The sequence below is a fragment of the Perissodus microlepis genome, chromosome 3 (genome assembly GCF_051167445.1).
Source record: "Perissodus microlepis isolate ML-2025 ecotype Zambia chromosome 3, ASM5116744v1, whole genome shotgun sequence".
In the NCBI taxonomy this organism is placed as follows: Eukaryota; Metazoa; Chordata; class Actinopteri; order Cichliformes; family Cichlidae; genus Perissodus; species Perissodus microlepis.
Genome location: NC_140463.1, coordinates 12797045 through 12857954, shown reverse-complemented (window position 1 = coordinate 12857954; position 60910 = coordinate 12797045). Strand labels below are relative to the sequence as shown.

General features: G+C 41.2%; 4 protein-coding genes across 4 annotated transcripts; 1 reads left to right on the top strand and 3 right to left on the bottom strand.

The window, feature by feature from the left end:
* Positions 1-4463: 4463 nt before the first annotated feature.
* Positions 4464-14981, bottom strand: LOC146389988 (atrial natriuretic peptide receptor 1). Its single transcript, XM_084923073.1, has 23 exons — positions 14802-14981; positions 14504-14615; positions 14191-14323; positions 13968-14100; positions 13333-13437; positions 11938-12040; positions 11543-11688; positions 11388-11460; positions 10933-11077; positions 9600-9686; positions 9370-9513; positions 9069-9190; positions 8609-8747; positions 8385-8433; positions 8191-8292; positions 7156-7275; positions 6894-6987; positions 6615-6702; positions 6306-6445; positions 5703-5855; positions 5522-5620; positions 5307-5398; positions 4464-5219 (listed from the first exon to the last, which is right to left on the bottom strand). Exons 1-23 carry the CDS (start codon positions 14835-14837, stop codon positions 5028-5030), a joined length of 2607 nt encoding a protein of 868 aa, XP_084779199.1. The 5' UTR covers positions 14838-14981; the 3' UTR covers positions 4464-5027.
* A 1753-nt stretch (positions 14982-16734) lies between these two features.
* On the top strand, positions 16735-29704 carry LOC146389987 (nephronectin-like). The gene is made up of 13 exons (XM_084923072.1): positions 16735-17345; positions 18207-18307; positions 18963-19055; positions 20795-20914; positions 21154-21273; positions 21356-21490; positions 22401-22475; positions 24474-24992; positions 27545-27628; positions 27793-27891; positions 28024-28210; positions 28283-28367; positions 28454-29704. The coding sequence occupies exons 1-13, from the start codon at positions 17278-17280 to the stop codon at positions 28538-28540; spliced, it is 1773 nt and encodes a 590-aa protein (XP_084779198.1). The 5' UTR covers positions 16735-17277; the 3' UTR covers positions 28541-29704.
* Positions 29705-32258: 2554 nt separating this feature from the next.
* Positions 32259-39732, bottom strand: LOC146389986 (alpha-tectorin-like). Its single transcript, XM_084923071.1, has 11 exons — positions 39490-39732; positions 39112-39268; positions 38897-38984; positions 38733-38795; positions 36146-36345; positions 35905-36036; positions 35624-35811; positions 33999-34150; positions 33658-33903; positions 33413-33575; positions 32259-32345 (listed from the first exon to the last, which is right to left on the bottom strand). The coding sequence occupies exons 1-11, from the start codon at positions 39730-39732 to the stop codon at positions 32259-32261; spliced, it is 1719 nt and encodes a 572-aa protein (XP_084779197.1).
* Positions 39733-42212: 2480 nt separating this feature from the next.
* On the bottom strand, positions 42213-49526 carry LOC146389985 (scavenger receptor cysteine-rich domain-containing protein DMBT1-like). Its single transcript, XM_084920237.1, has 5 exons — positions 49118-49526; positions 48495-48974; positions 45703-46035; positions 42862-43176; positions 42213-42238 (listed from the first exon to the last, which is right to left on the bottom strand). Exons 1-5 carry the CDS (start codon positions 49524-49526, stop codon positions 42213-42215), a joined length of 1563 nt encoding a protein of 520 aa, XP_084776363.1.
* Positions 49527-60910: the final 11384 nt, after the last annotated feature.

Sequence of the window (60910 nt, the reverse complement as noted above, 5' to 3'; positions counted from 1 at the left end):
AACATCCTCTAGTGGTTCCTGGACTCCCTGCCTGACATCCTAGAGCCCGATTGGCATTTTCCACAGAATACCAGAATTGGCACGTCCACCACTGGTGCACTGTGATTTTCACAGAGAGCAGGTTCACCCTGAACACATGTGACAGATGTGAAAGTGTCTGGAGAGGCCGTGGAGAATGTTATGGTGTGCGTGAAATTGATCACCATGACTGTTTTGGTGGTGGGTCAGTGATGGTCTGGTGAGGCATATCCATGGAGGAACGCACTGTCCTCTACAGGCTAGGTGATGAATTTTAATTCCCAGCAAACAATGTGGCATCCTTGTGTTCCTAACATGTTACCCTTATCAGTATGGAGATGCAGAAAGATTTTTTTCCCATTGAGATGTGACATGTTTTCAAAGTGTTCATATATTTTTTTGGAACAGTATAGTTAAGGTTGGATCAGGTGACCCTGAATCCTCCCTTTTTTACGCTGCATAGGCTTAGGCTGCTTTCACTCTGTTTATGCACCTCTCTGCATTAAATCATCAGTTATTATTAATCTGGCTCTCTTACACAGTGTAATTATTGTCCTGTCTTCCTCCCCTCAACCCTAACAAGTTAAGGCAGATGGCCTCCCTGAGCCTGGTTCTGCTGGAGGTTTCTTCCTGTCAAAAGAGAGTTTTTCCTTCCCAAGTGCTTGATCATTGGAGGTTGTTTTATTGCTGGAGTTTTCTCTCTGTTATTGTAGGGTCCTTACCTTAGAATACAGGATGGTTTGAGATGACTCTTGTTGTGATTTGGTGCTATATAATGAAACAGAGTGTAATTAAGTACAATCATTGACCAGGTATAATGAAGTAATTAATTTGGTAATCTTGGGAGGGTCAAATGCACTTACTAAATATTCAAAATCTACTTTTCTTAACTCTCCACTAGGGCTGGGTATCGTCACTGATTTCTAGAATCGATTCGATTCTGATTCACAAGGTCCCGAATCGATTCGATCCACGATTCGATTAAATTCGATTCGATTCAATTCGATTTGAATATGGGAAATTTTGACAGTCAGAAATATTATAATTCAGATCGGTAAATTTACATATTTTTGTATCTATAAAAAGGAAGCTGACACACGCAAGACTTTATCAAAGGTGTGAGCGTCACAGCAGATGCCTTTGTGTCAAAGTAGCTAAAGATAAAACACAGAAAAACATGAAGGTTTTCCTGGCCTGGGATTTTATAAAAATATTCTGCAGTACATCAAAAACGAAAGAAAACCATTAATCAACTTATGAACATTACCTCTGACGTTACAGCGGTTTTATTAGAGACACGGCTAAGCGTTTTGCATTTTGCATAATTTTAAAAAGTTTAAATTTGTTCAATATTGAACGGCAGAAATTAGGTTTTCTTTTCAGAAGTATGTAAACGGGAAAAAAAACAGCGTCCGACAGCGCTGTAAACAACGGTAGACTTGTGCCTAACAAGCAAGCGAATAATGCAGAAAACAGTACAGAGAGAGAGAGAGCTGTGCATGAAGTGTGATTTTATCTTGGTGGAAGCAAAACAGTAAAAGTCAGAGGGAATTCATGACGATGTTTATGTGAAGCGTAGTTTGGATCTTCTTTTGCTGCTGGTTCAGTCAGTTTTATTTTTATTGTTTGGAGAGAGATCAAACTAACAGCTTTAGAATCGGCGCAAAAGGGGCGTGAACACAAAGCGCGGACCCGCCGACAGATCAGAAGCAGCGAGCTGTCGGCTTTCAGCCCCGACCGTGTCCGTGCCGTCAGGTGAGAAAGGCGACATCTCACTGATTCTGATCTGCGGGTCCGCGCTTTGTGTTTATGTCTTTGTGCAGAATCCGTGTACCTGCTCTCATTTACTGTCTTAGCTGTTTGGCGGTTGTTGAAATTTTGTGAGATTTCATTCTGTCATTTCGGGCAAAATAAATTTATATTAAAAAATCGATTCAGGATTTTAATGAATCGATTTCACGTTATCCAAGCCAGCAGTGGCGGTCCTACCCTGTTTGGCGCCCTGGGCGAACACTCCCTCTGGCGCCCCCCCCCCCCCCCCACACACACACACACAGCCATCATAATTCGTCATACAATGAGAACAGGACAAATCAACAATTGACAATGACTAATTAATATTAAAATCTGTAACATAATGTATTGTTTGGGGTTTAGTCTGTTACTGTTGCTATTTTTACCATTTCTTCTTGGAGCAACTGTAATGCACATAATTTCCTTAGGGATTAATAAAGTATTCTGATTCTGATTGTTTCAGGATGACCTGCCATTATCCAATCACACATCTGCTTACCTGCATCTTTTGCTCGTTTCTCCTCCTCTTCTTTTCTCTTTTTTCTAAACTGAGCACCTGGTGGCTTTGAGCTTTTCTTGTCCATCTTCCATTGGTTTTAATTTTGCACTCCAGTATGAACACCCATCCCTCAAACCGAGGATCACCACAGCATAACCTAACACACCTACACCTTAGTTCACAGATTCACTTTGTCTAGGGTGCTTTTCTGAGATTTCACACAACCCAGGATTCAAATCATGAATACATAATGGGCTTGGATTTACAACATTATAAATGAAATGTGCTCTATTTGGAAGCAGCCGGCCCCTCACCCCTTTCGACGGGTTGTGTGAGACTTTAATCATCAAACTGTAAATTTTAAATTGTTATTGATCCCTTTACCCGAGTCCTAAAGTGTATATTTATTTTCTTACTCTTCTTATATATATTGTTTGTTTACTTGCACTGCTGTAACTGGAGCCTCGTCGTCTCGTCTCTCTATATACTGGACTGTATGTAGCGGAGATGACAATAAAGTTTACTTTGACTTCAGCAGCGAGCAGGCGCACCGAGGGCTCTCGCGCTCACTTTTCGCGTATAGAATTTCGAAAAAACATCGGTGTAATTTATAAGTCTGTATTATAATGTCTGGTGTTTTCGTGTTTGTTGGTTTGTTTTTATTTTGTTTTATTTTGCGAGTTGGTTATTAGATGCTGCTTCCAGCCAGTCAGAGAATCCCCCGCCCTCTCCTCCCTGTGCCGCAAGCAGCAGGCGCACCTCGCAAACGAAGGGCGCCCTTACTCCCAGCAAATGGGCGATAGAAAACCGATCGGTGCCTATGACATTCACAATATGCGCTGGCATGACGTCGGGGCAGCATGAGTACGAGCAATTTTTTTTTTTTTTTTTTTGCCGATGCCCGTGATGCCGCCCCCCACCACGATGCCGCCCCGGGCAACCGCCCGTGTCGCCGTATCTAAAACCGCTACTGCAAGCCAGAATCGATTTTAATCAATAAATCGATTATAAAAACCCACCCCTACTCTCCACCTATATTTTTGGCCAAAATAAAAATTATTTCTGAACAAAGCCACAAAACCCAACAGCTGTGAGATAAAATGCAGTTTGTCACTTTATGTCTGTAGACATGAGAGTCTGGAAGTGGGAAGTCCTCCTCTCTCGACTCCTCATCTATTCTCCCTCAGAGCCTCTTCTTCTTCATGTCCGCCAGTTGTCATGTCAGCCATCTTTGACACAAAAAAGTAAACAGACCACATCGCCTCCATCTCTTTAAGTCTTCCATCTGCTCAACAACGTGACATGAATATTCACACAGAACATTCGTGACAAAAGGTGCTGATTAACCAGCCGGTGTGAAGTGTCTGAGTATGAAACTAACTGGGAGGAGAAAGAAATGGATGGAATAATATAATTGGTTTGATTTTATTAATGCCTTTAGAGAAAAACCTCTGTGTTGGTTTATTGTTGAGTATTTCATGGATATCACCATTTTAACTGTTGACCTATTTTATTTTGAAATATTACACAAATGCTATAAAAACTAAAACTAAACTATAATTATGTTCACTCCAGTATGTTTATAGGCTGACTTTTGTGTCTATTTCTATTTCTATTATTCCAAGTGTTTTACAGAAAAAAAATAGGAGAAAAAAAAAAATCTAAGATTTGATTAAAAAAATAAAACTGAAACAGGCAAACAGGACAAAACATAAAACCAACATGGCCACATGTTAAATGTTCATGAAAAACAGGCGCTAAAGAAAACACTGGCAAGTACCACCAAAAGTCTTTGAAGTCAAAATGTCTGAAGTGCTTTTCAGGTTTGAAATCACAGAGTCCCTGTTTTTCATGAAGCATATGCAGTGTTTGAGATCATGAATGGAACTTTACAAAAAGAGCTGGTTTTGTAAACCTCGTGCCATGATTGCGAAAGCCCCAGCGAGTCTATTGCAGATTGTCTTTGATTGTGTTTGAATCTGTGTGACTGTGATTTGAAGCTAAACAGTGACCTAGTAAGGTCCATAAAACGAGTAACTGCAGTCTAGACACAAAAGAGTTCAAGAACTTCCTCCAGCAGTTCTTTAAATTATGACAGGGTTGCTCTAGTCTCACAAGAGGGACTGAATATATTAAAAGAATATGCAGAAACTTCAGCGAAACTTCCCGTGAACACAGGATGTATTTATTCAGCATTAATGTCAGTTTGAGTTTTTGTGCACAGTCCAACAAACAACACAAACTAATAGCAGTAAAATATACATGCAGTATTCTGAACTGCAGTATTCTGCCTTTCACTTGTAAACAAATTTAAGACAAAATATCGAAGAAGAAACAAAGTAACTCGTTGGTTCAGACCAGGTGCTGTCTTCATCTAAAAGCATCCCTGGTGTCACATTAAAATTCTATACATAAACTTTTCATCATCATAGTCGACTAATGGGAAAGTGCTTCTTCACAAAAACATAATAACAGCGTAGAATATAGTAAAACATAAACTATCAGGCGAAGATTTGACTGGAGTGAAAAACATAGCAGATGGCAAAATTTAGACTAAGATTATTCTGTTTTTCAGCTTCGTTGAACATTCCTCGGTGGATTAATGAGATCCACCGGGTGACCATACATGTGAAATGTAGCACACAACACAGTAATGCATTCTTCTTAGGCTAACAGTGAGGACATCACAACAAAAGATAAATCCACAGTTTGCGGTTCAGGCTGGGTCCAGGAGAAGATCGTCATTCAGATACCCCGGTATTGATGAATACAGCTCTTGCTTCTTCTCTGCTTCCTCTTCTGTCTCCGTGGTGATGAGTTTGGCTGTCTTTGGGTCTGCAATGATGTCCTTGGAGACCAGAGAAGTCTTCTTCCCTTCCAACCAGTAAGTAACCATGTCACCTTTACCCTGAAAGAAATTAATCAGGTCCAGAGTGTTAACTGGGCAGCTCCCAGTTTTACCTGAACTGGACTCCAATGGGAGTGTACAGCTCACCTTGACCTGAAGTGTTCCCCTGCACTCCAACACGTAGCCACCAATCTCTTCCAGTAGGTAAAATACACTGGAGCTGCACTGGATCTTCAGGGCTGCAAAAATGGAACATACCAGCTTGTTTCACCCCAAGAAGAAGAAAGTTAAGTCTGTGTCCAGTAACCAGCATTTGTTCCAGTAATAATTAGTCATACTCTTATTAGGTCCCGCAGTCTTACCAACGCTTGTTGACTCCATCCTCGATGCTGTGTTCACTGTATCTCCAAACAGGCAGTAACGAGGCATCTTTGTCCCAACCACCCCTGCCACCACTGGACCTAAGAGGACTCAGAAGAGTCACGGGTGGAAAAATGATTTAACAAAAATTTTTTAATTACAGTGGCTCAGTAGCTTGTATACCGGAGTGTATCCCAGCCCGTATCTGCAGCTGAGTGTTGGGTTTATGGGGGATCCTGAAAGTGCGACAGACGCCCACCAGATCCAGAGCCATGCTGGCGATCTCTGAGGCGTGGAGTATCCCGTTCTCCTGTGGAACACCAGAGACCACCATATCTACACAAAAACAAACAAACAAACAAAAAACAACAATCAAGTAAAAAGTTTTCACAGGACACTATAGAGTCCTATGAAAAACCAAGTACACCTTTATTGCTTCCACTTATGAGCAAGTGGGTAAGAAGGAGCCAGATGCTGCTAACATAAGAGAGCAACATCCCAGAAAATTAACCACGAGGTCGGACCAAGGTCAGTTTTGAGAGAAATTAACAAAACCGAAAGAGAGTCAAAGATAGAGTCAGAGATCTTTGACCGATAGAGTCAAAGATGTAGATCTTTGACTCTACCGGCTTCAGTTAGCATTTTAAATCTTTTAGTTCATGGCAGTACAATTAGAAAAAAGACCAAACAAGTGTGGCTTGTTTGGAAAGGCTGCCCGGAGATGAGCTATATCTTTATATAGCTATATCTTTAGAGTAGCTACATATTACCATGTGTGTCACTCACATGCGTCTCCGATGGTTTCTACCTTGTAGACATCGTAATTGTCAATGATGTCATCGAAAGTTGTGTAGAGCTTGTTAAGGAAGTCCACGACCTGGTAAGGAGTGCTGCTGCTGGACAGCTGGGTGAAGCCCACTATATCACTACGCAAACACACACATACCATCCTTTATTATGGTGGCTGTAAAAATATAGAAAAGTAGAATAGAATCCAGTAGAAATTTATTTAGCTCATGTGGTTGCTACAAACCAGCATTATTAGCCTCATCTGACTAAAGACCCCACAGGTTTTCAACTCTAGTCTATCTTTACCTGAAGAAGACGGTGGCACTGACATAGCTCTGAGCTTGGGAGGGTTTTCCCTGACGGAGGTCATCAGCAACCTGTTTGGGAAGCATACCTGAACCACAAACATACAAATGTCAGTAAAAGGCGAGTTTTAACTGGTCAGAGATATAGAGAATTGTATCATCTGCATACAAATAAATGTTTTCCGGATGAAAATGTGTGTAATAAATGTGAAACAGAATCATCCTACTAACCTAGTAACACATTAGTATGTGTGTGTGTCTATGTGTTTGTGGGTCATACTGTATAGCAGCCTATCAGTTTTCTGTTTCTCATGCATCAGATCCTGAGTCCGCTCAGCCACCAACACCTCCAGATGTTTGCTGTATTTCTCCATCTGAAACAGAGACAAAAGAAAAAAGCTTTACATATACAGTATATAGCATTGATATAATTTAACATATGATATTACATGAGAACATGGTACAATGCACAGTTTGTTACTATAGTAATAACATATAATGATTATTGTACTGTCCACTGTATTGACAGAGTTTGTTTTTACCAGGTTCATCATCATGTCCACTGGGCTGGTTTTGATGGGGTTAATTCGATGCACAAACTTCTTGATCTGTTCAAAGGTAGGTCTGTGGGTAGGGTTATGAGAGCGACATCGCCGAATCAGCTACGGAAACACAGGTGGGTCAAAACAGCAGAACAGCCGAGATGGAATATTCAGTCATCGAGGATCATTCAAAGAAGAAAACATAATTTAAACAAAACATCAACTAGTTCAAGTATACACGACCACAATTGCAAGGAACACCTGACAGCTGTCAGCTACAGACATCCTTCACCCAGTCAAGTTAAAACATTAACTTGACTGTTCTTCAGAAGTCCAAATCACTCGTTTCAGGTGAAAGTAAATTTAGTGTTTAACCTGGAAAGCAAGGTTTTAGAGTATAAAGGAGTAGTGTAGAGGCACAGAATCCATGGTGTTTTAAGTCTGATGTGACGTTTCTGCATTCTGTGATAATTTGGGGTACTTTATCATCCCTGGTCTTGGTGGTGGTTCATCCACATGTTTTATCAAAGTCAGCACAGCCCTCTACCAGGAGATTTTAGAACTCTTCATACTTCAGTTTGGTGACAATATTTATGTACATGCAGATTTCCTCTTCCGAGAGGACTTAACACTTCCCACTACCAAATAGTTAATAAATTGTTTGGTGTTGCCAGAACTACTACCAAACAGTTTGCTAACCATTTTATGACTATGCTTATTTGGGGAGCTAACTCACCTAACCTCAACCTGACAGATTCTACAGGTCGCTGACAGAAGAAAGATGAGGAAGTTGAAGCTGAGGTGCCACAAGCTGATCACCTTCATGGTACGAATACTGATGCAGTAATTTGTGTTAAAAGAACTACAACTAAGTTCTGAGTATATAAATGAACACATTTTTTCCTACAAAAGTATGCTTATAACAACCTAGCATACGAACACTACAAATTTTTATTTATTTTATTAATGATAGCACATTTCATACAGCCTGCTTTCAACCATTTCATAACAGTCAGTTTAAAGGGAATGGCATACCTCTACATAGTCAGCGGGACAGGGGCAGGTGTTGTCAGCTTTACTGGAGATCAATTCAGGAAGAGGAGGACACCAGGAACACTCGAGGTTTGACTCCTCTGCCTGTAAACCAAAGCATTTCACGAATTTTACTGAGGGAGACCATGAAAGCTGCACAGTTACAGTGAAGTGAAAGGACACTCAGACTGACTTACAGGGACCGGATCACTGCGAGTTGCAATCTCCAGCAGGATGATGGAATAACTGGGAAATTTACATACAGAGAGTATCAACTGATCTATATTTATTTATCACATTGTGGAGACTGAGCTAAAACTACAGTTTTGCTTTGGTTTAGGGTAAAGGTGAGGGAGGCAGATGGAAGTCTTCGGGGAACTGAGGTGAGTAAGTGAAGGAAATTTAAAGTTAACTCTGTGACCTGAACACGTCTCCTGCCAGCGTTGGCTCCGTGTTAGAGTCCTGAAACTCAGGCGGCAAGTACACTTCCAAGAGCCTCTGCTGATAGGTGGAAAGAGGCTCCGCCCCATTGCCCGTGCGGTAGGTTCTCAGACCGTAATCTAATTGGAGATTATATGTAAATAAAAACAATTGTAGATATATAATCAAAAATTTTGCTGCATTCTGGATTATTTTTCAGATCAATTTTAGGATGACAAAAATTAGGTTTAATTAAAATGACAATAAAAAATGGAGATTAGAACAATTCAGAAAGAGATTTCAGTTATAGAAAATGATCTTCACTAAATTAGGAATAAAGCAAACGTTCACTTTCAAAGCTAGTTTATATCTGGTAAGTTTAACAAGTATTTACTGGGTTTTTTTATTTACATGTATAGTTTTAATACTTTTAGGAACATTCTTTCTGCACGCTCAGACACCTGTTATTTTGCAGACCCATCGGTCGTCTAAGACACAGTTTAGAGAATTCAGTCGGCCGTGACAGATCTTGTGTTGGTGCAGGTACGACATCCCTCTGGCGATGTCTGTGGCGAAGGAAAACCTGGCAGGCACAAACAGTCATGCATCTAAACAGACCTTATGAGAACCCCAAATAAATTGGAAATGTGTGTGACCAATTAACTTACAAAGACAAACACTTTATGTGTAGTCGCCTTATGCCTTAATTACCTCAAGATGTCATTGTACCATAAGTAAGAGTCTGTGTGATTATCTGAGTACCTGAATCCCCAGTTAAGTGGGATCTCCTCGTTAAGAAGGACATCGTTAAGGCTTCCTTTTGGGCAGTACTCTGTCACTATGGCAACATTTGGCACCTCAACACAGCCACCGATAAACTTACACAGGTTGGGGTGATCAAGCTCCCTGGAGACAAACATAAAGACAGAAAGTCAGACTAACATGCTGTGTATTTGCAGTATGAAGGGGATAAGTTTGTATTTGCATCTTACCTGACTTGCTTGACTTCCTGTCTGATGGTTTTGGACAGAGAGAACGTCTTTGTGTGAATCCTTTTGATAGCCACGGTGCGCCCATCACTGGAAAACAAAGTGGCTTTTAACATACATTTCCAAATAATATACCAGGAAGCTGGAGACATATCTATTGCAGATAGGCATGGATGGTGCTATAACCAGTGTGTGACACAGAAGTGGCAAAAGACAACTTGTGGCTTGTGGCTTTGACAAACAAAAATCTTGACCTCTGGGAATCAGGAAAAGATACTTGAAACTGGCCCTGGTGGCCTATCAAAGTATCCGAAATAGCACAGTACAGTTTTATATAAAGACAGACAGGTGGTTACTAGGGGTGCAACAATACTTGTATTTGTATTGAACCGTTCGATACAGTGCTTTCGGTTCGGTACGCATATGTATCGAACAATACAAAAGTTTTAATTTGTTTTATCAAATTTAATCGAGCGCGGATCCACTGAGCGCAGCGCAAGCTAGTGAGACTGAAGCTAACCTCGTTGCAACATGGCAACTGCCTCAACGCTACCCGAAATTGAGCCTCCCCCACCCTCATTCGGATCTGGCGTTTGGAACTATTTTGGTTTTCATGTGAAGCATGACCCTGATGGACAAAAGTAAAACAGTATGTCGGATGTGCCACGCAATGCTCAATTGGTGGGAACTAGTGTGTTAGTGCAGTTAGCTTGTTAACGTGTTGACGCCGTCCAGCCCCAACCACGGGGCGATCCGTGGTAACTTGTTAACGGAGATTTGCCGCGTTATGGCGTTAATGTCATTTTAACGAGATTAACGCTGACAGCACTAGTGGGAACACAATGAATATGACTGCACATTTACACCGACGACATCTTAGTGCAAAGACAAGTGGAAGCAGACAAAAACAACAAGCACGCATGCTACAAACTTTACCCGAGTCATTTAGACAGCCGTTAGCACATGATTCTCCTTATGGGGAGCTGATATGTTTAATATGCTGCTGAGAATATAGCCCAGAAGAAGCGTATAGTATAGCTTTTATTTTGGAAAGAGCCATTTCTCTGTAATAAACTCTCTTTTCCAAAGATGAGGGATTTCTCGATCAGACAGATTAATTTTTTTATTATTTTGTTGTTTCAGCAACATTAAATTTAAAAACGGTACTTTTGAGGTAAAATATATATTTATAATTTTAATAAATGACAAATTAAAAAGGCATGAACATTTTTTTGTATCGAAAAAATATCGAACTGTGATGCCAAAGTATCAAACCGAACCGAACCGTGAATTTTGTGTATTGTTGCACCCCTAGTGGTTACATAGGTAGGCGTACTATATGCCGGTGCAGGTGAACATTGTTTTTCGGGTTCCCAGTTGTCCTGTACAGGTGCTTAGCGCTGATACACAGCTAGTATGACTGTCATTGTTCCCCACTGGTACACTCATTATGCTGCCCATGGTCATATGCCCCTCTTGATCTGCAGAGAAAAACAGAGTTAAGTTTTAGATTTCCTTCATGTACATAAAATGTATACAAATTTACAGATGTGGGTCCATTTCAAATCATTCTAAATCAGTGCTGTTAATTAAGTTTTTTTTGTGGTGCTTTGTGTCCTGCTCTGCACTGTAATGTTTTAGATCTGGTTCATACTCTTTTTGCAGTAATATCTCTCTTGTGCAACTTGAGACTATTTTCGCTGTCACTTTTAGGCAATTCCAGCATACACTCAGAGCCTTTCAGTACTTACTAAGCTACTATCAGAGTTTTATGTAGACTGTTAAAAGGACCTTGTTTTATTGTAGAGAAGTCGATGATCCAGCTTTCGTCCCACAACATTTTCTGTTTCTGGTACCTTAGCCACTACAAGAGACAGATTTATTTATTTATTTTTAACTGGCAGACTTTTTTTTGAGCATATGTGTTTTGTTGTGTGAGTCCTTACCACAGCAGTCATTATGAAGGAGAGGCAGAGCAGACTGAGTGGCAGACCGATGGCAATCTTCGTGGAAGGGGACATAGGGCATTCACCACAGTCAGCTGGACAGGTGGAACAAAACTCCACCTCCTCACAGACACCATCACCACAGACTTCAAGGGTGAAATTTAAAGATGAAATTGTGACTTATTTACTTTTTTATGGCAACACTATGTTTGGGGTTGACTGACTGCTGGAACCATATGACATCTTTGCTACTGGGTTATCAGTATAATCTCTGTCATCAGTGGCCAAAAAATGTTCACATAACAATGACAATATGATCTAATACAGAAGCTTTTGTGCACTTCTTGTTGCACTTCTTATAGTCAAGTCAGGATTTTGAGAGGGGAAAAACATACCCACAGCAGGCAACACGGTGGTTTTGGCCTCCAGGGCAACCTGCATGGTACCGACCCGAATGTGAGCGATGAGTGAGTTTAAGCCAGGATGAAGCAGAACCACCTACAAATCAACATGTTAGATTAACTGGCTGTAGACAAAACATCAGCAAAGAATCAGAATGTGAGTATTTAATAGTAACTGAATGTAGCATCTGCATACAATTATATTATTTTGTCATTGGGACAGATTATAATCTTGTAGTATTGCCCTACTTTGAATGAAATAGGTTTGTCTGTACAGAAGCATATGTTACATCTTTTTTCTGCTTAATGTTCTGTATTTAAAGAAACTTGGGCTCCACTTGGGCTCTAGTAACCAGTACAAAAGGCTTCATTTCTGAAGAGACTAGGTCCTAGACTTGAAATAACAGTCAAACCAGAAATTTTGAAAACTGTAAAAGATGCTTTTTGGACAGCTTCCTCTTTTGCAGAAACAATGTAGGGTGTAAATACTAGAATTAAGGAAGAAGAACACTGTCTGTATAAAACAATGGAATAAAAAAGAATAGCAAAATACAGAATTATTCCTTCACTTGAAATGACAGCATGAGGGAAAAGGTTAATTATTCAATGGCTCTGGCGCTAGTGATCCTGTGATACACTCTTTGTGCTTAAACCAGACAGTTATCATTCCTGCTGAGTTATGCATCAACCTAAATTGCTAAATGCAACCAATGAGATGACCTGTAGGTCCAGTAAGTGTATTAGTATGTTCCTAAAATGTTAGTTTTCCTATTTTAAGTTTTTGTTTCATTGAGAAACTGCTGCACTTTTGAAGACCTCAGTGACCTCATTGCTGGATATGCCCAATCGTGTGTTGTGTATGGATTAATGTAAACTATTTTAAACAATTATTTAGGCTTAATGTTCACTATTACACTTCCATCCAGCCATTTTCTACCGATTATCCAGGTTAGGATTGTGGGGACAGCAGTCTGAGCAGAAAAGCCCAGGTTTCCAGCAAATCCTGGATCTGCCCTGGTGCCTCCTCCTGATAGGACATAACTGGAATACCTCACCTAGGAGGCATCCAGGGGGCATCCTAGACAGATGCCCAAACTGGGTGAACTGGCTCCTTCCAATGTGGCTCTACTCTTATTCTTTTAATTAATTGACCTAAATCCATTTAATCAGTGGTGGAGTTATATTTATTTAGTTTGCCTTGGACCCAGTCACATTAGCTGTTTTCCAGTCTTTGTACTTCTCTCATGTATGACGAGAAAGTGTATTAATATATTCCCAAAATGTTAGTTTTCCTATTTTACCTTTTTGTTTCATTGAGAAACTGCTGCACTTTTGAAGAGGAACTATGTAAGATATGGACTTATTGAGATAAACTGGCATGTGTGTTACCTTCGCGGTCCAGTTGGTCTGGGTCATCTTCCCAGAGGTCGAGACGGTATGTGTGAAGATTTTTCCATCATCAGGAATCCAGGGGCCACAAATGCTCTCTGTTGTCTGTTAGTGAGGAAAAAACAGAAAACTTTATTTTTATGAGAGAGCTTTTTATCTGTTTACTTATCTGTCAGACATTACATAGATGGACTACATCTAGAAAGTAGATCTGGGAAAAGTAAACTGATCCTAAGGTGTCTTAGACCTGCAGTTTCTCACCACTAGGGTGACTACTTTGGGTAGAAAATAAGTGAATTTGTCAAGAAGTCTATTAGAAAATGATCCCACTGCTTATGTAATCTGTGACCTCATTAAACACTAGTCTGGTTTATTTATGGCCTCTGTTGCGAGTTTAAAGTTTAACTGAAATCAGCATAATTTAGTAAATTATGGTCCCAATTTTGAGTTAAACTGTGTAAACAGTTTAAGTTTTGGAGCTGACCAACCTTGGGATTAACCTGTATCTCCATAATACTCTATTGTGTGAGGATTGGTGACAAAATTTGCCAAACTACGTTTTGCAACTGGATTTTGGAGTTCTCTGTGGATTGTGTTACAGAGAGGAGTGATGAAGACAAGAAGAAGCAGTGCACCATGTATCCCAGCGGGCAGGAGTGGATGTTAGCGTGGTGAATGCAGCAGTTCTCGCCATTTGCATCTTTCCAGTTGGCCGGACATTCGTGATGTTCACAGAACCTCCGAGCTGATTCAGCGTCTTCTATGTCACTGAACACACAGACAAAGCAGACCAGTTTATCTAGTTTATTTTGTTCAGTCTAAAATTATTCTGCTTTATACCCAGTTTAACCAGTTTACCTTTGAGTGAAGACGCGGTTTTGGACGGCCCAGTGGTAGAAAGAGTCCTGGGCGGTCACCGAGTATATGACACTGAATACCTCACCACTCTTTATCAACTCTGGAGGACGAAGAACCCAAGCCATCTCCAGACCTGGACAAGAGCCACAGGATAATAGACAGACAGAGATTTTAGACCGCAATCTTTAAAATAAATAATTTCAGACTTCACTGGGGAGCTGTAATACTTGTTATTTAATCTCGAGACCAACCAAAATCTCTCTTCAAGACCTACGGTTAATGATTGTATTGTAACTGCCGTCTGTTTTCTCACCTCCACAGTCGATCATGTTGTACTCGTTGGGCCTGTCCAGAGGCCAACAGTCGTACTCGCTGTTGTCCAAATCGTGCCAGCAAAACACCAGACCAACACCACAAACAGACACCTGGAAACAACACGACACGTGTTCAATGACCAAAATTACACCACAAATAAAAAAGGAAAAAGCATCCAGAGAATCATCCGAGGTGCTCACATGATTAAAAACTATGGACCTGAGCTCATTCCCTTGAATTTAAATACATTAAACTTTAGGCCTGTAAAAAAAGGTGTTTCATATATGATGTCTTACCCAGAACAGAAACCAAAGTCTTTGTTGTTTCTTCATACTGTTGCTGTTGAAAGACAGACAGGTGGACAGGATGGAGACAGGTAGGAAGACTGACTGAGAGTCTCGGACATCTGCAGCTTCTGAGCTGCTCGCTCGCTGTGGAGTCAGAGCTGATGGAGCAGTGGTAGGTAGAGCGAGGCAGGAGACACTAGAGAGAGAGAAAGAGAGATTGGATTCTGTATTTCTCCCGTGCGCTGTCAAAGCTGAATTCAATGTTTTACATAGAGATGGCTACACTTCACTGCCCTCTGGTGGTGGCTGCTGTTACTGCACTGATCTTTAAACATTTACTATTAACTCAGTTGAGTTTTTCCCTCTCTACATTTTTAATTCTCTACCGATCAAGGCTTTAAAGAATTAAGAAATATTGTATTGTTATTCACTATGCAAACCCAGTTTTCTATGTGTGGTCTTTTGGAGTTTTTTAGATATTTTTTTTTATATTTAAAAGACAAATTCTTTTTCAAACTTCTTGCAGGTTTTTTTTAAAGAGTCAATATGCGCTGACTTCACTTGCTTTATTTACTTTGTAATGATGGATTAAAGCAAAAAAAACAAAAAAACTTGTCAGTTACAGTTTAACCCTGTAAGGCAGCGGTGTCAAACATTTAGCCCACAGGAAGTAAACCAGCCCACTGGATGGATCTTTTGAACTGTTAAGATATTGTGACAGACTTTACCCATGATCTGCTGCACCACACTGCAGGGATCTGTGCTGATGGCTCTCCTTGGGTTGTTTCCAGTACTGAATGTGGAAACAGTCAGACATATTGATGACTTTGCATTTAATTTTAGATTGTAGGAAATATTTAAAGATGCTTTTCACAAACCAACCAAGATGTTTGCATAAAGGTTATCTCAGTTTTTTTTTTTTACTGGTCTAGCCGAAAGCAGACCAAAACTGGTCTGTATGCAGCTGATGGTCCACAGTGAATTCGACCCCCTTGGTTGAAGGTTTATGACTTATTGTTAGTGTTCAGGATGTTACTCTAAAAAATTAATGCTACATTCCTTTCCTTATGTAATTACTCAATAGTTTTCCCACTCTTGTCCATCTGAGCAATACAAATTAAAGTGTCCTTATGTCTACTCCAAAGAGGTTACAGACCTCTGTGTCCTACCTGTACACAAGCTGAAATCTGCTGATTGTAGCACTAAATAGCTTTTTTTCTTTCTATCTGCTCATCATACAGACAACTGAGGAAACTTTGTAACATACATAACGGCATATTTGTAGCTAATGTAATTACTGATGTTAACACACACACACACGCACACACATATAAAGCTCGCTGTAGCTCTGGTATTTTAGGTTCCTATATAACTCACAGATTTTACAAAGACTGTAATCTCCAAAAGAAAACAACAAACCAGCCAGCTCCTGACAGCTGTGCCAGCTAATTGTAAACATGAACCACATCCTTAATTATCACTAATGAGGTCATTTAACTTCAAATATAACTATTATAAAATTGCCATACTTTCATTGAGTTATCCCTTTGTTTTTATTTATCCATGAACACATATACGAGGGTCATAAACGGCAAACTATATATTCTTATCAGAATTTAAACATCTATGTTAATATCTTAAATATTTATATAGAGTAACACAGTGTCAACCGTATTTTATTTATTCCATATTGCCTAAATTATTTTTACAGCAGTTAAAATAACACTGTTATTATTGTTCTTGTTGTTATTACTAGTACTACCGTCAATAATAATAGTAGTAGCGACAGCAGTGAGAAAAAAGTATCAGTAATTATTTATTAACATTGTAACTTTGGTCGCGCCTGACTGCCTAAGAACATGACGTCATAGGGGAACAGCTTCATGAAGTGAAAGGCTCTGATTGGTGCAAGATGTTCATGAAAACGGACGTGAATGAATAACCCCACGCGCCTACGGTCCATCTGTGTTTATGCATCAACAGAGAGCGCGTGGGGGGTTAAAGAAACAAATCCGTCTTCGTGTTAACGACTCTAAACTTCCTGCTCGCGCGCTGTCTGAATGTCTGTCGGGTTATTCCCCGGCACGCGACTCCACACAGTCCAATTCAAGCGCGCGAGGACACTCTCCCGGCTCTCTTTCTCTCGCGCCTGCTCGCGCGCAGGGCAGTGAGAAGCGCAATGATTTAGCGGCTTTTAATTCATTTTTCTCACATTTAGCATCGCAGCTGTGTTATTCTACATGTCGTTTTTGATCTATTTTTATGTTTTACTCACTGGATTCAGCGGCTTTTTGCACTTTTGTCGAGCCTTTTTTTTTTTTTTAACCAACTGCATGTTTTGAATGTCTAGGGTTTTTTTTTTTTTTTACGCACTGTGTAAGTTTGCACGGGTACCGGTTCCCTGCCGAAATCCGAGATATTTGGAGCGAGCTGCTTGACTAACCCGGGCCGTGCTAGTGTTAGTGTCCCGGGTTAAAACCGCAGGATGTTGACCATAGTTCTCCTGTCTTGCTTCTGTTTGTGGACACGGGGCCAGCGCTTGGACCACGACAGGTCAGGAATTTCTTTTTCGTTTCAGCTGGTTAAGCTTTTTTAAGGCAATTTCATTGAAAACATGTTTTAAAAATAAATGTAAATAGATAATTCTAAATAATCTTGCTCACAATGATACATTTCAACTGTCTGGTGCTTTTCAGTGACAGTCACAGTAACGCACACCTGTGCAAAACACGAGCGTCTTCTTCCTCTCTGCATGGTCTTGTTTCTAATTAAAGGGTTTGGCTCAGAAGCAGTGCTGAAGAAAAGGCAAACAAGTCAAACACTTTAAAGTCTGTGCAATTAAAGAACATTTTAACTAAAAGACAGCAACTAAAACCGTGAATTCATTTCTAAGGGGAGAGACCTGGGAAGAAAGGAAGAAGAAAATCCAGAGTTAAAAAATAACTAGCAATGAATGATGATGGGAACACTGAGGAGGACATGATGAAGAGGGGAAAGTATGTGGAGGGAGTGGAAAAAAGGCACGCACAGCACCCTCCCCTCCTCTATGGCTGATATATTTCATGTTCAGACAGGCACCAGGAAACAGGAGATGTCAATAACACACACACACACACACACTCTCTCTCTCTCTCTCTCTCTCTCTCTCTCTCTCTCTCTCTCCAGCCGGTCTCAACTAGTACAGGCGACATAAAAAAGTCATGGAGCCACAGAGTAGTTTTTTAAAGCCTCAAGTCATATTTCTCCCTCAGATTGTTTCTGTGTCTTTTCTTGTTGTCCTAACAGTTCATTGGATTTCTGTTCATCCACAGGGTCACATGACCCCGTGCAGGCAGCAACACCCCCCCACAACGCCCCAATCCTAACAACATGATATGATCCTCAAACATGCTGTGTGTTCATGTGTGTTTGCAGCTGGGCGGACCAGGCCACGTTGTCCCGTGGACTCTGTCGCTATGGAAACAGCGTGGAGTGCTGCTGGGGCTGGAAACAGTTGGACTGGGGGGGATGTGAACGTAAGGACACACATTTATACTTCCTTTCAGTGAAGTCAGTCTAAAATCCTCCCTAACCAACTGATCGGCCAGTGGACTTTCCTTTCAACCTACTTAATGCAACTGCTGGTAGCTGTTAAAGACACAGACTGTATATAGAAGAAGGCAGTAGATACAGTGATGTCACTTGTAGTTTTTTTTTTTAACCTGCATATTTTTAAGCTTCAGTTTTAGCTTTTATGACCAGGCATTTGTTGGTTTGTGAGGTCAGATATGACGGTATTTCAACCCTAGGGTTCAGTGATCAGCTGTCAGCTAATGCTAGCAAGCTAGCATCCCCAGCAAAACCAGCATGTTGGTTAGAGAAATTTTACATTTGTTTCAATGGGGGACCACAGTCAGACTGGTGATGGAAACCAGTCAACAAATAAACTGGACTGTGTTGACTGATGGTTCTTTGTTAAACCAGCAGCTGCTTGGAAGGAAGGAAATCAGCTTTAACTGTGTTTTTGTGAATCTGTTCAGGGTTTAAACACTGAAGGAGCAGCTGCAGAGACCGGAGTGTGTTATTTCATTTAGGACTGAAAACTGATCTGCAGCCAGTCAGCCTGACATATGTTTGTACATGATTCAGTGTATGTTAACACCCTCTCTCTGTGTGTGTGTGTGTGTGCAGCTCACTGCCAGCAGGGCTGTAAACATGGAGAGTGTGTGAGACCAGACCAGTGCAAATGTCACCCAGGATACACGGGAAAGGCGTGTAACCAAGGTATGTCTTTTTACTCAGCACAGAGTACACCAGGTTCAGACGTACCTATTCAAACTGCACCAACTTCTCTATTTTTATGCATTTGTAATTAAATGGAGGTGTTACATTTAGATATGAGTGATGCACAGATGCTGTGTTGCTGTTAATAAGGAATATCACATTTTTTTAAACTGGCCATGCCATACCATGGCAGAGATAGATACTGTGGTGCTTTCGATCATGGCCCGTTTCTATCCTCCATCATTCTGATAAAAATGTCTCATCTCACCTTCATGTTTTTGAATTTAACCAGTGTTTTGCACCTTGTTGTGAAGCCTTTGCCTTTAGTCATTCATTCATGTTTGTTTGGTGGTTGTGAATGTTGGAGGTATAGTGGTTAGCATAGCTGCCTTCCAAGCAGTTGATGTCAGTCAACTGGGTAAAAATGGCTGTGATTCCTGAGCACTTTTGTTAAACCCATTTGAATTAAAGCCGGAAGTCTGTACTTCAGTCACATCTTGCTAGTGTGATTTTTGCTGGTGTGTGTGGGTACAGAGAAGAAAGTACGAAAGCTGTGTCTTTGTCCAACAAATTGGACCTAATTGTATGTTAATATATATGCATGTTAAAACTTGACTGTGGATCTGCTTCTAAATTAACCTCAGTGCATGAGCAGTGCAGCAGTGAACCTCACAGGTGTGTTTCTAAATTAAGATAGATATAAAACTGCCTTTTAATAACCTGACAGAATAGGAGATAGCTCATAAAGTTAGCTCACAAAGTGAGAACTCTTCAGCACATCTGCAGGGAGCTGGTCCAGATGTGGACTCCTGGTTTCACAGAGATCAGATTGCCCATCATGCATCTGTTTTGCCTCAACAAAACAGATGCATTCCTGTCATGTTTGTTTGACCTGCAAGGGCGTGTTTTACCTGAAGACCCCCAAAACACACAAACACACTCTAACTACTGTTTCTAATCTTAGGCCTACTCCACCCACACACACAGTGTTAATGTCCTGATTAGAGGCTTCATTATGACTCATATCCTGACCATAAAACAGCATCTGGAGACCCCCCCAGAGACACTCTGTCACACAGCGTGTGTGTTTGGACTTCTGTCTGTCTTTGAGAGGACACTCACTGAGAGACCTCAAAAAGCCCTTTGAAGCCATGACGACCGTCCTGCTTATGATGGTTTCAGTCCTGAGTTTATCTAAACTCAGATGTTTCTCCAACACTTCAGAGCACACCGCTCTGTCTTCCTTTCATTTAGATAACTTAACCCTTTAACACACAAAATTGCAAAATTATAAAATAATTCTCTTCTTTCAGGAACCATTTCAGTTTTCTCTCGAGCCCAAAATGTGAAGCGCACATGGCAAAATCTATTTGGAGCTGATTTTCCTCTGTGCTGCCACGATAAATCAACTGTCAGCATAAAGCCCGTCTTCTCTCCTTTCCAAAGATGATTCAAGTTTGTCTGTAGCACAAATGGAAATTTAAAGAGCGCTTGTAAAATGGCCCTGCTACTGAGCCTGTGGTAATAAAGGGTTAAACCAGGTGTTTACCTGAGGAGTGGGTGATTTGTTCCACCTGGAATGCACTTTTTGTCTCAGAGCAAGAGTTGTTTTTACAAACACACACTTATTTAAAATGCTCAGGGCTTAAGGTCAAAGGTTAATCCCGCAGGCTGACAAGATGAGTGAAAACAGGGAGGAGTTTTATGTTTAATACCCCCTCTGTGTGTGTGAGTTTCAGATCTGAACGAGTGTGGCGTGAAGCCTCGGCCCTGCAAACACCGCTGCATGAACACGCCAGGCAGCTACAAGTGTTACTGCGTGGACGGGTACGCGCTGCAGCCGGACGGCAGCTGCAGGAGTGAGTTACTCATCGAGCATTCGATTCCCTTTCGCAGAAGTATTTATGCACATGTTCAGTGTGAGCTATAAGCTAAAACACAGTGCAGTCACCAGCTTTATGAGGTCTACTTGTTTTTCTTGTGCAGAGTGTTTTATGAGTTGTCTCTTAGTAAAGGCAAACATTATAATCCTTTTTGTCCTGTTTATTTTTCTCTGTGAGTCATACTTTGATTTTTTTCGGTGTCTGTACACTCGCAGATGCCCAAACCTGTTACCATGCCAACTGCCAGTATGGCTGTGAGGTGATCAAAGGGGCAGTGCGATGCACCTGTCCATCGCCAGGGTTACGCCTGGGTCCAGACAGACGCACCTGCGTCGGTATGTTAGCTTGCTTTTTTAAATTCCTGGATGAAGAAGTGCAGGATCATCTTTCGTCCTCCACCTTTTTCTTTCTGTTTAGACATCGACGAGTGTTTCTTGGGTGGAGCCGTGTGTCCTCGTCGCAGGAAGTGCGTGAACACTTTCGGGAGCTTCATCTGTAAATGTCACCAGGGCTTCAGACTCGTGTACATCAACGGGCGGTACACCTGTATCGGTGAGGCTAAAACCCTGGAGATTAAAGTAAAATAAAATAAAATATGATTTTACAGAGCTTTCATTTCTTCTTATACATAAATATGTCTTAACTATTCACAAAACTCCCTTCTAAGTCACTGTGGCTGTACATAGACTCTTTAGCATTTTAGCCACTGCCCTGCTGTTTTAATTAATTAATTAATTAATTAATTAATTTTTTGGGGGGAAGTGACCATATTTGGACAAGAAGGTGAAGTTTTAACTTATCAGTTAATGCTAGCGTATTTGGTTTGCAAGCAGCATCACAAGACTGTATGGGTGCATCACACCTATCTAACTATCTAACCCATAGTTAGATAGGTTTACTGCAATTAACTTCACAGCAGCCATATTAGCGGTCAGACAATTACATGTAAAATGTTCCGATATGCTAACAGCATAATATCACAAACATGCCACAGGTCCAGTTCAGGGGCTCTAGTTACCTGAGGTGGAGCCTAGCAGACAGCTAGCAGCGACATCTGCCTGTTTCGAATGATCTATAAAGACCAAAATGGTTTTTGTTTTTTGTAGCAGGCTGTAAACATGTTTAGTTTGCTGTGAAGTTGGCCAGTTTGACATCTGAGTCTGTGGGGACTGACTGAGTTTGGGGGGCCCTCAAGTGGACATTAGAGGGACTGCAGTCTATCAATTCCATGCTGGCTTTATTTTTTAGTTCTGGAGGTTGCTGCTTGTTTTAATGGAATGTTTTATCTGCTGTTTTAGCCATAAAAATATGCTTTGTTAGGTGAATACATTTTTTCAGACTGATTTCTGGTGTTGTAAATAACTTATTCTTCAGACTTAATCAGAATGAAGTTTAATTTGTTAGAAGTTAAAAGAAAAAAGAAAAGAAGGCGCTTCTTCATCATTTCTCTCTTTGTTACCAGATAAGGACACTCGTCCGTTCTGCTCTCTGAATCCATCGTCTCCAAAGTGCAAGTGTAAAGACGGCAGCTGCAAAGGTAAAAACAGCTCTTTATCATAAACACCTCTCCATCTCTTAAAAGGTTAGGTTAGGGTTTATTCTTTAGACTTTTCTTGTTGTTTCAAATAAAAAGAGAAATCTGTCGAGTACATTCTTAAGTTGTATGTTGCATTTCACACAATCATATAATCAGCACGGTACAATAAAATGATGGAAAAAAGTTTAGATCTGTTGATTCAGTAGTGTCCTAGACCTTCCTTCAGTCTCTGTCTTCTGACTCTTTTATTGCTACTCAGGACAGATGAGAGGCAGGTGTTGGTGAACTGCAGGCACCAGTCAGACACATTTCAATGATAAATTCTGCTTCAAAGTCTGAGCTGAACTTCAGCTTTGCTTCTGTAAATTTCCCTACCAAAAACACAAAACTTTAAAAAAGGTGTTGAGCATATAATTAGCTCCACTTTGGGCTGAAACAACATAATGAACACTGGCTTTGTCATATCTTCACACACTGCTTCTGGTTTAGATTTAAATAAATAATGACACAGTGCAATATGCCATGTGAATTTTTTCCTTTGAGGTTGGATTTCATAATCTTTTATAGTATTATGTTTTAATTAGTGCTGTCAAAACTAACGCGTTAAAGCAAATTAATCCGCCATCACGGTCAACGCGATTAAAATTTTTAACGTAATTAACGCATCTGGAGCACAGAATGACTCAAAATCCCTGAAATATTTCAGCTAACACATTTCAGGCAGTTTGTCCAAGTAGAGTTACCTTTGCACATTCGCAAATAGGCAGTTGATCTGGTAGTGACGGGCAGCTGAACCAATCAACTCAATATAGAAGATGATAATGATTTCTCAATGGGAAATTTGAGTATTAAAAAATAACAAGACGGAACAGTCGACCGACATAAAGCATTATGCACATTGTGCCAGAAGGAATTTTCTTTTCACCGAAGCACTTTGAGCTTAAAATTTCACATTGACACAAAGCATACATTAGTCTGGGATGGTGCTAGGAATTTGGCTAATGCGTCACCCAGCTTGCGACAAACCACTCACGGAGCAGGGGACTCAGTAAGTTTACCTCGGACATATTGACTGAAACAATGCCATGTGGATTGCAACAAACTGCAGACCTATTAATATCAATGAGAACACGCTCTTTACATAGCTTTGGTTCCTCATTTCAAGGACTTGAAGTGCCTCGCCAAGAGTGACAGAGAGAGAGTGGATAAATGTTTACAGAGTTTTTTGTTAACGTGAATGTTCAAGCTGTTCAATAAACATGTTAAGTGCGTATATTTTCCCTTTTTCTTGAGTCTGTTTGCTCATGCAAAATGAAATGCGATTAATATAGAATAAAAATGAATGATATTTAATCGTGACTAATCAATATTAATCCACAGTAACCCAGTGATGAATCTGATTCAATATTTTAATTGTTTGACAACAGTAATATATATTATATATTAGTGTACACTTACCTATTAGTATATAGGTTTTTAAAAAAGTTGTATTTCACAGGAGAGAACCTGTGTTAAAAGATATAAGTTAAAACTATTTAAATTCTCTCTGAAATGCTGTCATTGGACTAACATCACACAAAGTCTAAATATGATGTCTTAGCAGACAAACAATAGACAGACAAACAGATTATATAATATAAAGTTGGGTCTGAGAACAGCCTGTGTAGATCAACAGCATGGAAACATGAAGGAAACCTGAATCTCTTTCTCTTCTTTACAGCTGATGGGAAGATTAAATTCACTTCTTTACGTCCCAGCACACTAGTTCTTGTTCTAGTTGTTTTATTGGTCTTATGCCTCTTGTGTATCAGTTAATGGCACACAATTTATCCAGACTGTACAAATATCGCCTAACAACCACTCATTTTTCACCTGCCTGTCCTCCCTGAGGTTTACACTGTTTTTAAGCACGTCAGCAGTTCCCCTGACTGCAAGTTTTGTTTTTGGCCTCAAACTCTGAGGCAGCAGTAAAGTTCACTTTCTTTGTTTTACTCATAGCCATCCCCAAAGTGACGGTAGAACCGCAGAGACCAAAAACTACAACTCCCATGACCTCCACCATCATCACTACCGCTACATCTCCTCCAACCACCACAACTACTCCCATCCCAACAACCTCCCTGTCTACATCCACTGATGTTATGACCACCACTCCAACACCTATAACTGATACCACTGCTACACCAGTTACTGCCACTACTGTGACAACAACAACACTTGCTGCTACTACTACTACAACTGAAATGGATACGACAACTCCCACAACGCCTCCTCCGTCCACCACTTCTGCTATTACTACTCCTAGTACAACAACAAATGTTACTACCATCACTGCAAGTTCAACTACACCCACCACTCTGCTAACTACAACCCAGACGACACCTTCTTCTCCTCCTCCTCCAACAACAACAACACCAGCAATCACTACAGTGCTGCCGAGTACCTCGCTGCAAACCACCACGGTGAACAACAAGATCAACAAAGACGTGACACAAAAGCAGCGAGGAGACGTGCACAGTAAGGACACACAAACACAGCACACATCCACGGACCCTCCGAGTATGAGCTCGCCCAATCACACTGTTGCTAGCTTAATTAATTGGGAAGAAGTCGCTCTTGTTGCTGTGTTTCATTATGGCCAGGTACAAAGTTAATGTTATAAAATGTTTGCTGTGAAATGTTAGCTTCATGTATCAAATACTTTTATTTTTAAAGCCAGTTCATCAACTTTCAGGACATTTTTTCAAACACTGAAATCATCAGTTTCTCAAAAACTGTTAAGTCTGAACTTTTCACGGACCCCAACGTAAAAGTGACTCAGTGTCTGTAATTTGGGACAGATGCGGATGCAGGTCTGAATGTTGACCAGTAAAAATAGAAAAAGAAAAAAGAAAGTCCACTCCGAGTCGGGGATGAGTTCCTGCCCCAAGTGGAGGAGTTCAAGTATCTCGGGGTCTTGTTCGTGAGTGATGGGAGAAGGGAGCCGGAGATCGACAGACGGATTGGTGCTGCGGCTGCAGTGATGCGGACGCTGCACCGGTCCGTCGTGGTGAAGAGGGAGCTGAGTGTAACAGCAAAGCTCTTAATTTACCGGTCGATCTACGTCCCTACCCTCACCTACGGCCATGAGCTGTGGGTAATGACCGAAAGAACGAGATCGCGGATACAAGTGGCGGAAATGAGCTTCCTCCGAAGGGTGGCTGGCCTCTCCCTTAGAGATAGGGTGAGAAGTTCAGACATCCGGGAGGGGCTCAGAGTAGAGCCGCTGCTCCTCCACATCGAAAGGAGCCAGAGTAGGTGATTCGGGCATCTGACAAGGATGCCCCCTGGGTGAGGTGTTCTGGGCATGTCCCACCGGGAGGAGGCCCCGGGGCAGACCCAGGACATGCTGGAGAGATTATATCTCTCGGCTGGCCTGGGAACGCCTTGGTGTTCCCCCGGATAAGCTGGAGGAGATGGCTGGGGAGAGGGAGGTCTGGGCTTCTCTGTTTAGGCTGCTGACCCTGCGACCCGGCCTCGGATAAAGCGGAAGAAGATGGATGGATGGATGGATGGAAAAGAAAGTCCAACACTTGTGTAAATTCTAATATTAACCTCCTAGGACCTGGCGTCCACATATGTGGACATCACATTATTATTGATTTAGTTATTTAGACTAAAATACTCAATTTTGGTGTACAGGGGCCTGATATCCACCTACGAGGACATTATACTGCTACTGTTCTATCAAAATTTTAAACGAATATCCTCATATGTGGCTCTTATTTTTCTTAAAAACAAAAATAAGGTTGAAAAAAAATCTGGTAATTCTTGGCCTCAATATGCCCAAATATCAAAGAGAAATTAAAAATGCATGTCGTGGAAGAGTTCGGGTCTTAGGAGGTTAAAGCAGAAAGAAAAAACTAATTAAATTAGTTGGTGTGTTGTTGAATTTCACAGTAATGTCAAATGAAACACTTAGAGTACTTTTTAACATGAAATACTTGATTACAAAAATAAAGAAATTTCTATTTTCGTTTGACTTTAATGCTCGATTGAGAAGATGTAACAAAGTAAAAAATATCAAAAACAGTCAAAAACGAAAGAAGGTCAAGCAGAAGATAAAATAGCGTTAAAGCTAACCTTCATGTTTCAGTATGTTTGGTCTACTTAAAGTTTTACAATGCTTCACACTGCCAGTTAGAGCTTCAGCAGCTCCACCAAGATCATGGTGGATGTGAAGCCTCCTCTCAAAACGCAAAAATTAGCTACCTAATATGAGAAACAAAAAATTAAGAAGATCCAGACTATAATCAAGGGAAATAATCTGGCAGTAAGATGATTACACTTGGTAAGATTTCTTAAAATAAGATATTTTTTTTTTAAACGTGAGAAATATCTTAAAGGAAGTGCTGAAACACTCCTTCCAAAAAAATTCAAAACTAGCCTGTCAATGCTTCTTTCTCATTTTGAGAGAAAATATCTTGAAAAAAGATGATTCTTCTAAGGCACACAGTGAAGTCGAACCCAGGATGGTGTTGCTGTGAGGCAGTAGTGCTAATCACTGCTACAGTATTCTTACCTGTGAGTTAAAGTTTGAACAAAAAAAGTCTACGTTTGTAAATCGTTACTGGGAGGTCTTGAAGTAAGATTTTTGTCTGATTGCGTTGTTACTAAGCCAAAATAATTCAAAGAAGTGACTTAGATTGATGTCTTCCACTTAAAAATTCATGAAAATAAACAAAGATAGAAAAATGAAACCAGTTTTTGCATGCTAATCTAGACTTTAAATTTTTTTTTAGGATATGTAAGAAAGTAAAAACTGCAAACTTTGGACTTCAGTCTGGTTTTCACATGTGTGTATACAAAGCCTGCGTGTCGGTTGAAGAGGACTAACATTGATTTTTCTCTTTTAAAAATTTCAGTAATTAGTTTATATATGTGCTGGTGTGTTTGCTTTTGTTGGTTTATAGACTGAATGTCTTTGATGGGCGGTTAGAAGCATTTTAAATACTGAATATCAGCATGAACCAAATAATACATTTAGGATAAACTGATCGTTTACTTATTTGTGTGTGTGTGCTCTGCAGTCCCTCGACATCCCGGTCACAACCACGTGTGGGAGTTTGACATCGAGCTGGGAAACATCGCGGAAGATGCCAGAGACGATCCTGGTAAGCACCGGTTACACTGCGTGATAAAGGAGGTTAATATTCATATTTTTAAAAAAGCAGACACATCTCATTTCCCTGTTTAAAAGAGGAGATTACAGGGTCATATCAAACTTCCCCCAGCTGGTGACTTTAGTAGCATTCCTGTTTCCCTTCTTTGATCGTAGAGGTCGGGGAGCTCCGTTGCAGCTTCAATCACAGACTCTGTGACTGGATGTCTGACAGTGAGGGAGATCTACACTGGGAGACGGTTCAAAATCGTGCAGGTAACACACACATACACACACACACACGTTTTCATGTCATAGTAAGGATGTCTGATTGACATGATGCGTTCCCAGTGAAAAGTAGAATTAGTTTCAATTCAGTTTCTGCTCTGATGATCGTATGTGTCTCAGGTGGGTGGTACCTATCTGTCCCCGAGCTGAAGGTGGGACAGACAAGCATCCGTGGTGCTCGACTGGCCATCCAGGTAGTCCCTTCCTGGAGCCATGGCGACCTGTGTCTCTCCTTCTCCCATTGGTTGACGGGGCATCACGTGGGTGTGCTGCAGCTGTTCGTCAGGAAAAAGGGACGAGACCAAAGGTACTCGAGTCAAAGTGCCACGACTGTTAACTCCTGCTGGAGTCGCCTCAGTAACACTTTTTGCTGCTGCAGGTATGGCCCCGCCCTCTGGAGTAGGACAGGTGGGCACGGTTGGAGACACACGCATGTTACCTTGACAACACACTCTCTGGACAGGGTGAGGCAGACGTACATGACCCAAATTTGTTGCTGAGCTGAGTTTGTGAAGCTGATGATGACGGATGTGTGTGTGTGTGTGTGCAGGTGCTGCTCAAGGCCGAGCGGAGGATTGGACGAAGAGGACAGATCGCTGTTGACGATGTCACTTTGAGACGGGGGCCGTGTCGATGACACCAAATATAGACCTTCAGGTCACATGATTTAAAGGACCAATGTTGCTGCAATCCCAGCATCAGGATTTCTGCCCCCTCAGAGGAAGAGGAAGTTATGTGGGTTTGTGGTGAAGCCACAGCAGCAGTGCTTCAGTTTAAATTTTGGCGGATTGATGTGTTTGTGCTGCGTGACAGTAGAAGTTCCTGTTTATGAGCCGGACTGAAGATTTGGAAACACTCAGAATTCATTTTGGAAAGGTTTCAGATTTACTTTAACTGTTTACTTTATATGTTAATGAGTGCAAAGATTTATTATCATTAATTATCATTTATAATCAATGTAGTAAAAGTAACATATCTTTACAAAGATTTACAATTTCACAACCCCTCTTAGTTTTTTCAGGTCAACCCTGTGTATATGTGGTTGCTACATACATCAAAGTACTTTTTATCACCCAGTTGCACAAACATTCATGCAAGTCCTTTCTTCTTAACTTGCTGATTTTACACAGCTGGTCAGTGGCTGTGTTTGTTAGTGGCTTTTAAAAAAATTATAGCTGATAGAGTAAACCAAACAGTAAGTTAATGTGTCACAAGGAGAAAGCTTCTTCTTCAGAAGTCAGAAACAGTGCACATAAAGATGACAGACATTTTTTCATTCAGAGGTTAAAGCCCCACCCAGGCAATCCTACAGATTGGTTGCCAGGCATTAGCAACCAGTGGTTGTGTCTTCCCAACTGTGTATATACCCCAGCTGTTTGGTAGCAGATCCCCACGGTTGCTTGCAGTTTGTCTGTTCACAACTTCCAGCAACCACTCATCAACCATGCACATTTTCCCATAGCAACTGGCTGTTGCTGAGGGGTTGTCGCCCAGTCTCTGGACCTGTGTCAGTGAGTTTAATCTGAACCGATCACCTATGGAAATGTTTCTTAAAGTCTCTGGTTGAGTATTTTTTTCATTGCTGCAGAGAAATTTAAACTAAATGTAGACAAACTGGTTGCTTCAACATGTTGACGAGCATTTAAAAAAATAAATAAATAAAAAGAGATAACTTGTTCAGGCATTCAGGTTTTTAATAAAACACTGATTTGCACAAGGATTTCGATTCATAGAAATACTGCAGTGAGAGTGTAATAAATATTTAGGTCCATATTTTTTTGTTTCACTGTAACGTTGTAATAAACTTTATCGATCACATAAATCATGAGTAAGAAATCATTCTAAATCTTCTGTGTTGGGAGACAGATGCAACTTCACATGCAGGAAGAGAGGATGAGGAGGGCAGGGATTTGCCTGGTGAGCATCTGCTTCAGAGGGCGCACACAAAGAGATGGGTGGAGCAGCCAGAAAGCTGATTGCTACTTTCCTGTTAGATCAGCAGATTTATTGGTTTATAGACACGTGACTGTGGAGAGTGAAACCTGTCGTTAATCTCTAAGCCTGTATGTTTAAAGACGGTAACACCGCAATCACCAAAGTAAACCAACTCCACTCTACAGCCAAGCTACGTCATATTGTCTGTCAGAACAACAACACGAAAGTCATTACACTGAATCTATATATGCATTAAGTTAGAGAGTCTCTTTTCACAGATCCATGCATTTAACTCGGCATTTTTCAGGGAAATGTGCTGTTTCACTGCAAAATGTCCTGCAATCCAGTTTATCAGTACATCTTCTTCACCGTTATCTAACATTGTTGTTTTATGTTGTTAATAAAAAAAAGTATTGTTTAAAATAGTAAATCAAGAAGGCTTAGAGTTAAATCTGATGCCCGATACAATAATTAACTGCAGTGGAGTCATGTGTAGGATGGATGCAATTAGGCAGTGGAGAAAGCTTTATGTGTCAAAATACTGAAATACAAGAAGAGAGATTGTTCTCACTTTGGTACAATCTATATTTAGATTTCATTGGACAAGCACTGTTTGAGTGCTTGTCCTCACAGAACATCACTGAGTTGAAGCTACATGTTTTATCTCATCTCTTTCTCTATTTCTAATATGGATTGTTGCTTATTGTCTTGTAATCTCTCTTCATATATGAAAGAGACTTATTGTGGTTTAATACTTCAACTCTGGTTTAGAGTTATGCTGAGTACAAAGTACTTATTGGTAGCCCACAAAATGTTACTCAACAGAAGAAAAAACAGGTCATTGCCTTCTTCTTTCTGATTTAACAGGTGTTAAATAGATGAAGCCTGCATAAACATGCACTGTTCTCAGTGTATATAGAGCCCCGTGTCATTCAGAAAACCACTGTAGTTAATGGAGTTCGGGCTAAATAGTTTCTTAGTGAGACAGTGGAAATAACAAAAAATACTTGAAGCTTAATTTTTACCCTGACCTTTTATTTTATTTTTGGTCTTTCATGCAAACAGTAAGACAGAATAAGAAAAAAGAACACAGCAATAACTCTTGAATGATCACTTGAAGGCAAAATTCAAAACTCAACCCATACATAATCAAATTAAAACAAAAGCAGCTAGAAAACAAGGAGTAAGATAATAAATGATACTACTCTCCTTTTAATGACTCACCCTGGTAAAGAATCAATTTCCATTTATCTATATGGGACTTTATGGCCCCAAAATCTATGTTTCTCAAACTCTCCTCTTGTCATTTCATTTCATTTTCCTCTCAAATGGATACTTTCACATCTTTATGAGTAAAACATCTTCACCTAAAACAACTTAAGAAGTAAGAATGCTTCTTTATTGCTTGTGAGACCTGTTACCAAAGATGTGTTTATATTCAGAAGGGCACAAGTCCAACAAGTCATTAGTCTCAATTCTAATCCAACATTTGACACCCTACTGGTCCCCAGAAGTTCTAGAGTGCAACCAGCTTTGCTTGGAGACATTTGAGGAATATATCAATTTGTTCAAATAAATAAAAAAACCTGACACACTTCCCTTCACCAAGTTAATAATAAAATGTAGTAAATGCTCTGATGGCTGCATCAGAGAGCAACTTCAGGTTAGTATTTTGACTGGAGCAGCCAGGGTTCAAACAAACAACCTTCTGGTTAGTAGATGACCTCCTCTACCTCCTGAGCTACTGCCACCCATAAGGAACAGAATCATTATCTCTCTGTTTGGTCCTGTCCTTACAATACTTTCAATAAAACTGCTGCCTTTTCCAGCTGTGTAGTGATCACAACACCATAGCAGCCAGAAGAGACCTCAATCTTTCATACAACCAGCATCCGGATCATCATCAAAAGTCAGGGATCATCATGGAGGTCGGCAGCCTGTCAGTCAGTCCGAGTCACCATGGAAACCACCTGAGAAGATGAATGACACTGAATGCTGGAAAATCTTCCTGTTTTTGGTGTCATACCAAATTGTATCTATTATTCTCCTCCCACTTCTTCCTCTTATCTGCTCATCATCAGTATTTGAGATGGACCTTCACCCTGATCCTGGACTGTCAGGCTACAGACGACCAACCAGGACATTTCACTGACTTAGAAGATCAAACTCATCAGATGTCAAGTTTATAGACTTTTAGTGGGAATAATAAAGACATTATATTTGCTTTAACTCAATTCAAGAACCTGAAATCATAGTTCAGCTGGAATCAGTATTATTTCTGTAGTTTTTCTTTCACCCTCCATCAGTGAGGTTTGAGATGTTTCTATTATATTGAGGCTTTTCATTGTGCTAATGAATAGCACTAACTATCAGCACAGGTCTCAGAATGATATCATCTAAAACAGCAGACTGTGTCTTACCTAATGAGTCCAGGCCATGCTGATGAAGGCTTCACCTTCATATTTGGGCCTGGCATATCTGCGTCTGCGAGCAGCTCCAGGACAAGTCTAAAGACAAAGAGAGACAAAGTCCAGATTTTAGAACATCAACACAGATCCTTTCATTCAGGACTGAATCTGCTGAAAACAAACATTATAGCTTTTGTGTCAGAATCCCTTAATTGGACCAGTTTAATTCCCAGTGTCCAGTGTTTTGTATAAGTTTTACTTCCCTTGCAGTCTTTTTTTGCTCTGGCTTTTGGAGGAGGCGGATGCATCTTTCACCCTCTCCTTACCCTTATCTTCCCTGCTGCTACTTCTATGTCCTTGTCTGGTCTTGTCTCACTCTAACCCTGAGAGAGCCTCTCATTCTTGCTCTTGTCCTCTAAAACCTAAAGAAGAACTATGGCTTTGATCAACTGGTCCCTTAATGCACTTGACACCCTTTTCTCAACGAGAAGCCTAGGATTGGGAGAGCCTGCGTGCCCTGGAGGGACTTTCCTTCCGGATACACGATTTATGAGTGGCAGAAGTGGTGCATCGTGTGCCTAGCGGGACTGTCTATTGAAGACATCGAAGACATCTACCTATTCAGCACCATGATAAAGGGGCTCTTCCTGATCTGAGCTGGCTTGGCCCTGGTTTATCGGAAATTGAAGAAAACGGTGAATGCTGTTCAAAAGCCCACAAGGCTGGCTGCTTTGATTGAAAATATGGGAAGAGTGGTGAGTGCTCAGATTGCAATCATTGTGTCTATGCATGTCTAGTAGTTCCAGTTTTAAATTGTGTGTTAACCTTTCCTTATTTCATTGTTACTGTGGATTCTGTTTATGTTTTCCTGGTTGATCACTTGAACAGCTGTTAATGAAGCGCTTTATGTTATGTATGTTGTCTGCCTACTGAACTGCATTTGGGTCATCATTCCTCACTATGTGATGCAAACATCAAAGCCGTGGAAGAATTTTAGAGATTTAATTTGCCTGTGGGTACAGGTATGCCAGATCAATACATCTTTAAAATTCAGTAATGTAGGAGTAGTTACATGCAAATAACAATAATAAAACTCTGAGATGCAAATTTGGTATTTTTTGATAGAGCTTAACACATGCTGCTAGTGTGTTAGCAGAATGTTGTACCGGGAGGCAGCTGTACTCCTGTTTAGGGCACACGTGGAGTTTGCAGTGCAGGAAGACTTCACCAGAACCCCCGGTGAACTCGAACATGTTAAAGGAGAAGTAGTTGGAAGTTCCCAGTCTGTTGTCCTCCACCTGCACAGTCTGGTCAGCAGGGTTGGCACAGCTGCTCACAGACAGGAAAACACACTTTGTTCAGGAGTCCATGAGAGAGATCAAAACCACATGACTCTCTGAGTCTGTCTCACCCGTTTATGATCAGGTCGTATCTCGGAGTGCTGTCGGGTGATGGCTGGTCAGTGGCCCAGCAGGAGTCGGTCACCACGACGACCACGTCTCCGTCCAGCCCGTCAGTCTTCAGCTCCATCCAGATCTTCTGGTTCAGCTGCACTTCAGTGCTGGACTCCACAGCTTGTGTGTGGCTGACGTCGGTGAAAGCCTTCATGGTGAGAGTGTAATCCCAAACTCCAGATGTGATGTGCTGGATCACAGAGCTGCAGAACACAAACACACTTCAGCTTTCTCTGACTCACAAACCTCAGCTTCACATCTTAAAGTAACTCAAAGACAACCAGCAGCCACCACACACCTGTCTCTGATCCTGAAGGTGGCAGTCTTGATGTCCGGCTGAGTTTGGACGCAGGAGAAGTCGATGTAGATTTGGTCGTGACGAGTGATGATGTCAGAGGAGCTGTTCTGGGTCATGATGGTGTTTTTGTAGATGAGTTCACTGTTGTTGGTCTGTGGAGTCACACAATCAGATGTCGCTAAACAAGTTGGTTCATTTTAAAATTATAGTATATGTATAATTTTTTAATGCTGGACATCAGGAATCAACAGAGATCTGTTATGTTTCTACAACTTACCAGCTACTATGATTCCTTGGTCAACACAAAGAAATAGGAATGCACCAATCCAACTTTTATTTCTGACCTGATACTTATATCTCCTGATATCATTGTTAAATTAATTAGCTTTATTCATAACTCTGAGGTGATGAAGAGATTGGGAATTGTTCTCCATGTTCAATGCAATATCTAACTCCAAATGTACAAGCTTCTTGTACATATAGGCTCCCCTTGTGTCTTTGTCCTCTGTGTCCCTCCCTGTGCGTCTGTGTTTATGTTCCTATTGGCTTGTTCCCTCCTTGTGCCATTGTGTTTCCTATTTTATTTTGACAGTCTTAAGTTCCATTTTCAGTGTGTTTAGTTTTGCTGCCTCTGTCTCATTACATTAATTTGTCTCAGCTGTGTTTCCAATGTGTTTCCTGTTCACTCGTCATTGTGTTGTGTAGTTAAGCCCTCTGTTTCTCTCTATCCATTGACACGTTCTGCTTCATGGTTGTATGTTTCTCTGTGTGCTTCAATGCGTGTTTAGATGTTTGCCCTCGGGCAATTGAGAGCTTCGCTTTTACACTCAGCTTTCTTTTCACCACGATGGACTGGTACAGCATCATCACTGCAGCAGCATCAATTTGTCTGTTGATCTCCAGACCTTTTTCAAACTGTGCTCGGCCGGGCCCCATAGACTAAGGCGCGTTCACCAGACGTTCGACCTCGGGCACCCTCCACGGGCCTGACTCCAGGGCAGGGCCCTGATAACCCCAAGCGCGCAAGGTGAACTGTTCCCTTGATGCTCTATTTATAGGGATCTTTTGAATCGCTCTTTGTCTGGTCCCTCACTAAGGACTAGTTTACCACGGGTGACCCTCCCAGGGGGCAAAAGCCCCCCGACAACATAGCCCCTGGGATCCCTGGGACACACAAACCCCTCCACTACGGAAAGGTAGTGATTCCCTTCTGAGAATTACTACCTTAAGATAATAAATGTTATCAATCTTGCACCAAATGTTAATTAATGATAATAAATCTTTTTCATGTGACAGTCATTAGGCTTCTGTAAACAGCTGTTATTTACAGTGTTGCTTTTTGATAAAGGACAACTGGAATTAAATAATATTTAACTGAGTTGCTGTTAAGATGTCACACTACCATAAATATAATAAAAGTGTATGAAACCGGTTTGGCAAACCAACAGCCTAGCATATAATTCTTAAGCAGATGAGTATGCACAAGAGAAAAATATTACATTGCTGCTGCATCTTTTTAGTCATTTCAACTCACTTTAACCAGCTTCCTCTTTGTTTTGCTTTCTTTTTTTTAAAATATAACAGAGCAGAGCAGCAGAAGGTAAAGAGGAGTAGATGAAACCCACCGTGACCCTCGTCCCACAGCTGTTGCTGCTGTTGAAGCTGAAGGTCACCATGTGGGTGAGCTCGTCCACTTGACCCCTGCAGGTCGGGTCGTTGAGGTGTAAGGCAGAGTAGTCGATGCCTTTGTCCTCCAGGAGACAACCAACCAGAGTGACTGAAGCAGAGTCCTGCATGCAGACTGTTGGATCACCTGAACGTCACAATATCAGTCAGAAAAATCACAGTTAGAAGTTTTCCTCCATTATTCAGCCCTGTTGTCATGATGATGTCACAGCTGTCATACCCAAAGAGTTGTTTTCTTGGTACTTGGAGGCAAAAATGGCCCGACAGAAGCAGCAAGTGTCACCACCGACCGTCTTCTCACCACAGAACTCGTGATCGCTGCAGGTCCTGTCCTGACAGAAGGCCTCAGAGGCTACAGAGGAACACACTGATGTATTATCCTGAAAACATGGGAGCTCTAAAACTCCAGAGTTCAGGTCTTTAACAAAGGAGAGCTTATTAATGTCTTATTAAGGTCTTACAGCAGCCGGTCTTTGATGTCCAGCCATCCAGAGTGTGGTTGTGTAGACTGCAGGCTCTGGCGTAGGCCTTCAGGAACTGACAGTTGAGTCCATCCACTGCAGGATATTTACACAAAGTGTCGGTGCAGGCGGTTATGTAGGGCTCTGGGTCAATGTCACTGTTACAGGAGGAGAAGGGCGCCTCCTTCAGGAGATTACAGCTGCTCACCACAGAGAAAACAAAATTAAAGACAATAAAATGATCAACTGTAATCATTTGTCTAAATATAGCTTATCAAACACTAATTATCTTGCGTATGTGCTTCTCTAAATCTAATGGTTTTTTATGGTAGATCAAAATTAAATGAAGTCTCTGTTTTTGTAATTTTGCTTCTACACTGCCATAATGGTTGTTAAATAAAATCATGCAAATCAATCAAGATGTGACTGAACTGCAGTTTTTCAGTTTTCATTTTCATTTCATCAGCTTCAAGGGACTTGACTGCTTGGTTTGTATCCCCTTGTCAAGTCTGCATCTGTGTTATGTTTCCTGTTCTACTTTGACAGTCCGTGTCCTATGTTAATGTTTACCGTTTTGCTTCCTCTTGGTCTTCTCAGGTTTGATTACTCCCAGCTGTGCTCCCTTTGTGTCTCTCGTTCCCTCCTTATCCCTCTGTGTATTTTAGCCCTGTGTTTTCCTTGGTCTGTGTTGCGATCTCCCTCATTCATGGCTGTGTTTCCCTGTGTGCCTCACTCTATGTTTAGTTATTACTTCCACAGTGTAGTTTTTATTGTTTTACCCTTGAGTCAGAAATAAAGCTGCTTTTTGAGTTCACTTTTTCGCTCTGTGAAGTCTGCATTTTAGGTGCTTCTCTGCCTGCACACAGCCTCTTCATGACATTTTTTCAGGGAACTCAAAATGGGTTAACAATTTAAAACTGTTCTGTAGGAGGTTGATCAAGGCTTGAAAGCTGGTGCTACAAATTCCAACAGGTGATCCCAATTTTTTGGATTACTTACAACCCCCTTTGTCTGCGTCACTGCAGTATCATACCCTCTTGAGCATCAGTTGATCAGTATTATACTGCTGAAAGAAGTGTGTTGCTACAAAAATGGTGAGAAAAAAAAGCAATTAACAATGGAAGAGACACAGACCATCGTAATACTTAAAAATGTAGGTTTTTCCTACAGAGAAATTGCAAAGAGAGTCAGGGTGTCAGAGAGTACAGTTTCTTTCACTTTCAAAAGTTACTCAGAAACTGCAGCAAAGTGACAGGAAGATGTCGGGCAGACCCAATACCACAACTGAATCAGAGGACAGCTTGCATGATAGGCGGCTCAAAGGACAACAGCTTCAAGCACAAGCTTAATAGTAGTCATGGCAACCAAGTCTCAGCTTCAACTGTGAAGAGAAGACTTCGAGCTACAGGTTTGACAGGATGAGTTGCAGCAAGAAAGCCACTGCTAAGACGTAAGAATAAGAGGCTCGCCTGGGCCATGAAACAAAACCATTGGACTACTGAACACTGGAAGGGAGTATAATGGAATCAAAAATTGAAATCCTGGTTTCATTATGCTGGATTTTCGTATGCTGTTGAGTAGGTGAAAGATTCCACAGTGTGTGGCATCAAGTTTCAAGGAGGAAGTGTGATGGTCTGGGGCTGTTTTGCTGGATCCAGGGTCAGTGACTTATACAGAATGAGGGGGACCCTGAACCAAAACAGTTACCACAGCCTTATCCTGCGCCATGCAACAGCCTCTGGCCTAGTTGATCAGGGGTTGGTCATCCTACAGCAGGATAATGACCCAAAACACAAGTCCAAGCTATGCCAGAATCAGGAATAAAGAACAAGATGGTAAGCTTGAAAACATGGAGTGGCCAGGACAGACTCCAGACGTAAACCCCATTGAGCTGTTTTGGGATGAACTGGACAGAAACGTGAAAGCAAGGAAAGTGAGAACATAACTGCACTTAGACTGTTGACGGCCTTTTTTTCTTTTTGGTGAGGCGAGAGATGGAAAGAGGGAAAGCTGAGACCAGCGCTGCCCTGACTGTGGGTTGTTGTATGAATGTCCAATAAAATTGACAACTGTGAGCACAACTGTTGTCGGTGTGAAGTGTATTCCACAGTATCATTGCCAAAATTGGCAATGAAGAGATGCCTTCATGAATGTAAATACAGAGGATTCATAACAAACTAAGGGTTACAATTACAAACAAGAAGGCTGATTTTGACTTTAGTAGCGGAATGATGAAGTTTGGAGGAGAGAAATAGTTCATAATCTGAAGCACCACATTATGAGTCACACATAATGGAGACAGTGTTATAGCATGGGCATGAATGCCTTCCAGTGGAACCAATTATTTCTGAGCCTGTGAAAACATCAAACTGTGTATATATCTGTAATTCCTAAACAGTTAATGCAAGACTTTTGCTGAACACCTTTGCTTAATGCTATAAATCTGGACTACATTCAAGGCTTAAGTGTGGCATTTAATGTGGTGGTCTGCAAAGGCAAACTTCTAAAGAAGTACACAAGGTAACTGCCACAAAAATTATATATCCAACAATATAACAGATGTTCCCTACTGTGTGGATCTGCTCACCGTTCAGTCACACTGGTGCAGATGATCGTGCTGTCAGCAGGCTCACTGTACTGCATCTCACAGCTAGGGGGCGACAAACAACAAAGTTCAGGCTCATTCATGCAAACACAGAATATCTGCAACATCAGCATCAGAGGGACTCTGAGCTTGTGATGAGGTCTTACCTGGTGGAGCTGTACTCAGAGAGCCTCAGGTCACTCAGAGACCTGCTGGAGTTTCCACACAGACCCTCCACAGATGAACCAGCAGGTCCTGCACAGGATCAGGACAGAATGAGTCAGATCAGCATCAATATTCAAACTGGACAAACACAACAGCTCAATAAATAACAGCACAGTTTACAGTTTATGTTACATGAATTAAACTTTATTTTCTGTACCTTCTAAGAGGATCTGTGCGGTGTCGCCATCAAAGAAGACAGAGATGTTGAGGTTGGAGAGCAACAGCTTGGCGGTGACTCCAGTTTGGTCCTTAGAGAGCTGCACACCATGAACCAGCTGAGATGAGCTGCTGAGGGTCAGTGTGGAGTCGTTCAGCTGCATCACAGCAGAGACAAAGTGGAGGAAACACTGAGTGAAACATGTCAAACACACAAACAGGCTGATTTCACAGCAACAACCACTGAGTTCAGCAGCTCTGAAAGAACTGCTTCTAACAGCCCTGAGAAGAAAGCTGAGAGGAGACACAGCAGAGGATGAGGGAGGACTTTGGATCAGACTCCACTCTGACACATGAACTGTGGCTGTAGGTCGCTTACCTGAACTCTCCCACCTTGTTCCAGGTGAATGTAATGCACGTCCACACGCAGCGTCACACTGTCCAAAAAGCTCACATCTTTACGACGCCGGTCCTCAAAGTTCCCCTGAACATGGAAATCTGGGAGTGACGGAGTCGAGAACAGAGAGTACGCACACCGATCCTGGATGGAGTTAATCTGGCCGTGGACGTCGATGATAGTGGGCCCAATCAAAGTGCAGGTTGAGGCCAACACACTGGGCATCTCAGGTAGAAATTCTTAAAAAAAAAACAGAGGGGAAAGGGTGTCTTAGTAACAGCTCTACAAGTCTTCTGGATTTTGGAAGTTTTAAGTTATTTAGAACTTCTTGAACAGTTTCACAAGATATCATGATAAGTTCAGGAGATGCATATATGAATATCTAACCATGGTCACACTTTTAGTATGGATGATATAACTACATAACTTTCTGCACCGACTCCATTGTTCCAGCTCAGACTGTTCATTGTTACCCAAATAACAAGCCGTGGGTGACTAAGGACATCAAAGCCCTCCTCAACAACAAGAAGAGGGCTTTCAGAGGGGGCAATAAAGAGGAGGTGAGGAAGGTCCAGGTGTTACTAAAGGACAAGATCAGAGAGGCTAAGGACAATTACAGGAGGAAGCTGGAGTGGAAACTCCAGCAGAACAGCATGAGAGAGGTGTGGAGGGGCATGAAGACCATCACTGGATTCAGGCCAACCAACAGCAGGGGAGCTGAGGGAGGTGAGAATAGAGCTAACGAGTTGAATCTGTTTTTCAATAGATTCGACACCACAGTGTCTGCTCCCACCCCCACAACCTCACCTGTAGTCAGCCTGGAATCCAGAGCCACACCACTGTGCCAGCCTCTCTCTTCACATGGCGCTGTTGCCTCCTGTGAGATTCCTGACACCCGTCCCCCACCCATCACCTTCACTCAATACCAGGTTGAGATGCAAATGAGGAGACTTCACTCAGGCAAGTCTGCTGGACCAGACGGAGTGAGTCCCCTCGTCCTCAAGACCTGTGCCCCCCAGCTGTGTGGAGTCTTTCATAAACTGTTTATGCTGAGTCTGAGTCTGCAGAGGGTCCCAGTGATGTGGAAGACATCTTGCCTCGTCCCTGTACCAAAGACGCCACGTCCCAGTGGCCCCCAGGATTACAGGCCCGCGGCACTGACCTCCCACATCATGAAGACCCTGGAAAGGCTCATCCTGGACCAGCTGCGACCCATAGTAAGACCACATCTGGATCCCCTTCAGTTCGCTTACCAGCCTCGTCTCGGAACTGAGGACGCCATCATCTACCTGCTCAATCGTGTCTACACCCATCTGGACCAGCCGGCGAGCACTGTGAGGGTCATGTTTTTTGACTTTTCTAGTGCTTTCAATACCATCAGGCCGACCCTCCTGGGTGATAAGTTAGCAGCGATGCAGGTGGATGCTTCTCTGGTGTCCTGGATTGTTGATTACCTGACAGGAAGACCACAATATGTACGTCTCCCACAGTGTGTGTCTGACAAGGTGATCAGCAACACAGGGGCACCACAGGGGACTGTCCTCTCCCCCTTCCTCTTCACCCTCTACACCACAGACTTCAGCCACTGCACAGAGACCTGCCATCTTCAGAAGTTTTCTGATGACTCTGCGGTGGTTGGATGCATCAGCAGGGATGATGAGACAGAGTACCGGGCTGTGGTCGACTCCTTTGTCACGTGGTGTGAGCAGAATCATCTGCAGCTCAACGTGGCAAAGACCAAGGAACTGATCGTGGACTTCAGGAAGACCAGGAAACACTTGACCCCTGTTTCAATCCAGGGGGTCAGTGTTGACATTGTGGAGGACTATAAATACCTTGGAGTACACATTGACAATAAACTGGACTGGGCTAAAAACACCACAGCACTTTACAGGAAGGGCCAGAGTCGTCTCTATTTTTTGAGGCGACTGAGGTCCTTCAACATCTGCCAGAAAATGCTCAGGATTTTCTACGAGTCTGTTGTGGCCAGTGCGATCCTCTATGCTGTTGCATGCTGGGGGAGCAGGCTGAGGGTCGCAGATGCCAACAGACTTAATAAACTAATCCGTAAGGCCAGTAATGTTGCGGGGATGGAGCTGGACTCCCTCAAGGTGGTGTCGGAGAGGCGGATGTTGTCCAAGATAAAGACAATGTTGGATAACACCTCCCACCCACTCCATGACATGCTGGTCAGTCACAGGAGCACGTTCAGTGAGAGACTGAGATTACCGAAAAGCACCACTGAACGACACAGGAAATCTTTCCTGCCTGTGGCCATCTCCCTGTACAACGCATCCACTTAACACACTGGTTACTGCTACAACTACACGTTTCTTTTCCAGCTATTTATTAATGAGTGACTTATGTATGTATATATATGTATATATTGTACTATTCTTGTTAGCGTATTGTCTGTCTTGTCTTAATGTTGGTTTATGTTGGTTTATAATGGAGCACTGTAACAAAAAAATAATTTCCCCCAGGGATCAATAAAGTATTCTGATTCTGATTCTGATTCTGATAACCTCTGGAAATGACTGGTCTCTTGGATTATCTTTAAGCTAACAATTCAACATATCTCAGTACACAATCTACTTTGTCTTTTCAGAAATGACCAGAAGTGAGTGACAGGTGGTATGAAGAAGACTTATTTGGGCATTTTTTGTTGTGTCGTTTACTGTTTACTGGGGTAGAAAGATTAATCCTTACAGCCAGTGGATGGAACTGGGTACTGGAAAATTTTGAACAACTTCAGTATGATCGATTTTAATTCTCTTCATGCAGCTAATATTAAATTAAATCATTATCTCATTAAAATATCTTAAGATACAATTTATGTCCAATTTTACTAACACATAGGTTTGTTTATAATATTAATATTATTATAATTTTTCAATTGTGAATATGTGGTTTTAGAAAAGAAGGTGGAAATATTTATTGTCCAAGCTTCATGAGCTCTTAAATGGTTGAGTTAGAACAAAAATTCAAGAAATGCCCTCATTTTTTGATGTCTGTAGGATTTCATTTAATGTTTTGGAAATGCAGAGATAGACTAACCACAAATAAAGTTGGTAAATCTAGTAAAAAAGGTTCAAATATAATGCCTGTAAATGTCAAAAAGGCCTTAAAAATTTTAATTAAAAATAAACATCTGTATTATTTTGTAAATAATAATCAAAAAACCAGAACAGATACAATGACTGAATTCATGTCCAAAAAAGTAAGAGCTTGTGGGCAAAACAGTGTAGCATAAATCAAAGCTATCATAATCGTTGACTGCAAACCTGTCAGCTAAACATCCTGGACATATAATCAAGCAGTGGGACTTCAGTGTCTGCAGCTGCACAAATTTACCTTCACAGATGACACCAGCGTCCTCAGAGTGTCCACAGTTGTGAGATCCAAATCCTAAGTGCTGGCACTGAGTGAGATTTGATTCACTGCCTGAGCAACTGACATCATCCAACCAGATGGGTCCGGTGCCCTGACCAAACTGAGCATTTGCTGGTGCTGAGACGACCCTGCCGCAGCCCAGCTGTCTACACACCACCTGAGCATCCACTAGGTCCCATAAATCATCACACACCGTCCCCCACTGCCCACTGTGGAAGATCTCCACCCTGCCAGAACACGAGCTGTTTCCTCCAACCAGGCGGATGCGCCCCTCCACTGCTGCACTGTTGCTCACTGCTGTTATAGAAGTGAGCCTGACCTGATTGGCTGTAGAGGTCTGTGGTATTGGAGCAGGTGTGGTTGAAGAAAGTGCAGATGTTGTTGTGTTCACCTCTGTTTACAGTCAATACATAAATGAATAAGTGAGAGTACTGCGGTAAAGCTGAGAGCATTTTCCTTCTGAACAGTTGAATTTAGCAGCAGGATGAAAAAGATGAATTTGTTACAGTGTGATCATGCTTAGAGGGCAACAATACCTGCACAGTACGCAAGGTGGCACACAGATGGCCTCTCAAGTTTGTAGACGTAGTAGTTTCCATAGCATAGTTTGACTTGGATGGTGTGTGATGGAAACTGGCAGCAGCTGCCAGACCAGTTGTTGCACACAGTGCGATTTACAGTTTCACCTGGCTGTGTGGGATGAGGTTGTGTTATCCACAGAGGAGCATGGGTTCCACACCTGTTTGAGTCTATACACCTCTCGGGAATACGAGCATTGGAGCTCCCCAGCAACAGGCGGTACCAGCCTTGCCAGTTAATAGATTGATCACAGTGTAGGTCCTGAGTATTTGTGTTGTTTGTTGAACGCCATTGATCATTCAGCACAGTGTAGTTGTAACAAGGATCGACACTTTGGGAATATCCTGAAGGATGAAAAGAAGTCATCTTTACTTCAAGCAAATTCCACCGATATTCTTACAACACTTTATTCTATGCTATAACCACTTTTTAAACAATCACACACACTGATAGATGCATTGGGGACAAATTGGGTTCAATGTCTTGGCCAAGAAAGCTTCGACATGCAGACTGAAGGAGCAGGGATGAAACAGCGTGTTTGTACCGGTCTTAAAGATTTCTGTTGTGCATATCTTTAACTAAATTGTCTCTTTAGTTTCCAAACTTTTTTTCTTCAATACAATCAGTATTTGGTATGAACACTGCAAAGATTTGACATCTAAATATTTGGCATGAAAAAAGTATTTAATTTCAAAAAAATCCAGACTATAATCAAGTGACATAATATCTCGACCTTAGACATGTGAGAAATATCTTAAAAGAATAGTTGAAACATTCATTCCACCCACTTTATTGTGTCAAATAAACTCAAAACAAGCCTGTCGGTGCTTCTTTCCGCATCGCCTCTTCCTCAATTTAAGAGAAAAAAAATCTTAAAACAACAGCAAATGTAAAAGATGATTCTTCTGGTCACAAGTCAGTCACAGGGCTTACAACCATTCTCACACACGGACATTTTAGAATCACCAGTTCACCTATCTTCAGGAACAGCAAGTCATCGAACTGTGGGAGGGATCCGAATTACTCAGAGAAAACCCACAAGGAGAGGCCTTGAAACCAGGGTCCATAGCTAAAAATGGCTGTAAAATACAATGTAAATTCCAACAGTGTTGCCATATGAATTAGTCTAATATGCATGTAAAGTGCTCAATTTACGGATTTATAAACAAAATAAAAAATAAAAGGCATATATTCTCAAAAGAAGATTAATGATCTCATTCATCGTGCTCTTGCTTACCCTGTTAGTCTCAAAACAAAATCAAAAAGACTTTTTGCTGGATATAAAATTGTTAGATTTGCTGAGACAGACAATTTATGTATTGCATACACGGTGTTGTTTCAGCAGGCATGAACACACATGAGCATGTAGGAACAGAGGATCACCTGAGAAAACTCCTTTTTTATTTTTCTCCTTCCCAAGTACCACAACAACAACGATATTCATTAGCGCCCTCCAGTGCTTCTAGTAAATGCATCTACAGAACAAAATGCAATAGTATGTGGACACAACACAGGGCCATAACATTTCAGTGCATGTCACATGTCCAGCAATCAGGGCATTTAATGCAGTCACATGGGTGTTTCAAGTCTTGGATATTATTTTGCTGCTCACAGTCAGAAAGAGGGACTTCCTGTAGACATAAGGTAAGGTTATAGAGGACCCACTAACTATGTTTCATGCAGCTGTATATCGTTTGCGGAACCCACAGTGAAAATGTAGTCTAGAATGGATGAAGTTTAAGCATTTAATCCTGAAGTCCTGTTTCTACCAGGTGCAAGTATGATTGTGACCAAATATTGTTACTTAGACGTCTCCAGAATATGATTCTCATGGAGCCTGTAAAAGCAGGTACATGTTGGATAACATATATTTGAGTGGAGCAATATCAAGTGCTGTGGAAACACATTGAAAACTCAAAAGCCTCCCAATTTACCATCACAAAGAGCTGAAAGAAGAGGTGGTTCAAGTGCAAAGCCTGTAAAGAGTAAAAAATCATCCAAATTTGCATTTTAAATGGAAAATGATGGACTTTTTGTTGGGTTTACAGTAAGGCTCCAAGATATTGTCTGTAAATAAAATATTCAATGTGAAAGAGCTTGTGGGCAAAACAGTGTAGCATAAATCAAAGCTATCATAATCGTTGACTGCAAACCTGTCAGCTAAACATCCTGGACATATAATCAAGCAGTGGGACTTCAGTGTCTGCAGCTGCACAAATTTACCTTCACAGATGACACCAGCGTCCTCAGAGTGTCCACAGTTGTGAGATCCAAATCCTAAGTGCTGGCACTGAGTGAGATTTGATTCACTGCCTGAGCAACTGACATCATCCAACCAGATGGGTCCGGTGCCCTGACCAAACTGAGCATTTGCTGGTGCTGAGACGACCCTGCCGCAGCCCAGCTGTCTACACACCACCTGAGCATCCACTAGGTCCCATAAATCATCACACACCGTCCCCCACTGCCCACTGTGGAAGATCTCCACCCTGCCAGAACACGAGCTGTTTCCTCCAACCAGGCGGATGCGCCCCTCCACTGCTGCACTGTTGCTCACTGCTGTTATTGAAGTGAGCCTGACCTGATTGGCTGTAGAGGTCTGTGGTATTGGAGCAGGTGTGGTTGAAGAAAGTGCAGATGTTGTTGTGTTCACCTCTGTTTACAGTCAATACATAAATGAATAAGTGAGAGTACTGCGGTAAAGCTGAGAGCATTTTCCTTCTGAACAGTTGAATTTAGCAGCAGGATGAAAAAGATGAATTTGTTACAGTGTGATCATGCTTAGAGGGCAACAATACCTGCACAGTACGCAAGGTGGCACACAGATGGCCTCTCAAGTTTGTAGACGTAGTAGTTTCCATAGCATAGTTTGACTTGGATGGTGTGTGATGGAAACTGGCAGCAGCTGCCAGACCAGTTGTTGCACACAGTGCGATTTACAGTTTCACCTGGCTGTGTGGGATGAGGTTGTGTTATCCACAGAGGAGCATGGGTTCCACACCTGTCTGTGTCTATACACCTCTCGGGAATACGAGCATTGGAGCTCCCCAGCAACAGGCGGTACCAGCCTTGCCAGTTAATAGATTGATCACAGTGTAGGTCCTGAGTATTTGTGTTGTTTGTTGAACGCCATTGATCATTCAGCACAGTGTAGTTGTAACAAGGATCGACACTTTGGGAATATCCTGAAGGATGAAAAGAAGTCATCTTTACTTCAAGCAAATTCCACCGATATTCTTACAACACTTTATTCTATGCTATAACCACTTTTTAAACAATCACACACACTGATAGATGCATTGGGGACAAATTGGGTTCAATGTCTTGGCCAAGAAAGCTTCGACATGCAGACTGAAGGAGCAGGGATGAAACAGCGTGTTTGTACCGGTCTTAAAGATTTCTGTTGTGCATATCTTTAACTAAATTGTCTCTTTAGTTTCCAAACTTTTTTTCTTCAATACAATCAGTATTTGGTATGAACACTGCAAAGATTTGACATCTAAATATTTGGCATGAAAAAAGTATTTAATTTCAAAAAAATCCAGACTATAATCAAGTGACATAATATCTCGACCTTAGACATGTGAGAAATATCTTAAAAGAATAGTTGAAACATTCATTCCACCCACTTTATTGTGTCAAATAAACTCAAAACAAGCCTGTCGGTGCTTCTTTCCGCATCGCCTCTTCCTCAATTTAAGAGAAAAAAAATCTTAAAACAACAGCAAATGTAAAAGATGATTCTTCTGGTCACAAGTCAGTCACAGGGCTTACAACCATTCTCACACACGGACATTTTAGAATCACCAGTTCACCTATCTTCAGGAACAGCAAGTCATCGAACTGTGGGAGGGATCCGAATTACTCAGAGAAAACCCACAAGGAGAGGCCTTGAAACCAGGGTCCATAGCTAAAAATGGCTGTAAAATACAATGTAAATTCCAACAGTGTTGCCATATGAATTAGTCTAATATGCATGTAAAGTGCTCAATTTACGGATTTATAAACAAATAAAAAATAAAAGGCATATATTCTCAAAAGAAGATTAATGATCTCATTCATCGTGCTCTTGCTTACCCTGTTAGTCTCAAAACAAAATCAAAAAGACTTTTTGCTGGATATAAAATTGTTAGATTTGCTGAGACAGACAATTTATGTATTGCATACACGGTGTTGTTTCAGCAGGCATGAACACACATGAGCATGTAGGAACAGAGGATCACCTGAGAAAACTCCTTTTTTATTTTTCTCCTTCCCAAGTACCACAACAACAACGATATTCATTAGCGCCCTCCAGTGCTTCTAGTAAATGCATCTACAGAACAAAATGCAATAGTATGTGGACACAACACAGGGCCATAACATTTCAGTGCATGTCACATGTCCAGCAATCAGGGCATTTAATGCAGTCACATGGGTGTTTCAAGTCTTGGATATTATTTTGCTGCTCACAGTCAGAAAGAGGGACTTCCTGTGGACATAAGGTAAGGTTATAGAGGACCCACTAACTATGTTTCATGCAGCTGTATATCGTTTGCGGAACCCACAGTGAAAATGTAGTCTGGAATGGATGAAGTTTAAGCATTTAATCCTGAAGTCCTGTTTCTACCAGGTGCAAGTATGATTGTGACCAAATATTGTTACTTAGACGTCTCCAGAATATGATTCTCATGGAGCCTGTAAAAGCAGGTACATGTTGGATAACATATATTTGAGTGGAGCAATATCAAGTGCTGTGGAAACACATTGAAAACTCAAAAGCCTCCCAATTTACCATCACAAAGAGCTGAAAGAAGAGGTGGTTCAAGTGCAAAGCCTGTAAAGAGTAAAAAATCATCCAAATTTGCATTTTAAATGGAAAATGATGGACTTTTTGTTGGGTTTACAGTAAGGCTCCAAGATATTGTCTGTAAATAAAATATTCAATGTGAAAGAGCTTGTGGGCAAAACAGTGTAGCATAAATCAAAGCTATCATAATCGTTGACTGCAAACCTGTCAGCTAAACATCCTGGACATATAATCAAGCAGTGGGACTTCAGTGTCTGCAGCTGCACAAATTTACCTTCACAGATGACACCAGCGTCCTCAGAGTGTCCACAGTTGTGAGATCCAAATCCTAAGTGCTGGCACTGAGTGAGATTTGATTCACTGCCTGAGCAACTGACATCATCCAACCAGATGGGTCCGGTGCCCTGACCAAACTGAGCATTTGCTGGTGCTGAGACGACCCTGCCGCAGCCCAGCTGTCTACACACCACCTGAGCATCCACTAGGTCCCATAAATCATCACACACCGTCCCCCACTGCCCACTGTGGAAGATCTCCACCCTGCCAGAACACGAGCTGTTTCCTCCAACCAGGCGGATGCGCCCCTCCACTGCTGCACTGTTGCTCACTGCTGTTATAGAAGTGAGCCTGACCTGATTGGCTGTAGAGGTCTGTGGTATTGGAGCAGGTGTGGTTGAAGAAAGTGCAGATGTTGTTGTGTTCACCTCTGTTTACAGTCAATACATAAATGAATAAGTGAGAGTACTGCGGTAAAGCTGAGAGCATTTTCCTTCTGAACAGTTGAATTTAGCAGCAGGATGAAAAAGATGAATTTGTTACAGTGTGATCATGCTTAGAGGGCAACAATACCTGCACAGTACGCAAGGTGGCACACAGATGGCCTCTCAAGTTTGTAGACGTAGTAGTTTCCATGGCATAGTTTGACTTGGATGGTGTGTGATGGAAACTGGCAGCAGCTTCCAGACCAGTTGTTGCACACAGTGCGATTTACAGTTTCACCTGGCTGTGTGGGATGAGGTTGTGTTATCCACAGAGGAGCATGGGTTCCACACCTGTTTGAGTCTATACACCTCTCGGGAATACGAGCATTGGAGCTCCCCAGAAACAGGCGGTACCAGCCTTGCCAGTTAATAGATTGATCACAGTGTAGGTCCTGAGTATTTGTGTTGTTTGTTGAACGCCATTGATCATTCAGCACAGTGTAGTTGTAACAAGGATCGACACTTTGGGAATATCCTGAAGGATGAAAAGAAGTCATCTTTACTTCAAGCAAATTTCACTGATATACGTGAAATTTACATAAGTCAACCCTTTTTCTTATGCTTTAAGGATAGACCATATTCAGACAGAATGTGATCAGACAGAGTATATTCTGTCTGATCACAATACTTTTTTACCCCGGTAAAATATTATGTAATTTGCTTATATATATTCCCTAGGTAGTGATGGCCAAATTAAGTTTTCTGATGTATTTAAGCTTGTATTGAAAAACAGTTCATCATTAGAAGCTGTTCAGTACAGTCTTTGGTGACATCTGGTGGTCACAAATATGAAGAGCAGCTTGAATCTACAAATTCGAATGCACTGCTTTATTAGGACTGCCCACTCTATACAGCTGAATTGACAGTGACGTGTCGAATGAAGTTTCGGACATCATTGATCACTTTGACTCTGTTCAGACAAACCAAGCTTCAACACAGTGTTTCTGAAACAATGAGTTGATTGTTTTTGACACTTACACCGGAGCTTCAGCTTTAAATTGGCCATCACTACTCCTAGGCCCTAGGTATATAAATACAATATACCCTAGGACCTAGGGTATATTGTATTTATATATCTGTTTAAAGTCATTCAGGTGTCCAGCATTGTATTTACCAAGGACTTAAGTTGTTGTTTAAAATTTGCAGGATGGTTGGGGTTAAAGGCTGAATGACCTCGCAGGCCTAAGGGTTGCTATTTATGGTCTTTGTAATGTACTTTGTTTGGTTGTTTCATGTAACCTTGACAGGATCCCACCTGCGATAGGGAGTGACTGCAACTCAGCCATGAAGTGGTTGACCACACAAAACAGAGCAGTGTCAGTGGATGGTAAATGGTACTGAAAGCAGCTGTACATAATTGTCACAAATACTTTTTCCTTGATTGGTATTATGTGTGAAGAAATTCATGAAGTCCTTGCTAGTTAATGTTAAAGGAATGGTTTGCTCAACATAAATGACTTTTTGACAGTTTGGTTACCGTGCTGAAGAGAAACCTAGGGCTGTTCTTATTTACTTCAATCAGTGATGAATAGTAAGACACTAAGATTCTTTTCAGGGTAAATGAAGATCTCCTAAATACATGAATAGGACATGACTTTCAGTATAAATTCAGATGGAACTGGGCGTCTCCAGGGTCTATATTCTAGAATGATCAAAGGTAAATGATCGAGGTAACTTCCTTCTGAAGAGGAGTGATTTTGGTCTTTGTGTGAGACCCAGATAATCATAACAGACACACATGCAAAATTTCACACATTATTGTCAGGTCCTGATCAACCTGTTTTTTCCCCAAAGATTAAATATTGTTTTAAGAAAAAAAATGTTACCCCCAAATGGCTTTTAACCTTTTATTTGGTTGTTTGCTTGATATTATCAGAAATTTATGAGACTTTGCTGGAGTTTACAGCCTTTTCAGCTTTCCTTGTGGTTCTCAGGTTGTTTCCTCTTTAGTTTTTTTCCACTCAAGTACCGTAAGGACACTAATGCTCTGCTCTTATCTCTTATAATAAAACGTCTTCTTAAACTGCTTCATTAGTCACCATTTTCTTTATTGCCACTCACTCTGTATACATCTCCAACATACACCTCCCACTTCCTTAATCCCACCAACCCGCTGCCATTATGGCAAACCCAAAGGGGCAATAAGTACCAAGTGAATGCAACAACACAACATCTCCCTGTTTTTTTGTGTGTGTTTGTTTTTGAAACAGGATACAGCATGTCTGCCAGTGGCATAGCTGATATGAATTTCAAAAGGTTTTTTTTTTTTGAAACATAAGGATTAGAATCAGTTTTCAACATTGTTACAGATCAAATTTCTGTTACACAAAACAACAACAACAACAATACAACACGGAAACTGCTCTCAATACTTCACATCAAAATTTGACATGTATTTTTTCTTTTAGGGCAGCGACACCCCTGCCTACACCCTTCACCGATTTATTTTGTTATTGTGGTTAAAAATGAAGAATTAAATGTAAAGGTGGAAGATTCTCATCAAGCAAAATTTGGTAAAGACAATAATATACAGGGTGGGACATTTATATGGATACACTGTAATAACATGGGAATGGTTGGTGATATTAAAGTCCTGTTTGTGGCACATTAGTATATGTGAGGGGGGAAACTCGTCAAGATGGGTGGTGAACATGGTGGCCATTTAGAAGTTGGCCATCTTAGGTACAACTTTTGTTTTTTCAATAGGAAGAGGGCCATGTGACACATCACACTTATTGGTAATGTCACAAGAAAAACAATGGTGTGCTTGGTTTCAACGTAACTTTATTCTTTCATGAGTTATTTACAAGTTTCTCTTTGTTCACAGCCATTGACATGTCAAAGAGGTTAACACGTGAGGAGCAGATCGATATTGTGTTGATATCTGGTGAACGCAGTAACCGGGTCATTGCAGTATATTTCAATGCAAGACACCCTACGAGACCACCCATGTCCCATGCTACAGTCAGCAAACTGCTTGCTAAGTTTCGTGAAACTGGTTCAATGTTGGATTTGCCAAAATGCGGACGCAAGAAAACTGTCACTAATGAAGAAACATCAGTGGCTGTCCTAGCTTCATTCAGCAAGAGCCCACAGCGTAGCACTCGCCGCATGTCACTGGAGAGTGGCATTAGTCGAACATCCCTTCGGCGGATATTAGCTACTCACAAATGGCACCCTTACAAACTCCAGCTACTGCAGCATCTCAACGAGGATTACTCAGATCGGCGCACAGAATTTGCAGGACCCTCAGTTCATGCAAAGGATTTTGTTCAGTGATGAGGCAAACTTTTATGTGAATGGTGAAGTTAACAAACAAAACCACCGCTATTGGTCTGACACTAACCCACATTGGATGGATCCCTCCAAGACTGTTGGAACAACAAAAGTGATGGTTTGGTGTGGTATATGGAGTACAACAATAGTAGGTCCATTCTTCATCAATGGAAACCTCAAGGCCACTGGATATTTGAAATTGCTACATGATGATGTGTTTCCCTCTTTATGCACTGAAGCTGACACGTTCCCTGAGTTTTTCCAGCAAGATGGTGCACCACCACATTATGGGTGCCAGGTCCGAGCATTCCTAGATGAACAGTTTCCTGAAAAGTGGATTGGTCGTCGTGGGCCAGTTGAATGGCCCCCAAGGTCTCCTGATCTGACCCCCTTAGACTTTTATCTTTGGGGTCATCTGAAGGCAATTGTCTATGGTGTGAAGATACGAAATGTGCAGCACCTGAAACTACAGATACTGGATGCCTGTGCTGGCATTTCTCCTGCGGTGTTGCTATCAGTGTGTGAAGAGTGGGAGAAGAGGGTTGCATTGACAATCCAACACAATGGGCAGCACACTGAACACATTTTATAAGTGGTCAGAAACTTGTAAATAACTCATGAAAGAATAAAGTTACGTTGAAACCAAGAACACCATTGTTTTTCTTGTGACATTACCAATAAGTTCTACTGAGTGCGGAAAGATGCAACTGAAGAGTTCTGAAGCATGTCTTTATTAGGTGATAACATGGCACAAAATAAAGGAGACGGGTATTTCTGGTAGTGAAAAACTTTGGTAACTAGACACTCGTGGAAAAAGTTGATGTCTTTGGTAAAGAAAAATGTGGGTAATCTTAGACACCATTGATATTCAAGGACTTTCAAACCCAGTTTTCACTTTTCTACTCTGAGCATTGAAAGCATGTGACACAACTTTTCTTACTCACATGTTTCCATCTAACATTCACACACATTCATACTCTGATGGATGCATCAGTGAGCAACTTGGGATTTTGCCCTGCAGATTGCCCTGTAGTTGGCATGCAGACTTGAGCACATGGAGATCAAATCACCACCAACCTTTCGATTAGCAGATGACCTTCTCCATAACCTGAGCTATGTGCTATGATTGAAAGATATGTCTTTTCTAATTTAAAGAGAATTGTTTGGACCGTTTCAGCCATGCATTTGTGAGTGGGCCCTAAGCAATGCACTTGTAATTAATAATTGTGTGTATTTCCTGTCTAATACATATTGGTGTTCTGAGTTTTCTTACAGTTAATGTGAGTTTTGTCCATCCATCCTCTTCCGCTTATCCTTTTCAGGGTTACTGGAGCCTATCCCAGCTGTCTTAGGGTGAGAGGCAGGGTACACCCTGGATAGGTACCCAGTCTGTTGCAGGGCTAACACATAGACAGAAAAAAACAAATGCGCTCACATTCACACCTATGGGCAATTTTGTGTTTCCAGTTAACCTATCCCAACTAAGCGCATATCTTTGGACTGTAGGAGGAGTGCCCAGAGAAAACCCACGCAAACATAGGGAGAACATGCAAACTTCACACAGAAAGACCCCGGCCTGATGGTACAACTCAGGACCTTCTTGCTGTGAGGCAACAGTGCTGACCACCGTGCCACCGTGCTGCCCCTATGAGTTTTGTATTCTGATTTAAATGGGAAGACATGACACTATATTGTTTGATGAAGTCAATTAGAGAATAGTTTTCAATCTAAGGTTATTATTTTTTTTAAGAATTCAATTTTGTCCGAATAAAATATCCTTTGAATATATTTTGTTTTGTCCTAGCCATGCAGATGGCTTCTACAAACATTTGAAAAGAATGGGTCACTTTGAGGAGCTTAGTGAATTCCAGAATGGTAAATGGTAATGTAAATGGTAAATTTATATTGTAAAGATTCTTATATAGCGCCTTTCTACTCTCCTGGAGTACTCAAAGCGCTGTATACAACATGCCACATTCACCCAGTCACACGAGCACTTTCTCCAAGCTTAGTGCTGTTTAACCACATTCACACACATTCATCCTCCAAAGGATGCATCAGAGACCAACTTGGGGTTAGTATCTTGCCCAAGGATACTTGGCATGCAGACTAGAGGAGCCAGGGATCGAACCACCGACCTTCCTGAGCTAAAGCCACCCGGTACTGTGACAAGATGCCACTTGCGATTGGCAATGACTGCAACTCAGCCATGAAGTGGTTGACCACACAAAACAGAGCAGTGTCAGTGGATGGTAAATGGTACTGAAAGCAGCTGTACATAATTGTCACAAATACTTTTTCCTTGATTGGTTTTATGTGTGAAGAAATTCATGAAGTCCTTGCTAGTTAATGTTAAAGGAATGGTTTGCTCAACATAAATGACTTTTTGTCAGCTTGGTTACTGTGCTGAAGAGAAACCTAGGGCTGTTCTTATTTACTTCAATCAGTGATGAATAGTAAGACACTAAGATTTTTTTCAGGGTAAATGAAGATCTCCTAAATACATGAATAGGACATGACTATCAGTATAAATTCAAATGGAGAATGATCAAAGGTAAATGATTGAGGTAACTTCTGATGAGGAGTGATTTTGGTCCTTGTGTGAGACCCAGATAATCATAACAGACACACATGCAAAATATCACACATTATTGTCAGGTCCTGATCAACCTGTTTTATCACAAAGATCAAATATTCTTTTAAGGAAAAAAAATGCCGGTCACAAACTAAATGTCACCCCCAAATGGCTTTTAATTGACTGCCAGCTGTTTTAGCTTACCTGCTGTCAGCAAGCTGAGAAGAGACAGGATGAGCAGGGGGTGGAGCATGTTGCAGAGAGCCAATCAGGCGACTGAGCTGTAAGACACACCACACACGTAGTTGGATATCTCTGATTGGATAGAAAGTCACAATCCCATTCTCCCATCATCAAAACTTGGTATTCATCCTAATATTGTACATCATCCCACAAGGTGGATGAAATGTCTGTAAGTTTCCATTTGTTTATCTAAATGTTTGAAACCCTCACCATCCAAAGAAGAAAATATAATCATTTGTGACTTGATATATAGACTGATAAATACCATACATTATTTCCTTTTGATGTGTACAGTTTGCTATTTGCCTCGAGCGTAATAACTTGTGTGTGTCTTTGTGATACAGTGCGGTTGTGGGTGATAGGAGTCACTTTTTAATTCTGCTTAAAAAAGTATTACAGTTTTATTGAGTCATTTAATGGACATCTAAAGTTTGAACAAACCTGTTTATTTTTGAAGAATTTGGTACCAACAAAAATGGAAATGTGGAAGATTCCCAACAAGCAAAATTTGGTTAAGACAACAATGTAGTAAAAATATCTCTAAAAGTTGATTCTGTTCATCTGGATGTAGCGTTTTGTGGGAGAAACATTTCGTCACTCATCCAAGTGACTTCTTCAGTCTCAGCTGACTGCAGGTTTCCCCGATCTTATAAACAGTACATTTGCATAATGACTGAAACCAGCCCACTGAAGGAACAATGGGCTGTGAGGTCAGTTCCTTAACCTCCTACCTGCTGTCCACATACGTGGACATCACATTTTGGGTTATTTAGACCAAAATACTCAATTTTGCTCTACAAGGGCCTGATATCCACTTACGAGGACACTATACTGCTACTGTTCTATCAAAATTTTAAACAAATATCCTTATGTGGCTCTGATTTACTTAAAAACAAAAATAAGGTAAAAAAAAAAAATCTGGTAATTCTTTGTTTTTACATTCATCGGGCCCCTATATGCCCAAATATCAAAGAGAAATTAAAAATGCATGCCATGGAAGAGTTTGGATCTTAGGAGGTTAATCTTAATTATGCAAAATCTCATGACCATTGATCAACAACCACTGACCAAAACCCACTGATCAATGGCCATGAGTACCATTCACAGAGAGTTGGGGAATGGCTGCAATCACAGCATTGTAAGATGGTGACAGATGCACCCTTAGGCCCCCTCCTCGATTCAGAGATGGTCTTTCCCTTTTTACTTAAATGGCCTCCTTGACTCTGCGCTCAAACCAGCGTTCCTCCCTGTCCAGGATGTGTACATCCTCATCCTTGAAAGAGTGTCCACTGGCCTTTAGGTGTAAATAGACTGCAGAGTCTCGGCCTGACGCGGTAGCTCTTCTGTGTTGTGCCATCCGCTTTGCCAGAGGTTGTTTGGTTTCCCCGATGTATAAATCCTGGCAATCCTCCTGGCACTTCACAGCGTACACCATGTTACTCTGTTTGTGTCGGGGGACCCGATCCTTGGGGTGGACCAATTTTTGGCGCAGCGTGTTTTGGGGTTTAAAAGCTACAGAATGCATGTTTAGAAAAATGCGTCTCAACTGCTCTGATGCTCCTGACACATACAGGATCACCATCTCTGAATTGAGGAGGGGGGCTAAGGGTACATCTTTCGCCATCTTACAATGTTACAGTCAATGTTGTGATTGCGGCCATTCCCCAACTCTTTGTGAATGGTACTCATGGCCATTGATAAGTGGCCATTGATCAGTGGGTTTTGGTCAGTGGTTGTTGATCAATGGTCATGAGAATTTGCATAGTAAAGATTAAGGAACTGACCTCCCAGCCCATTGTTCCTTCAGTGGGCTGGTTTCAGTCATTATGCAAATGTACTGTTTATACGATTGGGGAAACTTGCAGTCAGTTGAGACTGAAGAAGTCACTTGGATGAGTGACGAAACGTTTCTCCCACAAAACGCTACATCCAGATGAACAGAATCAACTTTTGGAGATTTACTTACCTGGATGATTGAGCATGCATCAAGACGTAGTAAAAATATGCTGTTATAATATTTAAAATAGCAATGTTGATATTCACACAATAAATGTTCTATATGAATTCAGCACAAATTTAAGGTGTTCTATTCACAAGTAAAGAATTAAGTTAATACAGTTTGCCCTATGCTCTAGTAAGTGTTGAAAGATGCAGCTTAAGAGTTCTGAAGCATGTCTTTATTAAGTAATAACATGACACAAAACAAAGGAGACAGGGATTCCTGGTACTGAAAAACCTTGGTAACCAGACACTCGTGGAATAAGTTGATGTCTTTTGTAAAGAAAAATGTGGGTAATCTGAGACGCCATTGATATTCAAGGACTTGCAAACCCAGTTTTTGGTAAAGAAGAAAGAAAAAGGTCTTAGCTTTTAAAGCCATACGAGAATAAGTATAAGGTGATTTAAAAGTGATCAGGACGTCATCACAATAACAGGTTTTGAGTATCTTACAGTCAATCCAATTAGGACAAAAGCACAAGAGGAGTGATTACTATGAGCCAAAAACACTGAATTTATTTTTTAAATGAAGATAAAAATAAATAGTTAAATGAAATGAAAAAAATCTAAAGTTTATGTTCGTGTTTCCTTAACTTTATCTGTTATATCTGTTGATAAGGCCTCAGAGCTGCATGTTGATCTCAAACTGTTTCTGTATGTGTATTGTCCAGCTTATGCAGCTTGTTAACAGGCATAAAATTGATGTGTGGTATCTATGCCAGCTGAGCAGTCCTGTTGGAGCAGGGGTCTCAAACTCCAGTCCTCGAGGGTCGGTGTATTGAATCTTTTCAATGTGTCCCTGTTGCAACTTACCTGAATACAATTAGTATGTCATTAGTAGACTCAATAGAACTTAACTGCATGCTGAGGTGGAAATTCAGCCATTTGATTCATGTTACAGCAGCCCATGAGTGAATGAACATGGTGCAATAAAAGTTCTTTTAGAAGTACAATTTTCCAAACACTTACATTCATTTAAATTTAATTGAGTAGCGTTAGTAGCGACTGCATGCTGAAGGGGTTGCCACTTCAGCATGCAGTCGAGTTCTATACTCTTGCCAATGACCTACTAATTACATTCAGGTGTGTTGCAACAGGGACACATGGATATGTTTCAAGTCACCAGCCCTCGAGGACTTCAGTTTGAGACCCCTGTGTTAGAGGAAGAATAAGAGTACAAGTGCGCAGCTCGTCTTACCTTCTGCAGCTCTGATGGAGGATGAAAGCTGATGTTCAGGAGGCTATCTGGTGGATCTGCAGTACTTGGACAGATCTGTCTGTTGGTGTCTCTGTGAGGACACCACTCTGTCTCTCTTTATGTACATCCGCTCCACTCTCCACACCCAGGAGGGGTGGATACAGAGGCGGCATCTACAGTTGAGCTACCTGATAGCTCCACTATCAGAGTTAATATAAAATGCAGCACAGATGGAAGACATGCGAAAACCCCCCCCCAGCTTCAGTATTACTCAACCCATAGCCAAGCTTGTACTTACATAGCCAAACCTGCTCCTAGGATCAGCCAAGTATGGAAACAACGTGATGATACCCTTTGACATTTCTCGAAGGACTTGTCCTACACAGACAAACACAAAGTGCAACCACTGTTAAAAGTCTAAATGCCACCTTCAGCAAAATAAATGTGGGAGATGCATAAAAAGAATTTATGAGATATATATGTATGAAATAAGTATATCAGCATACCCATGTTCACGTGTCGTATGTGCCACTAATATCTTGACCATCTGCTATCCGTCAGGCTTTATATCCGAGCATACTGTATTAAGTTTGAACCGTCAGCTCGTTCAAACACACGTTAAAGTCCGTTTGGCTCGACACCACCGAACAGAGGCAGCAACATAACATAGCTCACAATAACAGTGCAGTGAATCCTGCTTGTGCTGTGATATTCAGGACTGCAAACCGAGCAGCATCACTGACTTTCAGCTTGTTGTGTTTGTGGATATATGACTGACTTTAATTATCCACAAAATCGTCAGATTCTCTGTAAGATTGAGGTCGACTATCTAACGGCGTATATTTTAAAGCAAAGGCTTTAAAAACCAAGCTGACGCTGAAAGTACAAACATCACTAATGTCACATAACTTTGCCGACATGTGGCCAACAGTAATGTTTTAATGTTTTTCGTTATTAAACATCATCGGGTCTGCCGTGATATGTTTACAATGGGACTTCTGCTCATGAACCTCTACGCACAGCGTCAACAGACCGGGGCTGTATGAAGTCACTTTCATCTTTACGCAGGACTGTAAGCTGTCGTCTGTGAGGCGTGAGCGGTTTTTGGTGGGGAATAGCTGATCAAATACGTATGTGGATCCTGTTAAGATTAGATCATTTGCAGTGCCTCAATAATGCTATGCTTTTTATTAATAAGTATTATAAAGTTATATAGTGTAGTATAAGTGGGCACAGCCCTGAAAAATAAAGGCATTAGACCATGTGTCCTTGGGGATACAGTCTTGTGTGTTATGTTAGTGTTTTCAGTTTTGTGTCTCGGTGTTTGTGATTGCTCCCAGCTGTGCTCTCCTCCTGTGTCTTGTTCCCAGATTATCCCTCTGTTTCTTCAAATCATTTTTTCTCACTTTAAAAGTATGTCAGCTAACTGCCAACCGTCCAATGAGTTTGCGTTTCCAACTTTCTTCACGTGATATATGATACGTGAGCCGCTGAGTGAGTGAAATGTCCTGGTTGGTTGTCTGTAGCCTGACAGTCCAGGATCAGGGTGATGGTCCATCTCAAATACAGACGATAAGCAGATAGGAGGAAGAAGTTGTGTGTGTGTGTATATCTATATATCTATATATATATATATATATATACCAGGGTGAATCATTGAATTGGGAGTAGTATAATTAGTTAACCTTTGAATTTCTAGCTGCCTTTTTGTTTTAATTTGATTGTGTGCAGGTCGAGTTCTGATTTGTGCCTTTAAGTAAACATTAAAGTGATCTAAACATAAGAGGATGCAAGAAGGTATAAAGGTTTGAGCGTCTCTAAAATTCTGATTTTAGATCCAACAACGTCAACATTCACCTGAATCTGAGACTACAGCACAACTTTGACATGCCTGCATATTTTATAGACTTGTCTTTGAGTGTTGTGAAGACAGTAGTGCTGGTCACAGTTGTGCTGATGAGCTGCTCTGTCTCCCTCATTGCTTTATTGTTTCTTCCAACAGACAGACATAAATACATAAAGGATGAGATTAAAAACCAGTGTTTCATCACTTTTTGTTCAGAAACTGATGTTCTAGTGATGATCACGATGGGGCAAGCCTCCTGAACACAGTATGCAAACAAACATGAGCAGTGACACCGAAATGTAAAGGGAAACCAGCAGAATAGCATTTCAGAAGCTGTGTGTGTAAAATATTTATTTTGGTCAGTACCTGCTTGCAGCATGAGAGTGTTAAAAGTTACCGAAGGACTTTGAAGTGTACATAAATCTGTCTGCTACTGAGCCAGATTTTACTATTACAGCTAATTTCCAATTGAATAATTCTTTCCTGTTAGTGGAAGACTTCACTTTAGTCGAGTCAGAGACAATATAAGAGAAAGATCATATGCTCACAGAGCGTCCCTCACCCAGAACAGCCAGTCAGCAGTTGAGCTTGTAGGCCACAACATGTATCCATTTAAAGGTGCATTCAAAAAAAGTAGAAAAAAATAATTATTTAAATTCTTAATCTTTAAGGACAATGTTGCTGGTATTAACTGAATTATACCAGTTAAATACATTTCATTTGATTAGAGTCCAGTAAATAGAAC

Bases quoted from the DNA above. Each gene is read 5' to 3' on its own strand.
- LOC146389988 (XM_084923073.1), bottom strand. From the start codon at position 14,837: ATGAAGAAACAACAAAGACTTTGGTTTCTGTTCTGG. The intron at 12,041-13,332 runs GTAACACACATG...GTTGATTTGTAG, and splicing joins AGACCAACTGGACCGCGAAG to GTGGTTCTGCTTCATCCTGG. The intron at 9,514-9,599 runs GTAAGATGCAAA...GTTTGTCTCCAG, and splicing joins CAGGAAGTCAAGCAAGTCAG to GGAGCTTGATCACCCCAACC.
- LOC146389987 (XM_084923072.1), top strand. From the start codon at position 17,278: ATGTTGACCATAGTTCTCCTGTCTTGCTTCTGTTTGTGGACACGGGGC. The intron at 21,491-22,400 runs GTGAGGCTAAAA...CTTTGTTACCAG, and splicing joins CGGGCGGTACACCTGTATCG to ATAAGGACACTCGTCCGTTC. The intron at 22,476-24,473 runs GTAAAAACAGCT...TTTTACTCATAG, and splicing joins TAAAGACGGCAGCTGCAAAG to CCATCCCCAAAGTGACGGTA.
- LOC146389986 (XM_084923071.1), bottom strand. From the start codon at position 39,732: ATGCCCAGTGTGTTGGCCTCAACCTGCACTTTGATTGGGCCCACTATC. The intron at 36,346-38,732 runs GTGAGCAGATCC...TGTGGTGAGCAG, and splicing joins TGCACCAGTGTGACTGAACG to CTGTAATCTCCTGAAGGAGG. The intron at 34,151-35,623 runs GTGGGTTTCATC...GTGACTCCACAG, and splicing joins GCTGTGGGACGAGGGTCACG to ACCAACAACAGTGAACTCAT.
- LOC146389985 (XM_084920237.1), bottom strand. From the start codon at position 49,526: ATGACTTCTTTTCATCCTTCAGGATATTCCCAAAGTGTCGATCCTTGT. The intron at 46,036-48,494 runs GTCCAGGATGTT...CAATAACAGCAG, and splicing joins GTCCCACTGCTTGATTATAT to TGAGCAACAGTGCAGCAGTG. The intron at 42,239-42,861 runs GTAAATTTGTGC...AAAATTTTCCAG, and splicing joins CGCTGGTGTCATCTGTGAAG to TACCCAGTTCCATCCACTGG.